Genomic DNA, 72,089 nt, shown 5'->3' on the forward strand with positions numbered 1-72,089 from the left:
GGCTTGTTCTATCTGAGATACCAATATCTATGTTAGATATCACTGTTAGTCCCCCAAAGTCCTACTGGGTTGAAGTGGGCTGAATTGGAAAGAAATATTGTAAACAGATAAGTTAGGGGGTCTATGGAGGAAGAAACCCAGGTGTGGCTTTCTTGACATAAAAGAAGCCATTTTTGGCCCAAGCTATTTTGTGATCTGTCTGGCCACAATATTGCCCTTGAACAGGTCTCAGTAATTAAGGATCTTAGGGGAAAGAAAGAATGCAGACTGTTATCAGGCAAGAGAAGTGACAATAAGAAAGATAATGTATCAGTTGTAAAGACTCCCAGTTCTGTTTCAATGGTAAAAATTAGCCTGAAGCACTCAATCCTCCTGTCAAAAGGAACCTAAGGGATGATGGTGTTGACCTTTCCTGACCTTAGGGATTTCAATCAACTAAAGCCTGGATTCTTCCTACCTCAAAGCCTCTTCATGAATATACAGGTACCCTTAGCTTAAAACGTCCCCAGTTTTGCTGTCCAGGAAGACACTGCTTTGGGAAAGATCCCTGGTGTTCTACTTACTTGCTGCAAGCAACAAATCCTTCCTTCTTCCACTCTTTGCCTTGGTTGGGTCTTTTGGCTTGACATCCACCAAGAGGCAAACCCAGTTTTGAGGCTGACTATTCATGTAGCTGAGATTTGTATAATTTAATGTGTAATCCTTTGGTTGTTAAAATCCAGGCTTTCAAGGGCTATTTATAGAGAACACAGCTCATCAGAGAGAACCTGAAAAGACACTGCAGTGTATGTTTTATATCACACGTGTGACATTTATTCTCTCTGGAGTCTGTCTTTCCATAATTGTTCTTTAGGATTTGTTGCTTGGGCGCTTATGGGAAAAATTACTCCTAATAGAAATACTATTATATTTTATTCACAGTATTCTAATGTTCAGAGGATTTGATGATAAATCTGTTCCCATTATGAGAGTAAGTTAAATGTACTCCCAGATTTAAATGAAACATGCAGAAATAATTTATAGGGAGAAAACTGCTGAATGAAGAAGAAAAATGAATGGAGTCTTGGTTTGATCTAGAGAGAGCTTTGATAAAGGACTTCATTTGGGTGGGCTGAGTTGATCCTTCCTCCTCTCAGGGTAGGGAATCCTGAGTGCACAGACTGCTCCCAGGTGAGCAGGAAAACAGAAGACTTTGGTCAGGAACTCCACGGGTGTAATTTCACTTAGAATATACTTTCCTAGGCAGCCTGTCTGCACTTACACATATGTGTCCACCCACTTCTGAACATTGGCAGTTGATTTCTTGTTTTTTATTTGTGACTCATGCTGATTTCAAGTTCTCTTTTGTGTTTGGTGTGAACTCTGCAGACATACACACACACACACACACACACACACACACACACACTGTCTGGTGTATAGGCTTTAAAAATTAGAAACTTTTAAATCATTAATTTACATTTGCTTTAAAAATTAGAAATAAAATATTCCAGTCTTGGGACATGTAGTAGGTACTGGAAAAAATGTCTGATTAATGAATGAAAGTCACTCTACCACTTGAGGCTTTTTTCAAGGTTCTAAACACACCTTCCAAGCAAGCTTTGCTGTCAGTGTTTCCCCAGGACTGCTAATTGATGGGGTGTGTAGGAAGAGTTCCTGATTCCCAAGGGCCCAGGGTAGGAGTGGAGAAAGCTGGAAAGTTTGGATCTGAAGCCATATATTTTGGCCAAATTCTCAACACTTCCACTTGTAAACTCTGTAGCCTTGGCAAGCTATTTACATTTTCTATTCCTGTTTTTGTTTCTCACCCAGGTTGCAGAATAGAAATAAATAGAACCCCCTTTTCTGTTTTGTTCTCCAGCATATGATGTCCTGCTAAAAGTTAAAGTTCCTTTCATATTCAGATCACTTTGGTTGGTGCAAGAATGCCTGGAGCCTGTAACTAGGTCTCAGCACATTTGTCATGAGTTTGGTCACAGTTAGGAGAGTATTGATCCTAGTGATGCCACGCTCATATCTCCTTCATTTACACCTGCTGGCAGCTGCTTTAGGAAGCAGAGGAGGCCACCAGACTTAGTTCAAAGTCATGGGTCTTGAAATCTTCTTTCTCCCTGGGCCATCAGGCTTCTGTCTATATACTCTCAAACTTTTTATGTCTGTCTGTCTGTCTGTCTGTTTGTATATATGTATGTATGTATTTGAGATGCCTTTTCCTTTAAAGTCCATCATTTTTCAATATGTCCCTTTTAGGAACTGCCACTAAAGGATTTGAATGGAAAGCATCACACACACAGTAGATACAAGTTGATCCAAAACTTTTCATTCACCAATTAAATTTATTCAGTTAACCTACTTAACAGAATGTCACTTCAGTGATGATGTTTGGAATAAGATTCCTTCTCCCAGGGTACCAGTTTATATTTTTATATATCTGTGGACCATAATTCTCAAGTCTCCAAGTAGGAATATACATAAGAAAATGCTGACATTATAGTCAAAGTGGGGTCGGTTTTTTAATTAATTTTTTTAATTTTAATTTTTCCAGCTTTATTGAGATGTATTTTGACATATAACACTGTGTATGTTTAGGGTGTACAATGTGATGATTTGATACACATATATATTTCGAAATGATTACCATAATAAGGTTCTTTAGGTTTTTTTTTATATGAAACATTAAATGAGTTGAGAAAACAAAAACAGTCTTTTTTTTACAACAGTTCTCAAGACATAAATATTTTCTTCAAACCTGATTTTCGTCCTAACATATTTTCAACTAAAAAAAAATACACTTTTCCTAGCATCAGTGTTAATACTCAAGCATCATCACCATGGTGAAGCTCGGTCTCCTCAGACTGAAATCCATTGAACTGCTCAGCTGTTGAGAGTCAGAAACCTGCAGGTGAAGAAGATGGGACCGCAGATCCAGAGCGACCGCCCCAGAATCTGCAGGTGCATAGGTTCACTGCCTTCAGCACTGTGACCCGCACCACCTCCCTCCACCACCAGGGGCTCCGGGCCGCGCGGAGCTTGCAGCTTGGCGGGAGCAAGGGGAGGGTTGGGGTGCGGGTGTGGCTGCAGGTTGGGCGTCTGGGCTGGCAAGCTGAGATGGTTCGTGAAGCCAAGAGGAGGAAATGCTGGTGACCCCGAGAGAGGGGAAGCAGGCAGACCCCAGCTTAGAGCAGCTGCTTGGACACCTTGAGTTTTGGGGTGGGGGAGCCCAGGAGACTGAACATGGACCCCGTCGCGGGAGCCTTTCTCACGATGCTCTTTCTTTTGTCCGCCCAGCCCAGGAGTACATTAGCAGCAGGGAATACTTGTGAGTACAGCAAATCTTTTAAAACTTATACTGACAACTTACAGTTAATGTTTTTCAAAAACATTAATTGAATTTTACAAATGGAATCGCTGGCCTGTTTCTGAAAATGAGGCATTTAAAAAACATCACCAAATCCCAGCGCTTGGACAGGACGGTTTGCAGTACTTTTTTCCACCTGTGGAGTCTGTAATACACAAAGCCTGTTTAGACTTTTTTCTCTGTGAGCTGAATTTTGTCTGTGTGCTCTTGTTTTGAATATTCATTGAGAAAGCTCAACTTCTAGTAAAACCTAAAATTAGCATGAGAATGTGGAGGCAGAGAGAAACCAGAGAGAGAACAAGCTTGAGATAAGGAGAGAAGAGCATGCCAATGTGCTCATTAATTTCTTTTTCCTATAAATGCATTTTGTAGGATTTCTGTCAGAAAGGAAATGGCTGGCTGACCTGGCCAGGTCCTGCATTAGTATAGATGTTTGCAGTTGGAACTCTGCAGAATCCCATACCAGGAACTCAGGTGCTGCACGAGCTGGCAAGCTCCTCCACAGAGCTCACATGGGAAACCTGGATAGTCCCCAGAATTCCAGAAAGGATAGACCCCTCAAAAGTAGATGGCTTTTGCTTAAAAGAAAAATATAACCTGCCATTCAGGGTCATTTGCATCTGTACATGCTTGTATATTGTGATCTGTTGTGTTTCTGATTTTGTTGGTGCAGTGAAGATGTAGTAACCTCTGAGTTCTGGACTAGCAATGTGAGTCTGATCTAAAGATGCTAGCCAAACTGATTCAGCCGACCTCAAGGCATGTTAATCTGGAAATTAGAAATAGTTTTCGAAGTGTGATTCAGATTGAAATCTCCATAACAGGGCTTTTCTTTCCTTGAGGGATTTTAAGACAGTCCCCCTTGTCCTGCCTCCACAACACATCCCCCTCAAAAAATTTTAAAATATCAGGTTGTAGGGAATAAGTCAAGCTAGTATTCATTTCAAGAAAGTAGGCATGTTTAGAAAATGACCTTGCTGCTGCGTATCCAGATTTAGCTGGTGTGGGGGTGGGGAGACAACTTTGCCCTCACCAGGAATTTGCACTAAAGTGAAAAGCATTTTATACACATAAAGTCCATGTATGTGTCTGAGGCTGTGATAGTTTTGTGCTGTCATCATTTAGTATCAGCTCCTTTAATGCCACTCCTGAAAATGAGCCTCAGCCTTCTTTAAGCAAATACTACCCTGTGTTGTAGACACAATTTTAATTTAGATTTGTGCACCACTTCCATGAATTAATTAAAATGAGGCATTTACATGAAATCTGTAGGTCCTGCAGTAGAGCAATTGTCATTTTGCTAAGAAATGAAACATGACTAGTACTAAATGATTTGCTAGTATGAAAGAATCGTAGAATAATTTAACATAGTAAACTGAGGTGCAATTAAAAAGTCACTGGAAGTCATGTTTACTTAAAGGAAACATGGCTTCAAAAATCCTTCTCTTGTAAGAGAAGCAGAGCTCCATGCTGCCTTTCTTGTTTCCTTAGTTGTGATTGCAGGATATTGGCAAGATCAGTTGTTTTGATATTTATTTTCTGTTTGCATTTTATTCCCTGAACTCCACAGAGGTATCATGTTCTTCAGACTGAGCATCTTTTGTAAGAGTCACATGCTCTGAGGTGCTCCATGTCTGAATATCCAGGCAGGTGTCCCTTTCTGAACTGGATGTGTCTCTAAGCTCAGTCCCTGTGGGTCTTTGGCTGACTCTTCAAATGTCAATGCTAGTTTTCACTTTTCAGCCTCTATTTTATTTAGATGTATTTCCTACTCTTATTAAAAGTTCAGTAAATTAAAAGTACCTATGTAAATTTGCATTGCTAAGAACATTTTAGATACCATAGCTATAGAGCCCTGATCAACACAAAGATGGCTGTTATAGTTGTGCAAGTGTCAAGTATGTATTTAAATGACTTTGCAGACTTAAAGATTCATAGAAGCTACACAAACTGTGTTTGATAATTGCATGGTAATCACATTTGACAGTATCCTTTGTAGCGGTAGCATCAGTGGTGAATGAATCCCATGATAGTCCAGATTAGCTAATTTAACCAGCTGGGTTTTTCCTTAACTCTTGAGTATTTGGCAGGTGTGTGTTTGTATGTGTAGACGGACATACAAGCAAGGTATTTCCAGCATGCATTTGAAATTTGTTATTATTTAAGTCAAGGTAGAGGGTTTTGTTTAGTCCTGTCCCATCATTTGAGACATTCTAAAGAGGAGTTTGCCAGCAGGTTGGGCTGTAGGCTCCAAACAAGAAATCATGAACATCAGCATTGCTCAAGACTTGTGATGGCTAACCTTTTATTCCTAAGAAGTGTCTTAAGCACTCAAGGAATCCTTTCAGACAAGACTTTAACAAAAATGAAATTTTCTTAATCCCTGATAAGAAAATATCAAGAGCTGTATGTGAATTTTTAAAAAAAGGTAAAGATTTTTTTCTCCAAAAGGATCCAGTGACATTTTCCCTCTATTTACAGCTGGTTCTCCATAGTAAATCAGTCAGTCAGGGGGGTCAGCCTTGGTGAGGTTCTGGCATAAGATATCCTCTGACAGGAGTTGCGTGAAACATTTGAGATCTCAGAAATTCTCCATATTTTGACATGAATCTATAATGAATGGGAAATTTTAAGTCAGGAGGAGTCTGCACAGGGAGAGAGTAATTTTTCTAAATAGCCAAAACTGTGACAGAGCAGAGTTCTTGGCCTTCCCCGAGCAATAGAAATTGATTAGTGGCCAGACAAGGAATTCAGCCAAGGCTACAACAGCGGGGAGAGAGAACAAACAACAGGTTCCCTTGCTTGGTTGCTTGCTTGCTGAGGAGGGGCCAGCTTGTTCCTTATATGGCATGAGGGTAAGGGTGTGTCCAGGGGTTGGGCCTGAGGGATGGCTTAGGCATTTTACCCACCCCTCTGGTTGTGCTGTGTGCAGGGGGCATGCTCAGTACCCTGTTTTTGCTCCCCACACCCTGTTGTTGCTCCAGACTCCTCAAAAGAGGCAGTTGTGTTTTTTGGTCTCTCTGTATCTTTTGGGTTCGGGATTTGCCCCAACTGCCTGCAGTTATTTTTAGTCCCATACAGTGTCTTTTTATGTTGTTGCTCAAGGAGACGTGTGTCTGGATGCAAGCACTGCAGCACTGTAGCAAAAGGGTCCCAGGTCCCAGCCTCTCTCAACTCTATTCTATTCACCTCGAATAAAATGTCTGAAACCAAAAGCCTGCTAGTTATCTCCCTTCAACTGCTTGTAACTTTCAGTTGGTGGGGATGTTTCAGATGGTTGCCAAGACAGAACGTGGTTACATCTTCAACCAGAAGACTGAGAGGCAACTCTGTGGAGATCCTTATTTCTGGGTGTGAAACTGTCTCTAATCATAATTCCAGAGCAACAAAATTCAGCACACGAGTTGTAGATTAAAAAAAAAGAAGAAGAAAATTATCACGCAATTATTCAATTTTAGAGAAGAAAATTATGACAAGACATAACTTTGTCAGGGAGAAAGAAAAACTGTTCTCATAAACTGAAATGTGTAAGAGTTTGGGGGACTATTAAAAATATTCTTGAAAGTTCAGAATAAAACTGCCGACACTTAGGCAAATGTGGAAAATCATTGATGCACCTTCCGAATAGCAGCCTGGAAGTTCTGTATAAAATGTAACCCTGGGACAGATATGGACACACTAGCAAATGATAATGGCAGAATGAATTGGAAGACTCCCATGTGGGGGACCACCATTCATCCCTAGTGTGCTACTAACAACATCAACAGGATAAAGGAACCTCCTTGATGGCATAAGTGAGACTCCCTAATGATCATGAAGAAAAGAAACACTCAGGGATGAGAAAAAGTTGACTGGATACAGGCAATCTGGGGTGGAGTCCGAAGCCCTCTCCCAGTAGCACTGAGCTGAGACTCTGACCTGGCTGGTTGTGGCCAGTATGGTCAGACTCTGGGCTCCTCCATCTGCCCATGGATATTGGGTTTCTTCTCCCACCACACTTGTGTGTCCATCTGGCCTCCTTAGGTAGCTGTCACTGATGCTCACGTGTGAAGAGGTCTCATTCATAACACCTACTTTGTATTAGGAGAGGTACAGGGATGTATGCTGTGACCTCCTCCTTCACGGACCATCTCTAACAATCCGACAAAGATTACAGCGACGCAGTGTTGCATGTTGTATAGGCTAAAAGCAGGTCACCCATCCTGCCCATCTTCAGGAGGATGGAATTATATTATACAAGGGGATGCAAGCAGGCACAGGTTAGCAGCTTTTGACATTCTGACTCAAAATGGGGTAACAGGGTAAAATGGAAGGTAAAAAAATAGTCATTTTACGATACACATTCTGAAATCTAGCCAAGTAAATGCTGGGGTTCCTCAATTAGGTTTCAAATCCTTGAACTAACTCTCCTTGGCCCTCGGCTCCACCTCTTGATCTTGATACTCCCCCTTGAGTCATCTCTTCTTTATTGCTAAAGGTGGATCAGAAAGAAAATGCTCCTCTTGGAATTCATTCTCTTTATACCTGAGATGCAATTTCAGGTTTCAAACTGACTTTGAATTCAGGTCAGGAGACACCAAAGGGGGAAAAAAATCTAAGAACCTCACTGCTGGATTATTCTTACTTGATTCTGGTTTCTTTCTTCAATCTACCTTTTACCATTTACATTTCAGAGTCCTCAGATCGCTGTTCCCTGTATTCTGTCCAAGAATTTTATTTACATTCAATAGGATAGAGTGTGCTTTCTCCTTCTTTGCCAGAACTGGAAACTTCCAGTGTTTAAGAAATGTAAGTAAACAGAATAGATAATAAATTTACATGATACAGAAGAGCATAGAGTGAAAAATCTCCATTCTTCCACTGTCTCCCACCTAATCAGTTCCATTCCCTGCTGGCAAGCAATATTATTCACTTCTAATGTATTTATTCAAGGAAAATTTATGCATACATTCAGGGAACATACAAATACTAATATATACATGTATACTCTCCTTTTCACAAAGATAGCATACTGTGTTATACATTTTGCTTTTTTCACTTAAGAATATAGTGATCAGTCTGTCAATACATGATCATTTCCTTGATATGACTGCTTAGTATTCCATTGAGTGAAATTACCAAAATTGATTGAACTATTTACTGTCCTTGAAAAAAAGCCGCAGTGAATAATAATGTTGTCCATACATTCTTTCAAACGTGTGAGAGTTTATTTGTATTGTAGCCTAAAATCTTAGGTGAGGAACAGCTGAGTGAAAGAGTTTGTGAGTTTGTAATTATTACAGATAGCATCCATCATCTCACATAGCTAGAGAAAATGTTTTTTTTTCCATGTGATGAGAGCTCTTAATATTTACTCTCTTAACAACTTTCAAATATACCATACAGCCATGCAAACTATACCCACTATGTTCCACATTACATCTCCAGTCCACCTGTAGTTTTGGAGTATATTCTTTACTGGGTATAGAATTGAAGTTGGCAGTTATTTCATTAAGCACTTAAAAAATGTTATTCCTTTAGTGATCAAATAATAAGAGAGAAACTCCCATAATTTTTATGAAAAGTCTTATTGTTGTTCCTTTGAAAGCAAGATGTCTTTCCTTCTTTGTCATTGATTCCCAACAGTTTTAGTAAGATAAACTTAGATTTGGTTTATTCTTTATGTGTCAGGTTTAGAGCTTTCTAAATCTGTGACTTTATATTAATTTTGGAAAATTCTTCATCAGTATGTTTTCTAATACCACTTTTGTCCACTTCTCTCTCTTCATTATTCTTGCACTATGAATATTTTTTTATAAATTTTCACTGCTTTCCATGTGCAGTCTTCACACTGTCTCTATTTTTCTTCTCCCCCCTGGTAATTTTGCTATCTAAAAAAATTTTATTGACCATTTTTCCTGTTCACTAATACTCCTTTCTTTTGTGTTTAACCTACATTAAACACATCTATTGAATCTCTGTTTCAAATACATGTTTTATGTTCTAGAATTACTATTGGTTGTGGCCATGAGAATGCACCTGTCACCTCCCGATGGGGGGAACATAATTACTTGACCATCGGTCCCAGCTGCCACATTCTGAAATTCATCAGAGTTGTTTGTGCTGAGGCTATGATTCCCACAGGCTGCTCCCAGCCAGCGAGCTTAGCAGAAACACCAAGGCCAGGCTGGTCCTGAGAGATGGAGGACTCATTTGCCAGAAGAGTTTGCCTTAGGGTCTCCCTACTATCCTTGCCAAGAATCCCTTAGAACTGCACTTCAGTGCAAGGTCCTTCCACATATCTTCCTTTCTTCTGTCTTTCCTTCTCCTGGGGTCATATCTGGGTTTTCCCAGGGTCCCTCTCCATTTTCTCTCTGTTTTGGTGTGCAGCATGGGATTTGTTTTAATCAGGTATGGTAAGGCGACAGACATGGACTGATGACTGCCTTGAAGGAGGCATTTATTCCTTACAACTCCCTCAGGGAGGGAGTGTGCCATGCCTTGCAGGGCCACATGGAGAAGCACCAGTTTTAGTCAGGAGGGAGAAGGAGAAGGGAGAGCATGAGCCAGATAGTTTATTGTGGTTTCATGGGGGAGGAAAGGTAAGACAGGATGAGCATCTGAGCAGGTCTAACATTGGATAGTTTCAATGATTTTGGTGGGCTGGGCTGCAGAAGTCATCTCTAGTTGGCTGGTAGGCTGGTACCTGGCACTGAGATGATATAGGGCAGGAGGAGTACTGGCTTTGTGTGTGACAGTTAGATAAAAGAGGTGGTTGGGGGTATAGGCTCTGGATTAGTTGGTTTGCATATGAAAGGCATGCTTGCAGGCAAGTTGTTAGCTATCTCTAGGAGTTAGCCAACCCTGCAAGGGTCAGTCCCTCTCTGGGTCCATAAGGCCTCAAGGTGACAAAGAATAATAAAATGTAGAAAATAACAAATATGGTTAATACACTCTTACAAGTGTTTCTCCTAACAGTTATCTTGCACATTTAATCTTGGCTTCTGTTTTTTTGGTTGGTCCCAATAACGCAACATCTTTTTAAAATTCTGGTTTACTTTTATCTGTCTTTTATCTTTTGTATATCCTCTTGCACATGTGATGTGTACTCAGACTCCCTCTTCACTGAAGGATTTGTTGTCTCCACTGCTGGGAGAGCTGTCAGCAGACAACCTTCAGCTTTCAGTAACTCCAGGGATTGCCTCAGCTGCAGAAAGACAATTCGCCAAGGTCTTATCCCCTAGGGCAGCCCACATCCATTGACTGATAAGGAGCATAAAAGCCTGCTCAACTGTGCAAAAGATGACACAACTCTGAAAGCCCATTCTTGCTTTAGAACTCCCCATGGAGTCACTTTAGACTAAAATTGAGTCTTCATCATGACTCAGTTTCTCTCTCTTCCCAGTCCTGCCCCTATACCACTCCTTCCATGAGTATTGCTCACAAGTGCATTTCTGAATAAACTCTGACTCACCGTTGGTCTCTGGGAGATCTGAAAGATGACAAGATGTGTTATACCTGTTGGTCATCTCTATTATCTGTTTTTACTTTTGTAGTTTTGGTTACCTAATCATGTTTACTGAATTGTTAGTGCACTGCATTTTCTTTTTTTTTTTTAAGCTCTTTATTGGAATACAATTGCTTAACACTCTTATACCAGTTTTTGAGGCACACCAAAGTGAATCAGCTGTATTTGTACATATATCCCCATATCCCCTCCCTCCCACTACTGCTTCCACCCTCCCTATCCTGGCCCTCTAAGTCATCACCCATCATTGAGTTTATCTTCCTATGTTATGCAACAACTTCCCACTAGCTATCTATTTTACACTTGGTAGTGTATATATGTCAATGCTACTCTCTCACTTCAGCCCAGTTTCCCCTTGCCCACCCGACCCCACGCCCTGTCCTCAAGTCTGTTCTGTACATCTGCATCTTTATTCATGCCCTGTCACTGGGTTCATTAGTACCAGTTTTTTAGATTCCATATATGTGAGTTAGCATATGGTATTTGTTTTTCTCTTTCTGGCTTACTTCACTCTGTATGACAGTCTCTAGGTCTATCCACCTCATTACAAATAACTCAATTTCATTCCTTTTTATGGCTGAGTAATATTCCATTGTGTATATGTGCCATATCTTCTTTATCCATTTATCTGTGGATGGGCATTTAGGTTTCTTCCATGTCCTAGCTATTGTAAATAGTGCTACAATGAATAGTATGGTACACATTTCTTTTTGCATGATGGTTTTCTCTGTGTATATGCCCAGTAGTGAGATTGCTGGGTCATATGGTAGTTCAATTTTTAGTTTTTTAAGGAACATCCAAACTGTTTTCCATAGTGGCTGTACCAACTTACATTCTCACCAACAGGGCAGGAGGGTTCCCTTTTCTCCACACCCTCTCCAGCATTTACTGTTTCCAGATTTTTTGATGATGGCCATTCTTACTGGTGTGAGGTGATACCTCATTGTGGCTTTGACTTGCATTTCTCTAATGCTTAGTGATGCTGAGCATCTTTTCATGTGTTTGTTAGCCATCTGCATGTCTTCTTTGGAGAACTGTCCATTTAGGTCTTCTGCCCATTTGTGGATTGGGTTATTTGCTTTTTTGGTATTAAGCTGCATGAGCTGCTTATATATTTTGGAGATTAATCCTTTGTCTGTTGCTTCCTTTGCAAGTGTTTTCTCCTATTCAGAGGGTTGCCTGCTTGTCCTGTTTATGGTTTCTTTCACTGTGCAAAAGCTTTTAAGTTTCATTAGGTCCCATTTGCTTATTGATTTTATTTCCATTATTGTAGGAGGTGGGTCAAAAAGGATCTTGCTTTGACGGATGTCATAGAGTGTTCTGCCTATGTTTTCCTCTAGGAGTTTTCTAGTGTCTGGCCTTACATTTAGCTCTTTTATCCATTTTGAGTTTATTTTTGTATGTGGTGTTAGGGAGTGTTCTAATTTCATTCTTTTACATGTTGCTGTCCAATTTTCCCAGCACCACTTATTGAAGAGACTGTCTTTTTTCCATTGTATATTCTTGCCTGCTTTGCCAAAGATAAGGTGCCCATATGTGCGTGGGTTTACCTCTGAATTCTCTATTCTGTTCCATTGATCTACCTTTCTGTTTTTGTGCCAGTACCATACTGTCTTGATCACTGCAGCCTTGTAGTATAGTTTGAAGTCAGAAAGCCTAATTCCACCAAATCTGTCTTTCCTTCTCAAGATTGCTTTGGCTATTTGGGTTCTTTTGCGTTTCCATACAAATCGTAAGATTTCTTGTTCTAGTTCTGTGGAAAATGCTGTTGGTATTTTGACAGGGATTGCGTTGAATCTGTAAATTGCTTTGGGTAGGATAGTCATTTTCACAGTGTTGATTCTTCCAATTCAAGAACATGGTATGTGGCTCCATCTGTTGGTGTCATCTTTGGTTTCTTTCATCAGTGTCTTATAGTTTTCTGCATACAGGTCTTTTGCCTCCTTAGGCAGGTTTATTCCTAGATATTTTATTCTTTTTGTTGCAGTGGTAAATGGGAGAGTTGCCTTAATTTCCCTTTCTGCTTTTTCATTGTTAGTGTATAGGAATGCAAGAGATTTCTGTGCATTAGTTTTGTATCCTGCTACTTTACTAAATTCATCAATTAGTGTTAGCAGTTTTCTGGTAGGATCTTTAGGGTTTTCTATGTATAATATCATGTGATCTGCAAAGAGTGACAATTTTACTTCTTTTACAATTTGGATTCCTTTTATTTCATTTTCTTCTCTGGTTGCTGTGGCTAAAACTTCCAAAACTATGCTGAATAATAGTGGTGAGAGTGAGCACCCTTGTCTTGTTCCTGTTCTTAGAGGGAATGCTTTCAGTTTTTCACTATTTAGGATGATGCTGGCTGTCTGTTTCTCATATATGGCTTTAATTTCCTTCTATGCCCATTTTCTGGAGAGTTTTCATCATAAATGCATGCCAAATTTTGTCAAAAGCCTTTTCTGCATCTATTAAGATGATCATATGGACAGATGCATTGGGAATGCACGGAAGGACACAGTAATTCTCACAGAGAACCAGCTGAACACCAGCAGACGGCCTCGGACACCGGATGGGACTGCGGGGAGCCCAACATAGCCGGTAGGGAGGCATCTACGAGGGCTCAAAGAGGGTGAAGCGGCGGAGCTGTGGCAGACGGGAGGGAGTGAGAAACATTCAGAGGGTCCGCAGCGCAGCTCAGCGTTCCCGGACCAAGACATCGATCCGCGGCTGAACGGAGGGTCCAGGAGCGGGAGTGTGGGAGCAGGAGAGCTGGTTCAGTGTGGGAAACATTGTTGCCGGTAGGGTGACGGACCGAGAGGACAGGAGGGAGGAGGCCCGCGGAGAGGAGTGCCCGTTCCTGAGAGCTGCCCGGCCATGATGGCGGCTGGAGGCTGCAGGCTCACTGGCGGCTGGGAGGAGCCACGCGCATAGCCTCTCCCTCTCTTTCCGCGCCTCTGCAACAGGCAGTGGAGAGACGCCCTGCGGGCCACCTAAGGCGCTCAGGGATAACAAGTACCCTCAGGCACTCGGGTGGGGCTAGATTAAAACCCCTTGCAACGCCAGCAGCAGGGAGGCTGCCGAGAGAAAAAAAAAAAAAAAAAGAAAAGAAAAAAAACCCCAAGAGAGGCCCAACTCTAAGACTTTCTGTTTACGCCTGAGCCACCGGCGCCCTCTGCAACAGGCACCTCCAAGCCTGACTGAGACATCAGTGCGCCACTGCTCACTCCCTCCCAGGAGAAGGAGCCACTGTTGTACCCTCTCCCTCCCCACACACCGACGCTTACAGACGAACAATAAAGGAACCTCTGCTGGTCACAGAATAACGCAAAAAAACCCAAGGACAAGCAACCCCAAAAGTTTGGACAACCATGAGGAAACAAAGAAACACCATGCAGGCAAAGGAGCAAGAAAAAAACCCACAAGACCAAATAAATGAGGAGGAAATAGGAAAAATGCCTGAAAAGGAATTTAGAGTAATGATAGTAAAAATGATACAAAATCTCGATAACAAAATAGAGAAAGTACAAGAAACAGTTCATAAGAACTCAGAAAAACAAACAGCAATGGATAACAAAATAACTGAAATTAAAAATACTCTAGATGCTATAACCAGCATTTCACAGAACTAGAGCAAGAAATCTTACGATTTGTATGGAAACGCAAAAGACCCCGAATAGCCAAAGCAATCTTGAGAAGGAAAAATGGAGTTGGTGGAATCAGGCTTCCTGACTTCAAACTATACTACAAGGCCATAGTGATCAAGACAGTATGGTACTGGCACAAAAATAGAAAGGAAGATCAATGGAATAGAATAGAGAACTCAGAAGTAAGCCCAAACACATATGGGCACCTTATCTTTGACAAAGGAGGCAAGAATATACAATGGAAAAAAGACAGCCTCTTCCATAAGTGGTGCTGGGAGAACTGGGCAGCAACATGCAAAAGAATGAAATTAGAACACTTCCTAACACCATACACAAAAGTAAACTCCAAATGGATTAAAGACCTGCATGTAAGACCAGACACTATCAAACTCCTAGAGGAAAACATAGGCAGAACACTATATGACATCCATCAAAGCGCCATCCTTTTTGACCCACCTCCTAGAATCATGGAAATAAAATCAAGAATAAATGAATGGGACCTCATGAAACTTAAAAGCTTTTGCACAGCAAAAGAAACCATAAACAAGTCTAAAAGGCAACCCTCAGAGTGGGAAAAAATAATTGCCTATGAAACAACGGACAAAGGATTAATCTCCAAAATATACAAGCAGCTCATGAAGCTTAATACCAAAAGAGCAAATAACCCAATCCACAAATGGGCAGAAGACCTAAAGAGACATTTCTCCAAAGAAGACATACAGATGGCTAACAAACACATGAAAAGATGCTCCACATCACTAATCATCAGAGAAATGCAAGTCAAAGCCACAATGAGGTATCACCTCACACCAGTCAGAATGGCCATCATCACAAAGTCTGGAAACAACAAATGTTGGAGAGGGTGTGGAGAAAAAGGAACTCTCCTGCACTGTTGGTGGGACTGTAAATTGGTACAGCCACTATGGAAAACAATTTGGAGGTTCCTTAAAAAACTACAAATAGAACTACCATATGATCCAGTAATCCCACTCCTGGGCATATACCCAAAGAAAACCATAATCCCAAAAGAAACGTGTACCATAATGTTTATTGCAGCACTATTTACAATAGCCAGGACATGGAAGCATCCTAAATGCCCATCAACAAATGAATGGATACAGAAGATGTGGCATATATATACAATGGAATATTACTCAGCTATAAAAAGGGATGAGATGGAGCTATATGTAATGAGGTGGATAGAACTACAGTCTGTCATACAGAGTGAAGTAAGTCAGAAAGAGAAGGACAAATATTGTATGCTAACTCACATATACGGAATCTAAAAATGGTACTGTTGGACTCAGTGACCAGAACAAGGATGCAGATACAGAGAATGGACTGGAGAACTCGAGGTATGGGAGGGGGCGGGGGGTGAAGGGGAAACTGAGACGAAGCGAGAGAGTAACACAGACATATATATACTACCAACTGTAAAATAGTCAGTGGGAAGTTGTTGTATAACAAAGGGAGTCCAAGTCGAGGATGGAAGATGCCTTTGAGGACTGGGGCGGGGAGGGTGGGGGGGGCTTGGGGGGCGTCAAGGAAGGGAGGGAAGATGGGGATATGTGTATAAAAATGGATGATTGAACCTGGTGTACCCCCCCAAAAAAAAAAAAAAAAAAAAAGAGTGATTCAGGGGGACCACGCAGACACAGAGAAGAAGCAACATGAAGACAGAGATTTGAGAGATGCAGGCACAAACCAGGGAACACCAAGGATGGCTGGGAGGCCCCAGAAGCTCGCAGAGAGGCATGATTCTCCAATGGACTCTTCCCCCAGGGCCTTTGGAGGTGGGATGGCCCTACTGACACCTTGATTTAGGACTTCTGGCCTCCAGAACAGTGAGAGAATAAATTTCTATTGTTTTTAAAAAAAAAAAAAAAAAAAGATGATCATATGGTTTTTATCCTTCAATTTGTTGGTATGATGTATCACATTGATTAATTTTTGTACATTGAAGAATCCTTGCATCCCAGGGATAAACCCCACTTGATCATGGTGTATGATCTTTTTAATGTGCTGTTGGATTCTGTTAGCCAGTATTTTGTTGAGGAGTTTTGCATGTATATTCATCAGTGATATTGGCCTATAATGTTCTTTTTCTGTGACATCTTTGCCTGGTTTTGGTATCAGGGTGATGGCAGCCTCGAAGAATGAGTTTGGGAGTGTTCCTGCTTCTGCTGTATTTTGGAAGAATTTGAGAAGGATAGGTGTTAGCTCTTCTCTAAATGTTTGATAGAATTCTCCTGTGAAGCCATCTGGCCCTGGGCTTTTGTTTGCTGGGAGATTTTTAATCACAATCTCAATTTCAGTACTTGTGATTGGTATGTTCATATTTTCTATTTCTTCCTGATTCAGTCTTGGAAGATTGTACTTTTGTAAGAAATTATCCATTTCTTCTAGTTTATCCAATTTATTGGCATATAGTTGCTTGTAGTAGTCTCTCATGATATTTTGTATTTCCGCAATGTCCATTGTTACTTCTCCTTTTTCATTTTTAATTCTGTTGATTTGTGTCTTCTTCCTTTTTTTCCTGTTGAGTCTGGCTAATGGTTTATTAATTTGGTTTATCTTCTCAAAGAACCAGCTTTTAGTTTTATTGATCTTTGCTATTGTTTCCTTTATTTCTTTTTGTTTATCTCTGATCTGATCTTTATGATTTCTTTCCTTCTGCTCACTTTGGGGTTTCTTTGTTCTTTCTCTAATTGTTTTAGGAGTAAGATTAGGTTGTTTATTCGATATTTTTCTTGTTTCTTAAGGTAGGACTGTATTGCAATAAACTTCCCTCTTGGAACTGCTTTTACTGCATCCCACAGGTTTTGGGTTGTTGTGTTTTCATTGTCATTTGTTTCTAGGTATTTTTTGATTTCCTCTTTGATTTCTTTAGTGATTTCTTGGTTGTTTAATAGTGTATTGTTTAGCCTCCATATGGTTGTATTTTTTACAGTTTTTCTCAGATATTGATATCTAGTCTCATGGCATTATGGTCAGGGAAGATGCTTGATACAGTTTCAGTTTTCTTGGATTTACCAAGGCTTAATTTGTGACCCAAGATGTGATCTATCCTGGAGAATGTTCTTTGTGCACTTGAGAAGAAAGTGTATTCTGTAGTTTTTGGATGGAATGTCCTATAAATATCAATTAAGTCGAGATGGTCTAATGTGTCATTTAAAGCTGTGTTTCCTTATTTATTTTCTGTTTGGATGAGCTGTCCATTGATGTAAGTGAGGTGTTAAGGTCTCCTACTGTTACTGTGTTCCTGTCGATTTCCCCTTTTATGGCTGTTAACATTTGCCTTATGTATTGAGGTGCTCCTATGTTGGGTGCATAGATATTTACCATTGTGATATGTTCTTCTTGGATGGAGCCCTTGATCATTATGTAGTGTCCTTCCTTGTCTCTTGTGATAGTCTTTATTTTAAAGTCTAATTTGTCTGATATGAGTATTGCTACTCCAGCTTTCTTTTGACTTCCATTTGCATGGAGTATCTTTTTCCATCCTCTTACTCTCAGCCTGTATGTGTCCCCAGGTCTGAAGCAGGTTTCTTGTATACAGCATATATAAGGGTCTTGTTTTTGTATCTATTCATCCAGTCTGTGTCTTTTGGTTGGGGCATTTAATCCATTTACATTGAAGATGATTATTGATGTGTATGTTCCTATTACCATTTTCTTAATTGTTTTGGGTTTGTTTTTGTAGTCTTTTCCTTCTCTTGTGTTTCCGGCTTAGAAAAGTTCCTTTAGCAATTGTTGTAAGACTGGTTTGGTGTTGCTGAATTCTCTTAACTTTTGCTTGGTTGTAAATCTTTTGATTTCTCCATCAAATCTGAATGAGATTGTTGATGGGTAGAGTATTCTTGGCTGTAGGTTTTTCTCTTTCAGGACTTTCCGTATATCCTGCCACTCCATTCTGGCCTGCAGAGTTTCTGCAGAAAGATCAGCTGTTATCCTTATGGGTTTTCCCTTATATGTTATTTGTTGCTTTTCTCTTGCTCCTTTTAATATTTTTTCCTTGTGTTTAATTTTCGTTATTTTGATTAATATGTGCCTCAGTGTATTTCTCCTTGGGTTTATTCTGTATGGGACTCTCTGAGCTTCTTGGACTTGATTAATTATTTCCTTTCCCATGTTGGGGAAGTTTTCCACTATAATCTCTTCAAATATTTTCTCAGACCATTTCCTTTTTTCTACTTCTTTTGGGATGCCTGTGATTCAAATGTTGGTGGGCTTAATGTTGTCACCAATGTCTCTGAGGCTGTATTCCATCCTTTTATTCTTTTTTCTTTTTCCTGCTCTGTGGCATTTATTTCCACCATTCTATCTTGCAGCTCACTTACTCGTTCTTCTGCCTCAGTTATTCTGCTGTTTATACCATTTAGAGTATTTTTAATTTCAGTTATTGTGTTGTTCATGACTGTTTTTTTGCTGTTTAGTTCTTCTAGGTCCTTATTAAATGTTTCTTGTATTTTCCCACTTTTGTTTTTGAGGTTTTGGATCCTCTTTACTGTCTTTAAATTTTTTTCCAAGCAATTTTCCTGTTTCCTCTTCACTTATTTGGTCTTGTGGGTTTTTATCTTGCTCCTTTGCCTGCAAGGTGTTTCTTTGTTTACTCATGTTGTCTAATTTATAGGATTTGCTGTCTCCTTTCCCTATGCTGCCTGGTAGTAATTTCTCTTGTTGCTGCTCTCTGCCCCCTGTTTTGGGGTTGGTTCAGTGTCTTGAGTAGGCTTGCTGGTGGGAGGGTCTGGTGCCTGCTTTCTGGTGTATGGAACTGAGTCTTTTCTCTCTGAAGAGCAGGGCTGTGTCAGGTGGTGTGTTTTAGGGTATCTGTGAGCTTAATATGGCTTTAGGTAGTCTGTGTGCTGATGGGTGGGTTTGTGTTCCTGTCTTGTTTGTAGTTTGGTGTGAGGTATCCAGCACTGGCAGTTGCAGACAGTCGGGTAGAGCTGGAACTTAGACTCTGATAGAGGGCTCCATGAGAATTCTCTGCAGTTAATCTTCCCTGTGGCTGAGGACTCTCTAGTGGTGTAGCATCCTGGATTCGGTGCTCCCTCTGCAGAGTCTCCAACTTGACTTCTGGTCACGTAATCCAGACTTCAGAGGTTCCTGGTGGAAGATTTCTGGTTGGCATAGTGACACCTGAAGGGTTTACTGATTCTCAGATAACTTCATCTCCTAGGCCTTCAGAGGGATGTGGCCTTTTCTTCTTTCCTTCTTCTCTACTACTCAAGAGTTGGCTCCCAAGGACAATAGGATAGTCACCACTCCCCAAACATAGTCTCAAGTGTGTTGTCCCGGCAGCGGCCCACTCCACTTCCTTGCCCAGTGCCGGTGTGACTCCCCTGTTTGATTTTTAGTGCTGAACTTTATGGATCTGGGTAGCCAGAGCAGGGATCCAAAACACAGTCTTGGCTAATCAGAAGTGATGTAAGGAAGCAAAAACAGGAGAATCCTCTCCAGCCCTGGCAGTGAGAATGTTTCTGGAGGCAGTGGTGGGGTCACCAGGAAGAGATCCACACTGATACAGAGAATAACCTGCTTTCTTTCTTTTTTCTGTATCACAGTCCATTAGTCTATGCCCCCTGCTGTGCTTCCTTAACAGGAACTAAGGCAGTCACCACATAAGCAAAACTGCTGCATTTTCATTAAATAGCAGAAAAAAATTATTATTAATAAATTTATTTATTTATTTATTGGCTGTGTTGGGTCTTCATTGCTGCGTATGGGCTTTCTCTGGTTATGGCAAGTTGGGGCTACCTTTCATTGCCCTGCAAGGGCTCCTCATTGATGTGGCTTCTCTTGTTGTGGAACATAGGCTCTCGGTGCATGGGCTTCAGTAGTTGTGGCACATGGGCTCAATAGTTGTGGCTCACAGGCTCTAGAGCATAGGCTCAGTAGTTGTGGCACACAGGCTTAGTTGCTCTGTGGCATGTGGTATCTTCCTGGATGCAGGGATCAAACCCATGTCCCCAGCATTGGCAGGCAGATTCCCAACCACTGTACCACCTAGGAAGTCCCCAATAGCAGAAAATTGATAAGCAATTATAGAGGCTCAGGATGAAGCTGTTTTTCCTTAGGTAGGATTTTCTGCTGGTAGGCAGACAGAGAGAGGGTAGTTCACTTGAATCCAGTTTAGATGGTATTTCAGACATTGTTAAAGCTGGTCATTTTCTAGTTCTGACTCCCATTGTGAAGACTTTCTGAAGTCCCAAATGAAAGCCTAGAATGTTGACCAAGACTTCTGCTCTTTGATAGGCTCTAAACTCCAACTTCTATTTCTCCAGCCCTCTTAGGCAGATGAAAATCTGCTTTCATTTTATAATCTCTTAAGACTGCTTTTTGCTTGTCTTCTCATGTGCATACACCCAGCCTAGGAATTATCAAGTGCCCTATGCAGAAGGAAGTTGAATGCAGAATGTCAAGTCCTCTTTGGTTCTTTTTCATCTCAATTTTTGGCTGTCATCTTCTGAAGCCCAATGAGATTGCTGTAAGCTCTGGGCTGCTACTTTTTGTTCTGTCTCTGTGCCCAGCATGTCAAACTACCAAATGCTCTGAAGGAAAGAATTGTGGTGAATATAAGGCCCACTGTAAGTATTTCCCTTTACTCTCCTGTCTTGGTGGGCTTTTTTGTCCTCCAATAGCTTCAACGACCTAGATTTTGATTTTATGTTATTTTCGTCTTATTGTATAATCATTCTGGGTAAACTTAGCTGAGAGCTAAAGTCTTATCATTTTTCTTTTTTGTGTAAGATGGGAAGAAATTTGAGCTTGTTGGAAGAAGTTAGAGGAGTTTGTGTAGGATTTCTACACAGTTCCTCTTATCCATGTGTTAGTGAACACAGTATTCTGGAAAGAATCATTCTTAAAATTTTTTCAGTAGTGGTGTCTGTGTAATGCCTCATTAATAAGCAAAACTTCACATGGAGGCACACAATTATTTATCTTCCTTGAATTAACTGATTTTCTTGAACAATTTGGTGTGTATAGAACTTTTTCCAGTTACACTTTTTAGACCAACTGGTCCTAATTTACTCTTGTCTTGGAAACCATAATCTGCAGTGTCCCTGAGCCGACCCACACTGAATGTTCCCATTGATAACATTCATCATTCAGCAAGCCTTGATACAGGTGTTCTGTCACATTACCTTCCAAGTCTCCTCTTAGCACATTTGAGAAAGTCCACTAAAACTCTATGAGTATATCAGTCTTGCTCTCAAAGATTACATTATAAGGAAGATTTATTATATAGAATACTACCTATTAATTTAATATACCTAAAAGCATTGAATGAACTGATTTAATTCACATTTAAATGAGAATTTCCACATGGTCTAGCGTTGAGATTAAGGGACTAGAGTGTGGCCTTGGAGCCTTGCCTTCCCTTTACTGACTGCCTGCCTCTTTGTGCATCATTGCTTATGAGCCCAACCAAATGAGGGCTCTGCACTAGCAAAGTCTCCAAGAAAGCAGGTGTTCATCTCTATGTTTTACAGACTAAGAGTTGTTATTATATAGCTGTATTTATTCCAACATTAAGTAAATGTGAATGACCTTTCTGACTTTAGGAGTAGAGATTTTGAACACAGAGCCTTGAAGACTCAAGGAATTGCTCAGAGATACAGCAGCCCCTCTGCTTAGCATGCTTCGCAGCTGTCTCTCAGGTGAACAGGTGTGGCAAGAGACTGTAGCTCCTGATTCTATGAGGTTTGTCCAGCATGTTGCTCGGCTCCTACTCCATTCCCTAAGAGAGGCTTCTGTGATAGTGCCAGGCTCAGGAATCAGATTTAAATTGTCTATTTTGTGTTTCATTTTATTATTTTTACAAAGCTTAAATACATGTGATATATATATATATATATGTCTGTGCCTCTGTGTCTGTGAGTGTAAGTGTGTGCACGTGTGGTATGTGTACAGGCATGTGTGTGAAGAGTGTATGCATTTGTGTGGTATGTGGATGTGTATGCTTATATATGTATATGTGTGTGCGTGTATCTGTATATGTGTGTGCGTGTATCTGTACGTTCACCTAGCTCTTTCTGCTAGAAGCATTGATAAGCTAGTAGCAATGAACACATATAGCCTATTGTTTCCTAATACCACTCCCCGTAAAAAGAAACAGGGATCCTTGGAAAATTCTTGATTCCATATCTAGGACAGTGAAAGAACAAGATGACCTTGGTACATCTTAGGCCAGAAAACAATTAAATCCTCAAATAATATTGGAGCTTGTGAAAAGGACTTAGGAGTCCACTTGAAGTGTTTCCCTCTGGCCAATAGAAGATAATTCTCCAGGAGAGATGAATATTTTTGTCCCCTCCTAAGTTCACATGTTGAAGCCCTAACCTCCCATGTGATAATGTGATGGGATTTGGAGGTGGGGCCTTTGGGAGGTGTCTAGGTTTGATGTAGTCCTGAGAGTGAGGCACTAGTAAGTAGAGACACCTGAACCCCACCCCCACCTCTCTCTCCAAGTGCACATGGAGAAGAGGCCATATGAGCACACAGGGTGGTGGCGCCACCTACAAGCCAAGAGAAGAAGCCTCAGGGTGACACCTACATTTATGATGCTTTGTTCTTGGACTTGTAGCCTCCAGAACTGTGAGAAATACATTTCTGTTGTCTAAGCCACCCAGTTTGTGGTATTTTGTTATCGTACCCTGAGCTGACTAATACAGGAGACAATTGAGCATCAAAATAAATGATGAATAAGATGACATAGGAGCCCATGAGTATATACTGATATGAATAAATTAATGAATACATAATAAATGAGAGAAAAGGAAAAGTTGTTTCTTACAGTGTATGCCAGTTAACAAATGTAGAAGGAGTGATGGTGCTGGGGCCCTGTCTTCAGAGCATATTAATAACATTCAGGCAGGAATGATCAGTGGATGAAAGTTTGATGAGGAACAGGATAACTGCTTAGTTTTGAAATATTTTCCTACAAAACAGCTCATTAGTTAGAAATGGAGAAAAAAAAATTTGCAGTGAAGAAACAATCTGGTTAACCAAACAATGTGAAAATCTCTAACAATAGGACAAACAGACATCAAATGTCCCTGGGCGCATGGTGTTGAGTATGTGCCATCCTACAGGGCACATGTGCCATCCTGCAGGGTACAATAGGACAGAAGGTCAGGCTTATAGATTTCCTCCCCAAGCTGCTCACATGGATCTAATCATGTGGAAACCAAATTGAAAATAATTGGTCTGTATTCTTCAAAGTCTCCAGGTCATAAAAGGCAAAGACAGACTGAGAAACATCTCTATATTAAAGATATGTCACCTAAATGCAACAAGCAGTCCTGGATTCGATCCTCAACCTAGAGAGAAATAATTACAAAGGACACCATTAGGACAGTTTACAAAATTTCAATATAGGCTATGTTTTAGTTAATGGTATTTTGTCGATGTTGAATTTCCAGGTTTTTAATTCTGTACTGTGGTTATGTAAGAAGTGTTTAAAGGGTAATAAAGCCTTGTGTCTGCTTTCAAATGATTTAGGGAAAAAAAATGACGAGAATGAATGAGAGATAAAGTAAATGGGGCAAAATATTTAAAATGGTAAATCTGATAAAGAATTTACAGGAGCTCTTTGTCTATTCTTATGATTTTCTACAAGTTTGAAATTTTATCAAAATTAACAGTCACCAAAAGAAAATATCTCAACAAAACAAAATAGAATAAAAAAATTATAAAACAATGTATAACAATTCCTGTTTTTCATATATATATATGTATATATTTATATGTATATATTTGTATATATTCCACGTATATGTATGTATACGAAAGTTCAAAGTTGAAAGGCTGTGTTGAATGATCCAGTGTCACAGTGTCATCACCTGAATGCCCTCCTGGATTACTCCCACCCTGTGATCCAGGGAAGGATTTCTTCCTTTCCCACAGGCTGGGCCATTACACATGTAAGTCCATCAAACCTGCACAGTGAGTGTTCACATTTAACTGCCGCTGAAGCCGGAGCATCCTTGGAATCCTGGGGCAGGACCCTTCTAGCCCCAGGGAGCAGCAGTTGGCCTCATACCAGCAGCTCCTTTGGACAGTTGGAGAACTTGGAGCTAGACTTTCAGGACTACCTGTTCCACCAAGATCTCCAGGAGGAGAAACCCTGGGACTGTTTGCATCATTATGAGCAAAGACAGAACTCCCTTATGCTGTAGGGTGAACAATTATAAGCCCCTACCAAACACTAAGGGAGGTACGTAAGGCCCACGTCTACAGTTCTTCTCCTTTTAATTTACCAGTAATAACTCAATTACACTTAAAATGTATATATATCCTAAATAGTGTTTATACTTAGAGCTGGGTTTCAGGGCTTCTGCTTTCAAAATAATATTTTTTTAGCTAAATTTCTGTTTTCTTATGAATTATAATAGGAAATGGTGCTTTGAAATACAGTTAGCATTACGTTTAAATATATCATGAAATTAATGAATTAGGAAATTAACTATGTTTATCACTCAAACATTCTTCAGCTCCCTTTCCTGATTTATCAAGTCTAAGGTTTTGACTCCAACTTAAAATTATGACACTTTCTATAAGCTAACTTTTTTTGGTGTATATTAAACAATAACAAAAAAAAGTTGTATGTGCACAATGTGGACATACACACATATACAAACAAAATTTGAATATAGGCTATGTTTTAGTTAATAGTATGTTGATGTTGAATTTCCAGGTTTTTATTTTTGTACTGTGGTTATGTAAGAAGTATTCTTATTTTTAAATATTTGAGGGGGTAATAAAGCCTAGTGTCTGCAATTTATTTTCAAATGATTCAGAAAATAAAATATGGAGAGAGAGAGAGTTAGAGACAAAGTAAATGGAGCAAAATGTTTATATATATATATATATATAGCTACATATCTATCTTCTGATATTTGTATACACACTCACCATTTTTTTTAATGTATATATTTCGGATGCTTCTAACTACTCTGCCAGTTAAATATGTATTAATACTCTATTTTGTGTCTTGATTTAGAGATGTTTTTAACGTTTTAGGCTCACATCAGTTCTAGGATCTAGAACCAAATTGGTTCCCAGGACTATGTGACCCAATGCCTGCACTAGTTTCACTGTTATGTTTCTTCCCTGCATGTATTTTGGTTTGCATTTGTCTTGCCTAAACTCTTCTAATTGTGTTTTGTTCATAGGCAGATATTTCCTTTTAATTTCCCTGAGAATTTGTTCAAACATTGAGCCCAGTTTGCTTCTTAGATTATTAACATGCAGGAAAGCCCACACTAGAAAATATGTTTTCTCCTAAAAGCCCTTCATATCATGGATCACATGTAAGTATATGTGAGACACAGCTTTGTTTCAACAATTTCCACTATAATCTCACTTAATACAAAAACCTCATAATTGAGCCTAACAACGTTTCTGGTGATCAGATTCAAAGAAATGTTATTTTAAGTACATTTAGTTCAGAATCTGTAATATTACCTCTTAAGGTAAGGACACAAGATACTCTAAGTTTTCATTAACAATAAAAATATTCAGAATTGTATAGGTTGTTTGTATAAGGCATATCTTTTCTAAGGTGCTCAAGGCATTTGCTTATTCACTGGTAGGTGTTGATTTTGATCCAGCAAAGTCATTATTCTATGAGCACTGCTGCTTCATGAAGACTGAATGGCCAGTGGAGACACTAAGAGTAGGCTCTCGTATTCTCCCTGCTTTTGGCCAAGAACTCTGATAGTTCCACTCCAGTCCTAACGCTGGTGTCTTCTGGAATTTCAGACATGGATGACTATCTGTTGACAGTGTTTTAGACTTAATCACGAGTTACTATTACGGTTGTCGCCACTCTTCTTGCAGCCTATGTTTCCCTCTCTCTTGAAAGATGCCTAGGGTCTTCAGCCACTCAGAGATTTGCCCTTGGAAGAGGAATGCCCTCTTGGTGAAGTCCATCAAGATGTTGCCGACAAGTTCACCCAGGTACATATCGCTGATCACCTTCTCATACCTTTGCTTCCCAGCGTGTAGAGTATACTCATCCACCAGTGTGTCATAGATTGTTCTGATATCATCCAGACTCCTGCTGTCCCCAAAGGCGCCCCACTCCATGTTGATACACATTCACTCCTCATTTTCTTGTAGTGTCTTGACGTTTGTCATTTCTTCCATGTAGCAGGCATTGCTGCCAGTCCCTACAATGAGTCCAGCCTCACAGGTGGGCTCCTCATAAGCACAGGTCATCATGGTGCCCACCATGTCATTAACCACAGCCACCACGTCCAGGTCAAATTTTTCTCTCCCTTTTACTGCGTCCCTCAGTAGTTTACTACGTCCTGTCCCACACAGTCGGTTGCCTTAAAACTTTTTGTCCAGATGATCAAGTTTCCCACATCGAAGCTACTCTGCTTGTAGGGAAACAAAAAAGTGAAGCCCAGAGGCATTTTGGGGCCTCTCATGCCCATGTAGTCCAGGAAGTCAGAGATGTAGGAAACGATGTGGTCAAATAGCTCTTCCCCAGTGCCCTGCATGATTTCAGTGAGAAAGGCAAAGATCTTGTTGTGCATTTCCACCGTTCTCTATTTCTCACTATGAATTTTCACCAGCAGGATGTGGAAATTCATTCCTCCAAGATCCCGGGCCAAGAAGTCACCATGCTCGATCCCATCAGGAGTGCTCTGGAGGAAGGAGGGGAGCACCTTGACGACGGCTTGGTCGTGCATCTGCTTGCCCAGCCCCAGTTCCATCTTGGCCCTCATCCTCCTTTTCACCTCCAGCAGCATATCCTTGGTGAGAGGGAAGTGGGCCAGGGTCTCCTGTATCTGCCAGTGCTGCTCAGCCAAGTGGTAGGCCACTGCAGTCACCATGGCATCCCCCTTGCTGCTGCCACTCTCCAAGGAGAGCAGATACACATCACAGTCAGGCACCAAGCACCTCACAGTCTTGTGGAAACATCGGGAATACAGCGGGCACCCTGTAAAGAGATCCATCCACACTAACCATGGTCTGCAGCCTGGCTATGGCTCTTGTTATCTTGAAGGAAATTCAAGATGGCGCCCAGTGTTGCTGACACCAGGTTGGCAGAGCTAATTGACATTTAGAATTAGTTTTGTCACCTGCTGTACATACCCTGTAAAATCTATCCCCCAACCTTGAGTATGGGGAGGATCATTGAAGATAATAGAATATCATTCTCATGATTAGGTTAGTGATCAGTTGACTGTGAGTTAATGAAAAGGGAGACGGTCCTAGGTGGACCAGACATAATCACGTGAACTCTTTACAGGAAGGTTGAGTATCAGAGAGATGCTGTTCTGTTGACCTTGAAGACTCAGCCCCTGTGAGTTTTATAGCTGCAAGGAAATGACTTCTGCTAACAGCCATGTGAGCTGAAAAAAGGCTCTCAAGCCTCATATGGGACACCAGCCTTTTTGAGAGCTTGATTTCAGCCTTGTGAGACGCTGAGCAGAGTACCCAGCCATAGCAAGCCCAGACTCCTGACATGCACAGATGTCACATCATGAATGGGTATTGTTTCAAAGTGCCAAGTCTGTGGTAAATTGTTACTCAGCAATAGAAAACTAATGCCAATAGTAAAGCTAAAGAAATCCCAGTGTCCTGGGGGCAGTTGGAAGGTAGTGCAAAGATGTGAAAAATGCAGGGCTAGCTGTCTTTTTCAAACTTCCTTTAATCCCCTGTTTGCCCTGTGCAGGAGCACATACATGTTGGAGAATGCAGCACTTTGTTGAAGCTTAATCAAATGGTGACTCTAACTGTAGCTCCTATTCCATATCTGGTATCTTTACTGGAGAAAAATTTTAAGAAGCTCTTGTACCTGGTTCATAGTTACCAATCTTATAAATGCTTTTCTTCATTTATACCAATTTGTAAGTTCTGTTTTGTGCACAAAATGGTGACCTCTTCATGGCTGCTTTTCGGCTGATGAAGATTGTAAAATAATAGTGATTTTCAGACATGTATCTATTTCAGAGATGTTAAAATGTAAAAACAAATGTGCACCTTAGACTTTGTAAAATACGGTCAATGATAAACTTGAAACTAATTTCAGGTAAGAGATAATAAAATGTGGTCTGAGAGAGAGGTCCTTGTGGGATGATTTGAGAGGTCTGTAGGTGAGATTTCTCAGTGTGGGTCTGTGGAAGGTCCCTGTGTGGGTCAGTGGGGGTCCCTGGGTGGGACTCTTAGTGGGGGCCCTCCACTGCTGGCCTCACTGCACCTCATGGCAGGAGAAGGCAAAGGGACTTGCCCCTTCCTGTTCCTTGCTGTTCTGTCAGTGTCCCTTCTGTGTCACATCTGCTGACAGGTGCCTTGGGGGTCCAGCTCCCCCCACCCCAGCACTCACCTCTCGGTGCCCCTGAGAGGACCCGGCAGCAGCCAGGCTCAAGGTCCCTGCTCTGTGCCACCCTCTCCTGAGCTCTGGGGGGCGCTCTGTGCCCTGGGTCCCCACCCCTCCCAGGGGCCCTGGCTGAGCCCCCACTGCTGTGCCCACCCTGCAGAATGGGGCCCAGAGGAAGGACCTGGCTCCAGGGAGAAACTGCGGCACAAGCAGGCCTGTGTCCACTGCCCACCCACCCCCATGTTCGGTCCCACGTGTTGGGGTCCTAACAGGCATGGGGGCAGGGCCATTCCTGCTGTCACCTGGACCAGGGCCCTCCTGGAGTAGGACTCTCCACCTCCGGAGTAACTGTGACACAGAGCCGCAAATTACTCTAGACAATTGCTCCTGTCTCCCCACTTTCCCTGTGGACAGGTCCAGGGAGGAATGCTGACAGCACCCTCTATCCCCACAGGTCACCTCCTGCCCACTGGGTGACACATCTGGTCTGCTTGTCTCTTCCCCCTCCAGTCTCTGGGTGAGCAAGGCTAAAAGCAAATGAGACTTGCTCCAACCCCAGCACAGTCCCTGGGCCTGTTAAGTCCCACCTGTCCCCTGGGAGCCTCCTTGGGCCACACAGATAGGTAAAGGTCACAGACCATGAGTCTGTCCCCAGCTCCCAGTTCTGTGACAGCTGATGAAGCACACTTTGGAAAAGTGACCCTTCCCTGCTTGGAGGCTTCACTGCCTCTGGGAGCCTGGCCCTCTGTGGAGGAGCTCCAGGGGGCCTCCCTCTGTCGGGGTTCCAGAAACTGGAATATTGGGGAGACTCTGGGGTGGGGCCACCATGAGCCACCGAGCCCCTAACTTCTTTCCTCTGGGCCTGTAGACAGTGGTGGGACAACAGGGGCTCCTTGGTGACTGCATTGTTTATGGGCACCTCTGCCACTTGCCTCCTTCCCTGCATCCCACCCTAGGGACACAGCATCCCACCCTCAGACAGTGAGGTGACTGCACCCTCAGGGAGGAGGTGGACCCTGTGAGCAGGGCTGTACTTTCCTCCGGGGCAGGTGTGGACCCCCCTCTGCAGCTTCCACACTCCCCACCGCACACCCTCAGAGCTTGGAGGGCTTGGTCCTCATCCTCGGCACTGCTCCAGAGGGAGAGAAAGGCAGAGAGAGGGTGACGCTCCCAGCCCATCTAAGTCCCAGCTCCATGGGGAGAGAAGGGGCTTCTAGGGCAGGCGTCACCTCTCCCCACCAAGACATGGGGGAACGGTTTCTCCCACCTCTGGACTCGGGGCCAGCACTGCCCCCAAACTCGCTTCCTTTTTCTGACATGTGAACTTGTCTTTAACACTTTCTGGAGCCTGAGGGGAATTTCAACCTCCGCAAACCCTTGCCCAACAACCACACAAGTTCAAGGTAGAGAGAGAGCAGGAGAGGACTGAGCCAGATCCTGAGAAGCAGGAGGTCTTTAGGTTTAGTTCACCTTGACAGGTCCTGAATGCTGTTGCTTGTTTCTGTAGTGCTGGTATTATGGAACCTTAGGATGCAGTGAGGAAATTGGGGTGAGGGTGAGTATTCCATGCTGGGGTCAGCCTCCCTCCATGGCCCTGTCCCATCTGGAAGCCAAAGCGGACCCCTGGGAAGAGGGGACCCTGATCCCTTCCCTTCCCCCCAGCAGGGCACAGACAGAGGCCACCACCTCTCATGAGGAAAAATGTTTATTTCAGGAAACAATAAAGATTGTGGTAGGAAGAAGCCATGAGCACACAGAGCACGTACTAACTCGAGAGAAAAAAGGTTTTTTCCTGCACACTATGCATTTTTCCTTGGAGAAGCGGTTTCCTACCAGGAAAGCTGTGACCAGCATGTTCTGATTGAGCAGAAGAGGTGTATTTCTGAAGGAGACAGTGCCTTGGACAGTGAAGCGGATGGCCTGGGACACTCGTCACTCTTGCTGCATGCTGGCAGGCTCTCCCTGGGGGGGGGCCTGGCTCCCTGGGTGGGCAGGCCCACTTGCTGCCCCAGGGACTGGTCCACCCACTCCTTTTAGGACAGCTGTGGCCCATGGGGGTAGCGTGGTGATCGTGGGCTGTATCTCTCATCACTCTCCTTCGCTCTTGGTAGGAGAGAAACCTATGGTAGCAGTAATGGGGAACTAACGGGGCCTGGAGTTCCCCTTTGCACCAATTTAACTCCAAGGCATGAGGTCCACGGGGAAGCTCCATCTTCTCCACTAGGATCTGTCCAACAGCTGTCATGAGAGCCTGAGCCTCCACAGCCCCGCTGTCCTTAAACAACCTGCTTTTGACTGGCCCCTGGCTCTGGGCGGTGGCTGTTGCAGGCTTGCCTTTCTGCAGGGGCTCTTCTGGTGCTTTGCCTTTATTGGGGAAAATCCACTGCAGAAGGTGCTTAATCCTTTTTCTGAAGTGGCTTTCTGAAGGAAGCTGCCCCTTCTTTGGGATTAACTGGTGGGACATACTTCTTAGGGACTCTGCTGATTCCTTTTTCTGGCCAGGGTGGCTCATCCCGCATGCCTGGTAGGTCCACAGTTCTGCCAACCCTCTTTTACACTGTCCTAGTTTGGGCCTCCTCTTATTCTCTCTCCCGTCCATGAGGACAAACTTCTTGCTCTGGCTCTTGTATTGGGGCTGCTGTCTCAGGGCCTCCCGCTCTCTCTGGCTGCTCCCTCTACTAGACGGAAGATCAGAGAATATCTGGGAAATGGACGTGTCTCCACTGGACAAGGTCGGGGAACAGGACCAAGATTCCTGAGAAGCCAAGATGTCTGCGGCAACGAACATATCTGAGTGACTGTCTTTGAGAAGCGTGTGAGTGGCACAGTCTTGAAGGAGCACACCAGGTTCACAGTCTTGAAGGAGCACACTGGTGGCCCGGCTTTGAGCCTGTTTCTGCTGGTTTCTGAACACTTGGAACTCAAGCTCAGGAAACTGTGCATCAAAGAGTAGATCTTCTGTATTTGTGTCAACAGGATTTATATTTGACAAGGGGCTTTTATTGGACCTTGGAGATGGTGATCTCCTCAAATCCATATTAATGATTTGGGATTTGATCAGTGCACTAGATTCAAAAGTGTCTTTTGAAGGAGGGTCCCCCTCCATGGCCTCTTGGGCCCTGGAAAATTGAGGCCATGCGTCAAGGTCCACTACTGTCACGCTAGAGCAGGAGTCTGGGGAGGCCCGTTCCCCAGCCTCCTCCTGTGGCTCATTGCTGGCCATTGCTGGACGTGGACTGGGCTCCAGACTGCCTTTGTCAGCCCCCACGACAGACTCATTGTGCCAGATTCTGCCCACAAAATTGTATGTGGGGGTCTGAGAAGGTGGCTTGTCCTCCTGTGCAGTCAGAGGGGCCTCTGAGGGTTTACGGATGTCGCCAAGTGGAGACCGTCCCAGGGTCCCCTGGGTTTCCTCACTCATCCATGAGGGGGCTGGGAGGGGAGTCTCCAGGGGGGGAACTGCCTCTGCTGTTGTCACTTTCTCTCCTGGATGGGGCTGAGGAGGTTTTCCCAAGACCTCGGTTAACTGGGCTTTTGAGTGGTCCCCAGATTCGCAGGTGACTCTCAAGGTGGGCCCTGGAAGGCGTATGGGGTGAGCCTTCTTTAACTTCCAGCCGAGTAGAAACTTGAGGACCTTGAGGGGAAGGCCCCACCTGTGCCTCACCCGAAACCGTGTAATATGTGCTTCCAGCTCCTGTTGAATATGAGGGCCGGGGACAAGAGCCTCCTGGGAGGTGTCCACGGAGGCTTCCCCAGCCTGAGACGATTCTGGATTTTCTGTTTCCTTATGAGCTTGTGACTCTTCAGGAAGGTCTAAGACATGGGTGGCAGCAAGCCTTGAGCAATGGACATCCACAGGGATCCGACTCTCACGGATCTGCTCTGCCTTCCTGCCCCTAAGGACTCCTGAGACTTCTTCTGGTTGCTTCCTGCCTGGGCCCAACTCTCTTTCTGACTCAGGCTTCAGTTTTGGAACCTTTGCTGGGGGCCTGGCTGAGGTCATATGCAGATCTTTTAGGATCCTCCCCACACTCTGCCCTATATCCTGGCTCAGGTCCTTCCCTGGTGGGATCCTTGCTGGGCACCTGGACCTCATCTTCTGTGTGTCCTGGCTGCTTTGGCCTATAACTGCAGAGGGCCTTGAGGACCCCTTCTTGCCCTGTGCCTGACAAGGTCTTGGGAATTCACCCTCAGGCTGCATCAGATTCTGAGATGCTTGGATTCTGCAGGGCAGGCCGCTCTGTTGCTGCATGAACCTTTTCAAAAGGTGGTGCTCCAATTTCTCCCGAACCTCAAGGCTGATCAAATCCCCAGGAAGGACAGAGACAGAGCTCTGGGCCTGGAAAGATCTGCTTTCCTGGGAAAAGTTGGGAGTGACTTGGCTAAAGACTTGGTGAGATTTTTTAACCAAAGAAGGGAAAGTTCTCCCGCTTTCTAGTTTCTTTTTCAAAAAGTTACATTCCAGGTTTTGAATTGCCTTTGGGATGAAAGATTCTGCCTTATTTTGCATTGTTGTGGAATATAATTCACAATGCAAGTTTGGGTCCCTAATCTGGGGTTGGGAGGAAGATGATGGAATTGGGAGAGACAGTGTGAGATGGGGAGTGGTCTCTAGCTGGGCCCAAGGTGGTGGCTGACATTGGGATATGGTTAGAGTCAACGGTTTGGATCGGGCCTGGGTCTCCATGTGGGCTCGAGGTGGTGGTTGATATTGGAGTTTTGTTGGAGTCAACAATTGGTGTCGGGCCTGGGTCTCCATGTGGGCCTGAGGTGGTGGTTGACATTGGGGCCTGGTTTGAGTCAAGAGTTGAGTTTGAGCCTGGTCAACAGGGTGGGTCAAGGACTGGGCCAGTGATAGCTGTGAAGGTACTTGAGCTTGAATTTGGAATGGTTTGGCATTAGAGCATGCATTGAATAAGACAGAGTTTAACTCTAGAGGGGAATGAGCTACTGTGACAGTAGCCACCAGAGACTCACTGTGCAGAAAGGGGAGGCCCCAGAAGAGCTGGCTGCATGTCTTCTGTAGATGGTCCCCCAAAGTGTCAGGATCTGGGGGCTTCTCAGGACCAAGCTGCTGTTCTGGTTTGCCATTTATGCTCCAGAAGTGTTGGTGACCCAAGGTGGCCTGGTTGTCACCCACTGACTTGATCTCCTTCCCCAAAGAATTCCAGTGGTAGCCTGACTCCTCCCCCTTTTCTTTCTCCTTCCAAATCTTCTGTTCTACTCTTTTGGTGATCAATATCTCCAGCAGCTTCCGGATATCCGGGTTGACAAAAGATAAGTGACCAGCCTCTACCTGCATGTTTGTGGGGTCTCTCAAAAATGACGTCTCTGGTGGGTGGCGGGGACGTTGCTCTTGCTGAGACTCAAGGTGCATCAAGGTGGAGGGGCTCCAGGCTTTGGCAGCCACCTGCCCCCAGGACAGGGCTGAAATGGGACAGCTTGAACGGACAAGGCCTGAGATGGCTGGTCTCCAAGGGGAGCCTGGAGACGAGGTGGGTGGGATGGCGCCCAGTGGGAGTGCCAGGGAGTCACACTGAGTGAGGCTCAGCATGGAGCCTGGTGGAGGTGGGGCAGAGGAGGCTGTGGGAGGTGGAGGGCAGGCCCCTGCCTCAGGGGCGCATGGCGGGGAAGGGGAAGGAGCCAGTGGCAGGGGTGAAAGGCCGTCCAGGGGAAGGACGGGCTCTGGGGACTGAGAGGCACTCAGGGATGGACGTGAATGAATGGAAACTGAGGAGGTCACTGAGCCTGGGGAAAGGCTGGAGGCCCGAGGGAGAGGCCGCTTGGTCACAAGAGTTGGAGACGTGGCGGGAGCAGCCTCTTGCCTGCACGGCTGGTGGGCTCCAGCAGGTGCTGCTTTGCACATCTCGCCACTGGGATCTTGACCAGAGAGCTGATGAAAGCCGCCCTTGTCCGGGAGCCTCCCCCGGTGGCTGCAGGAGACAGGAGGCACAAGCTGCAGCCAGGAGCTGCCGGGGCCAGGAGGGCTGGGCAGGCCGGGCATGAGTGGGCACCTGCAGCCCGCGGCCCCACGCGGCCCCCATGCTGACATCACAGGGCTCCTGTGGTCCCTCAGCCCAGGGCTTTAGCCCCACCCACCCCCAGGGCTCCCCCTCCCAGCTCAGCCCCAGGCTGCCTGCAGCCCTGGGTCACACCATAGGCTCTGGAAGGAAGAAGAACCCAGGAGAGGAGGGGAAGATTCTTTACCTTTGCAGGAGTGACATCAGGTCCCAAACCTCTTCCAGCTCCTCCAGGCACTCTCTGCAAGCTGGAAATCAGCAGACGGGGTCATGGTGGTGAAGGCAGGGGCCTGGGGTCTTACAGGAGGCTGAGTGCAGTGTCCCTTTAAGGGAACACCTGTGGGAGACTGGAGCCCAAGCCCCAGCATCCAAGGCCACATGACCCCTGCCAGTGATCATGAAGCTCATGAAAGGGTTTATCACTTACAAAGTGCTTCCATGTCCATTACCTCCTCCCTGTGGGGGAGAATGGACAGGGGTCACCTCACAGAGGAAACTCAGCAAAGGTAAACGAATTGTCCACCGTTGGACCTGGAGGTCCCACCTCCCAATGCAGGTGCTATTGGTCCAATGCAGCCCACACTTGCCTGATGCGCCCCACCCTTTTCCAGGCCCCTCACGGCTTCATTCTGTGCACAGAATCTGAGAACTCTCTATTCTTCTCTCCTTCCCAGGTGTCTCCCTGGGGGTTCTGTTTCCTTAGGGACAGGTCCTGCCACTGGCATCCTCGGAGTCCGTGGAGCTGGGCCCTCAGGGCTGGGAGAGGTGGGGGCTCGTGCGTCGGGCACACAGGGCTGAAGGGCAGAACTTACCTTTCAAAGCTCCATCCTCCTTCCTACTCCTGCTTCTCCTCCTTGCCTCCATTTGATTCTGAGAGACACAAAAAAACCAGGAACTGGAACCCAATTCTCACTCTCCCCTCTCTAGACAAGCATCAGACACTTAGCATCCATACAGAATATGACTTTTAGTTTTTTTTAACGCTCTTTATTGGAATATAATTGCTTTACACAGTTGTGCCCGTTTTTGCTGTACACCAAAGTGAATCAGCTGTATTTATACATAAATCCCCATATCCCCTCCCACCCACGACTCTTTCCCACCCTTCCTATCCCAGCCCTCTGTAACTTTCTACTTTTAACTAACGGAGCTCTGTGGTTTTTGTTTCATTTTGAAAGCATATAAAAATATTTTCTGTTTTACTTCTTTGAAGAACGTAAAGGAGGATTTTCAATGTGAGATTCACCCACGATTTCTTTCGTCACTGTTTCTCTGCTCAGGGAACACACACATTCTCAGACCTGAGCTCCATCAGGTAGGTCTCTGCTTCCCGAGGCTAGGGCCCCACTCCAGCCCCTGCTATCAGGGCCTCAGCACTGCCAGCACATCAGTCCTCATCCATGACACCTGTTCATGCCATGGCTGGTGAACCGGTGCTCAGGGACCTGTCCTCTGGCTGAGATGACCTCAGTATCCAGTCCTTGGCCTCTGGTCCCTGTGTTTGGGACTTGCCCTGGAGCCCTCTGCCACACCAGGACAACTGGTCTGAGATCCTTGGATAGAAATCACAGTGTTCACTCTGTCCTCTCCCCAGCCTGGTTTGAGTCTAGAGGGATAATTTCCTATTCTGTCTTGAATTCTCTATTCTTTCCTGTCTCAGGCTTCTCTCTAGTTGATTCAGAAAATGGAGATAATAATAGAAGAGAAAATCCTCATTCTGCATCAAGGGTTCCTTACCTTCTTGATGTTTCCATGTTTCCTAGGAGGTGGTAAAGATGGATTATTCTGGAGATAAGGAAATAATAGGAGAAAGAACCCCAGTGTACACAGAAAGGCAAGTATAGTATCAATCGCCCAGGAAGTGGAACTGGAGTCCAGCCAAATAGCAAAAATGCTTTTCAGAGAAAAGAGAGGATTCTCCATCATCTGAATCACAACTGCTGCCCTCAGGCAACTGAGCACAGGGTGTGTACTTGGGGACTAAAGTCCTAGGCCCACATCATAGAGCTGTGGTCTGGTCACAAAGGGCTCCTGAGGGTGGGGAGGGAGTGATAGAGGAGGCTGGACCACAGCCCCTTCCCAACCATGCAGTCCCACAGCCTCATTCATCTACCTTCTCTGAGCCTTCCCAAACTACCTCCTCATCCTGGTAGACACAGACATTGGTCAGAGTTTGATTTATTTCACCTGGAACTCAGATAATACTTGGTTCCTTTGAGATCTCTACTTGAGCCCAATCAATAGCTTTTACAAATTTAGAGTTGTCCCTCTAATTTTGGTGAATCCCAGTAATTTTTACTTTCAGGATGGCCTTGTGTGTATCTCCAAATTTTCCGCATAGTATGTTTATGCCTTGCATCAACCCAGACATAGACCTTAAACTTCTTTAATACTTCTTTAGAAGTGAATTTTGAAAAAAAATTAAAAAATTAAATTTCAAAGTTCACTGTATTCAGCAATGGGAACTTAAAAATTAAAGCAATAATTCTTCAAAATTACAAAGCTATGAAGTAGAAAACAAATCGAAATAAACCTTCAAGTAAATTTTTCATAAGTTTCCAGCATCCTTGTTTCTGAAATCAATAAACTCCACAAAAACTTTTGGAACATTCTGTACAGATACACACACATTCTTTAACAAATCAGTCCAGCACTTTCAAATCTAGGAATCAAGCTTTTTTTTTTTCAGTTCAAAAGTCTTCCTTCTGTAATTGTTATAAGTTGGACTGTTAGCAGTCAATTCTCCTGGTCTTTGTTTATCTGGGAATATTTTTATTTTGCTTCTTTTTTGAAGGATAGATTTTCTAGACATAGAATCCTTGGTTGACAATTCTTTTCTTTCGGTTCTTTGAACATGTCATCCCACAGCCTTCCCTCTACTGTTTCTGATTGGAAGTCAGTGATTAATCTTACTGTGTTTCACTCGTATATGAAGAACAGTTTTTCCCTTACTACTTGCAAGATTCTTCCTTGGTTTTTCCACACTTTGATTTGTCTTAGAGTGGATCTGTTTGCTTTCATTTTACTAGAGGTAAAGTTTGTAGATTAATGTTTTCCATCAAATTTGGTAAGTTTTCAGCCGTTATGTCTACAAATATTTTTTCTTTTTTCCCTTTCTCTCCCTGATTTCTGAGACTCTCTTTGCAGATTTGATGGTGTACTTAATGGATCCCATGTTTCATTTTTTCTCAAAATCTTTTCTCTTTTTTACATTGATTTCTATGAATCCATCTTCAAGTTTATGGATTCTTTTTTCTACCATCTCAAATGTGCTGTTGAACCCCTGTAATCAATTTTTCATTTCAATTATTATAGTTTTCAGTTCCAGAATTTATATTTGCTTCCTATTTATATAATTTTTTAGCTCTTTATTGAGTTTCTCTATGTGTTGACTTATTATGATATTTTCATGTAATTCTTTAAACATGGTTCCCTTTAGTTCTTTTGGTAGTTATAGTTATTTATTTATTTACTTATTTTTCTGGTTCAAAGGATACCATCAAAGTTTTTATTTTTTTTTAATTTTTAAAAAAAGTTTTTTTTGAGGTACAGCAAAGTCAACCAGCTGTATTTATGCACATATCCCCATATCCCCTCTCTCCTGCAACTCCCCCCCACCGTCCCCTTCCCGGCCTTCTAAGGCATCACCCATCATTGAGTTGATCTCCCTTTGTTATACAGCAACTTCCCACTGGCTATCTATTTTACAGTTGGTAGTGTATGTATGTCTACGCTACTCTCTCACTTCGTCCCAGCTTCCCCTTCCCCCACTGCCCCCCCCAATCCTGTGTCCTCCAGACCATTCTCTGTATCTGCATCCTTATTCTTGTCTTGTCACTGGGTTCATCAGTGCCGTTTTTTGTTTGTTTGTTTTAGATTCCGTATATATGAGTTAGCATACAATACTTGTTTTTCTCTTTCTCACTTACTTCACTCTGTATGACAGACTCAAGGTCTATCCACCTCATTACATATAACTCCATTTCATTCCTTTTTATAGCTGAGTAATATTCCATTGTATATATATGCCACATCATCTTAATCCATTCATCTGTTGATGGGCATTTAGGTTGCTTCCATGTCCTGGCTATTGTAAATAGTGCTGCAATGAACATTACGGTACATGTTTCTTTTTGGATTATGGTTTTCTCTGGGTATATGCCCAGTAGTGGGATTGCTGGATCATATAGTAGTTCTATTTTAGTTTTTTAAGGAACCTCCAAACTGTTTTCCATAGTGGCTGTACCAACTTACATTCCCATTAACAGTGCAGGAGAGTTCCCTTTTCTCCACACCCTTTCCAACATTTGTTGTTTCTAGATTTTTTGATGATGGCCATTCTGACCAGTGTGAGGTGATACCTCACTGTGGCTTTGACTTGCATTTCTCTAATGATTAGTGATGTTGAGCATTGTTTCATGTGTTTGTTGGTCATCTGTATATCTTCTTCGGAGAAATGTCTATTTAGGTTTTCCACCCATTTGTGGATTGGGTTATTTGCTTTTTTGGTATTAAGCTGCATGAACTGCTTGTATATTTTGGAGGTTAATCCTTTGTCTGTTGCTTCATTGGCAAGTATTTTCTCCCATTCTGAGGGTTGCCTTTTTGTCTTGTTTATGGTTTGTTTCACTGTGCAAAAGATTTTAAGTTTCATTAGATCCCATTTGTTTATTCTTGATTTTATTTCCATGATTCTAGGAGGTGGGTCAAAAAGGATCTTGCTTTGATGCATGTCATAGAGTGTTCTGCCCATGTTTTCCTCTAGGAGTTTTATAGTGTCTGGCCTTGCATTTAGGTCTTTAATCCATTTGGAGTTTATTTTTGTGTATGGTGTTAGGAAGTGTTCTAATTTCATTCTTTTACATGTTGCCGTCTATAGTTATTTTTAATACTTTTATCTTTTGACCTTCATGCTGAAATTATAAGTGATATATTTATATGAGTTATAAGTGATATGTTATATAAGTGTTTTACTCACCACTATTACAACTTTAGAGTATTCTGAATTTAACTGTATACTTACCTGTCCCAGGGAGTTTTACAATTTGATATATTTTCTTTTTACTAATTAGCATCTTTTCATTTCAGCCTGTGGAACTCCCTTTAACATTTCTTGTAAGACTGATCTCATGGTGATGAACTCCTGCAGCTTTTACTTGTCTGGAAAATTCTCCCTCTCCTTCAATTCTGAATGACAACCTTACTGGATATTATTTCTTTGAATAAACTTTCTATCCCTTTCTCTGCCTCTCCTCTTTCTTGGACCCCTGTAATGTGTATCATTTGTCCACTTGATGGTGTTCCTTAAAGTAAGGTCCTTAACTAACCACTATTTTTCATTCTTTTCTCTTTTTGCTTTTTCTCTGATTAGGTGAATTCTACTTTTTTGTTGTCAAGTTTGCTGATACTTTCTTCTGCTATGTTGCTGTTGAAACCCACTGTTGAATTTTTCAGCTCAATATTTTTATTCTTCAGATCTCTGATTTCTGTTTGGTGGTTTTTAAAAATTATTTTCTATCTATTTTCTTCATTGAAATTCCTTCTTTATTCATGCATTGTTCTCCTGACCTTGGTGAACATTTTTATAAGCATTATTTTAAACTCTGTATCAGGTACAAGGGTGAGTCAAGAATCATCTGGTTGTTTCAGAACTTCTGTTGGCTGTACTGTCTTATCAGTGCTTTCCGTTCAAGGCTACTGTCTCCCCAGTCACGGCTGTGCACGTGTGAACATGTTACATCTGCTCATTTGTAACTGCAGTGCGAGCAAAAATGTATGCCCCCACTTGTGATTTACATGAAAGAAGAGCAGTGTGCAGTGATTCGTTTTTTGTGATCTGAGGGTGTACCTGGTGCTACTATTTATTGAAGACTTTGTGCACAGTGTGGAGAAAGTGTTTTGTAGCAAAGAAGTGTGTATGAATGGATAGAGAATTTCAAGGAATGTTGCACAAGTGTTAGCCATCAAGAAGGAGCTGGATTCACTTCTGATGAAGAAGTGAAGGCAGCAGTGCATTCTTGGCTTGCAGCTCAGCCTAAAACATTTTTTGATGAGGTAATATGAAAGCATGTTGACAGATGGATAAAGTGTATGAAAAGCAAGGAGATTATGTTGAAAAATGATGTATTTGTCTTTTCTAAAAGTTAATTAAAATAAATTCTACAGCCAGAGTGCAGATAATTTCTGACTCACCCTCATAAATCACCTCTCTCCATAACAATAAATCTGATCTGAAGATTTATCTTACTCTTTTGTTTGGAACATTGTCCTCTGTTTCTTCAATTTCCTTCATTCTCTATGTTGGTTTTGCACATTAGAGAGGACAGCCACATCTCCCAGTCTTGACAGGGTGGTTTCACATAGAAGATAAAAATCATCAATCAGCTCATCCTGGTTCTTGATTGTCTCTCAAATCCTGTGATTATTATATTACATTCTTTGTTCTTGGTACCTCTCAGTAGTTGAGGATGTTCAAGGGGAGGATCAGTGTCCCAAAAGGGAGGATCACAGTCAGCACCTGTTTGTAATGAGAACTCTTAAGATTTACTCTTGTAATAACTTTCATATACAATAGGAAGCAGTGTTAATTATATTTATCATATTGTACATTACATCCATGGTACTTACTTAACTGGAAGTTTGTACATTTTGACTGCCTTCATCTAATTCCCTTCCACCCCTGGTAACTGCAAATCTGATCTCTTTTTCTATGAGATTTTATGTTTGTGTGTGAAGTATAATTGACCTGAACACTATGTTAGTTCCTGTTACACAAAACAGGATTCGCTACAACAAAAGTGATTCGCTACATCTATACATTTCAAAATGATCACCATGATAAGTCTACTTACAATCTGTCACCATACAGAGATGTTGCCTGATTATTGACCATGTTCTCCACACTGTACATTTCATACCTATGACTCATTTATTTTTCAACCAGAAGTTTGTACTCTCACCTAGTTCTCTTCCCCAACCCTCTTCCCCTCTGGCAACCACCTTTTTGTTCTCTGTATCTAGACCTGTGTTTGTTGGTTTTTTATGTTTGGTTACTTTGCTTTGTTTGTTTTTTAGATTCCACATATAAATGAAATCATATTTATCTTTCTCTGTCTGATTTTTTTCACTTGGCATAATACCCTCTAGGTTCATCAGTGTTGTCACAAATGGCAAGATTTCATTCTTTTGTTATGGCTAATATATATATATATATATATATATATATATATATATATATATATATAATATACAGTTACACATGCCACATCTATTTATCCATTCATCTATTGGTGGGCACTTAGGTTGCTTCCATATCTCAGCTATTGTAAATAATGCTGCAGTGAACATAGGGGTGCACATAGCTTTTCAAATTTGTGGGGTTTTGTTTGTTTCTTTCTTTGTTTTCTTCAGATAAATGCCCAGGAGTAAAATTGCTGGATCATATGGTAGTTCTATTTTAAATTTATTGAGGAACCTCCATACATTTTTCATAGTGGCTGAACCAATTTACATTACAATTTACATTGTTTGGTACAATTTACTTGTTTGGTAGAATTCCACTATGAAGTCATCTAGTCCTGGGCGTTTGTTTGCATGGAGTGTTTTCATTACTATTTCAATTACACTACTAGTGATCAGTCTGTTCAGAATGTCCATTTCTTCCTGATTCAGTCTTGGAAGAGCATATGTTTCTAGAAATTCACCCATTTCTTTTCACTGTCCAATTTTTTGGCACATAACTGTTTGTAGTATTCTCTATGATTTTTTAAGTTCTGTGATATCAGTTATAATTTCTCCTCTTTCATTTCTTATTTTGCTCATTGTGTCCTTTCTCTTTTTCTTCTTGATGAGACTGGCTTATGAAATATGTTTATCTTTTCAAAAGCCTAGCTCTTGGTTTCATTGATCTTTTCTGTCAAGTTTTTGGTTTCTCTGTTATTTATTTCCTCTCTGATCTTTATTATTTTCTTGGTTTGTTCTTTTTTAACTAATACCTATAGATGGTAGGTTAGGTTGTTTATTTGAGATTTTTCCTTTTTTTTTTTTTTTTGAGATAGGCCTGTATTGCTATAATCTTCCCTCTAAAAATTGCTCTTGCTGCATCCCATAGATTGTGGGAAGTAATGTCTTTATTTACATTTATCTCCAATTATTTTCTGATTTCCTCTTTGATTTCTTCATTGATGCATTGGTTTCTTAGTAGCATGTTGTTTAGTCTCCATGCATTTGGTTTTTTCCAATTTTTCTTGTAACTAATTTCTAGTTTCATACTGTTGTGTAAAAAAAAAAAAGAGCTTGACATAATTTCTATGCTCTTAAATTTGTTGACACTTGTTTTGTGGCTTAGCATGTGATCAGTCCTGGAAAATGTTCCATGTGCACTTGAAAAGAATGTGTATTCTGCTATTTTGGGATGGAACGTCCTATAGCTATCTATTAAGTCCAACTAGTATATGTGGTTTAAGACAACAACTTCCCTACTGATTTTCTATCTGGATGATCTGTCCATTGATGTCAGTGGGGTGTTAAAGTCCTCTGCTGTTATTCCATTATTGTCAATTTCTCTTTTTATGTTTATTAATATTTGCTTTATATATTTAGGTCCTCATATTAGGGTGCATGTGCATTAAATAAATTTTGTATCCTCTTTTTGTATTGACCCTTTTATCATTATATACTGTGATTCTTTGTCTTTTGTTTCTTACTTTATTTTAAAGTATGTTTTGTTTTTTCTGTTTGAGATGATTGCTACCCCAGCTTCCTTGCTGTTTTCAATTGCATGAATTTTTTTTTTCCCTCTCTTCAATTTCAGTCTGTGTATGTCCTTAGCTCTGGGGTGAGTAGATTGTAAGCAACATATAGATAGGTTCTTTTTTTTTAATCCAATCAGCCACTCTATATCTTTTGATTGGAGCATTAATTCTATTTCCATTAAAAATGGTTATTAACAGCATTACTGCCTCTTAGCTGCCAAACGTTCTCATGAAACGTTTGGCAGCTATGAAAACACACCTAACTTACATTGAAGACTGACTTATTAAAGGTGTTGCAAGATGAAAAAAAAAAGGTTATTAATAGGTATGTATTTATTGCCATTTTATTACTTGTTTTCTGCTTGTTCTGTAGTTTTCCTCTGTTCTTTCCTTTTTCTTTTAGCTTTTTCCCTGTGATTTGACCATTGTCTTTAATGAGATACTTTTATTCCTTCTTCTCCAGTTTTTCTGTTCCATTGTTTTCTCCAGTGTATCTGTTGTCAGTTTTTGATTTGTGATTACCATGGAATTGCCTGCTGATGTATAGTTATATATTCTTGTTTTAATCTGGTAGTCATTTAAGGTCAAATACATTCTAAAAGATCTACATTATTTGCCCTCCCTCCCCTGGTCTGATTTTTTCCTTCACTATACAGTTTATATAAAGAAAAGTGTTAATCCATGTTAATATTTGTGAAAATTATTGCATGCAGCAGTACTTTCTCTAGTATCTCTTTTTCTTATGTGAATTGTCCCTCTTTTCTTTTCTTATTTCTAAATATGTACTTTTGAAAAAGACAAACCAACATGTCATAGACCTATACATAATCAATTCCTTAGTTTCATATTATAGATATGTTATAAGAATGGATATGTCACATGGCTTTAGAATGTTTTATAAGAAAAATGATTAAATGATCAAGACCTAGTTACTAACATGCTTAGGTTTTTTGTGAAGACATTGGTTGGTTCTAAATTAACAATCATTTTCATCAAAGAAAATTTGAGTGATTATATATTAGTCTTGGAAACTAATAATAGCATTATAAATTTGGGCAATTAAAAATACCAAATAAATAATAAAATATAGAATAATTATTTTAATCCTATTACTGACAGTAGGATGAGAAAGGGGAACTCCTGTTGTGGTGAACAACTTATAGCATGTTAGAGTTTCTTTTTGATCATTTTTTCTGTCTCTGAGTTAAAAGAAATTATTAATTAAAATCTGTAAACTCACATATTATTTTTTTTCAAGGTAAATTGTGCTCAGAGACTGAGATGGTCTTGCCATTATTTTATTCAACACAGGTTCACTGTGGCAATTAAAATCATTTAACAAAGCTAATAGCATTCAGGATAATGTCTCTTAATAAGCCAATAAAGAAGTAGCATATTACAAACCAATGAAGTATTAATTATAATATTTTTCCAGGCAAGTGTAGGGGAAAGAAATAAAGTCCAAATTTAGCCAAAGTGTATCTTTCTACTAGTTGCTTTTCAGGAGAGACAGCTTAAGCCAACCAAAAGTTGACATCCAGCTGTCAGTGCAAAGGTAAACTTTTTTGTTGGTAGAGCACTGTATCTGGGGAATGAAGATGCTGGTGTTGACAGGCAAGATAAGATTTGCAGTGCTGCTTATGGCTTTCACGACTGCCAAGTGGAGACAGGCCTTGTCCAGACAGGAGCTAATGGTCCAAGGTCTGCAGAGAGCTATTTACTTCAGCAAAGAGTTGCCTTGCTCAGAGCAAACACTCTGGAATAGTCCTCACAGACTCTTGGTAGTTATAGTCTAAATGTCCCCTTGCTTCTTCACACATTTCTTTTGATAAGCCCCCATCAGTGCCCCTGATCAACTGAGCTACTGAGTGATTCACAACTGCAGATGCAGAGAATGACATCCTGACAAAACAATTTCACTTTTTATATCAAAACAATTTATAAAAACACCTTCATTCTTATATCAAAGTTGTATCCTGCAACTTAACCAAATTTGCTTACTAGTTTTAAGAGTTTTTTAATGACATCTTTATGGTTTTCTATATATAGTATCATGTCATCTGCAAATAATGACAAATTTTACTTCTTCCTTTCCAATGTGGATTCCTTTTATGTCTTGTCCTTTCCTTTCCTTTCCTTTCCTTTTTCTTTCTTTCTTTCTTTCTTTCTTTCTTTCTTTCTTTCTTTCTTTCTTTCTTTCTTCTTTCTTTATTGGCTGTGTTGGGTCTTCATTGCTATGCACGGGCTTTCTCTGGTTGCAGTGAGCAGGTGCTACTCTTCATTGTGGTGCACAGGCTTTTCATTGCAATGGTTTCTCTTGTGGAGTATGGGCTCTAGGCGCATAGGTTTCAGTAGTTGTGGCACATGGACTCAATAGTTGTGGCTCTTGGGCTTTAGAGCACAGGCTCAGCAGTTGTGGTGCACAGGCTTAGTTGCTCTGAGGCATCTGGGATCTTCCCAGCCCAGGGCTTGAACCCACATCCCTTGCATTGGCAGGTGGACTCTTAACCACTGCACCACCAGGGAAGACCCTATATCTTTTAATTTTCTGATTTTTGTGGATAAGACTTCCAATACTATGTTAAATAGAACTGGTGAGATTGAGAATCCTTGCTTTGTTCCTGAATTTAGAGGAAATGCTTTCAGGTTTTCACCATTGAGTGTGATGTTAACTGTGTGTTTGTCATAAGTGACCTTTATTATGTTGAGATAAATTCCCTCTGTACTTGATGAGAGTTCTTATCATGAATGGATGTTGAATTTTGCCAAATGTTTTCCTGCATCGATTAAGATAATTGTGCAATTTTTATCCTTTTTTCTTTGTTAATGTGGTATATCACATTGATTGACTTGCAAATATCAAAACACCCCTGCATCTGTGTAGTAAACCCAACTTGATCATTTCATATAATATTGGATTCAGTTTACTAATATGTTGTTTAGGAGTTTTGTACCTATACTCATCAAAGACACTGGCCTATAATTTTCTCTTTTGCAGTGTCTTAGGTTTTGGTATCAGGGTAATGCTGGCCTCATAATATAAGTTTGGAAGTGATCCCTTTCTATTTTTCTTTTTTTTTGATGAGTTTAAGAATGATTGGTATTAGTTCTTTTTTTGAATATTTGATAGACTTCACCAAGTAAAGTTGCCTGATCCATAACTTTTGTCTTTTGATTCCTGATTCAATTTTGTTGCTAGATATCAGTCTGCCTAGGTTTTCTGTTTCTTTATGATTTATTATTGGTAAGATATATGTTTCTAGGAATTTATTCATTGTTTCTAGGTTGTCAAATTTGTAGGCATATAATTGTTCATATTAATCACATGAACTTTTGTATTTTTTTGGTGGCAGTTGTTATATCACTTCCCTAATTTCTTATCTTGTTTATTAGAGCCCTCTTTTTTTTAATGAGCCTAACTAAAGGTTTGTCAATTTTCTTTATCTTTTCAAAGAAGCAGCTCATGATGTCACTGATCTTTTCTATTGTTTTCTTAGTCTCTATTTTATTTATTTCTTCTCTGATCTTTCTTATTTCCCTCCTTCTAATTTGGGGTTCACTTATTATTCTTTTTTCTAGTACCTTAAGGTGTAATGTTAAGTAATTTATTCAATATCTGTCTTATTTTTAGAGGTTGGCAGTTTTTGCTAGGAACTTTCTTCTTTACATGATTTTTCTGCATCTCAATGTTTTGGTATATTGTATTTCCATTTTCATTTGTCTCAATGTATTTTTTAATTTCCTTTTAAAATTTCTTCTTTGACCTACTGGTTGTTCAGTAGCATGTTCTTTAACCTCTACATTTTTTCTGAATTTTCCAGTTTTCTTCTTGTAATTAATTTTTATTGTCATATCATTGTGGCTGAAAAAGATGCTTGATGTCATTCAGTCCCTAAATTTGTTGACTCCTTCAGTGGCCTAACATATGATATATCTTGGGAATGTTCCATGTGTCCTTGAGAAGAATGTGTATTCTGTCGCTTTTGTTTGGAATGTTCTATTCATATTTGTTCAGACCATATAATCTAACGAGTAATTTATGGCCAATGTTTGCTTATTGATTTTTTGTTTAGATGATGTATTGATGTAAGTGTGATATTAAATTCCCCCACTATTATTGTATGCTCTCTTTTTCTCCCTTTGTGTCTGCCAATATTTGATTTATATACATAGGTGCTTCTATATTGGGTGCATAAATATTTACAAATGGTATATTCCTGTGTTGGAGTGACCCTTTTATCATAATGTGATAACCTTCTTTTTCCTTTATTGCAGTCTTTGTTTTAGAGTTTATTTCTCTAATGTAATTATTACAGCTACCTTAACTTTCTTTTGATTTCCACTTGCATGATATATCTTTTTCCATTCCTTTACTTTCAGTCTGTGTGTCCTTATGTCTGAAGTGAGTCTCTTATAGGCAGTATATAGATGGGCCTTGTACTTACAACCATTTAGTCACAGTATACCTTTTGATTGGAGAACTGAATCCATTTACATTTAAAGTAATTGTTTATAAGTATGTATTTACTGCTTTTTGTTAATTTTCTTCTGGCTGTTTTATAATTGCTCTATTCTTTTCTTCTTGTCTTGATTTCTTCCTTTGTGGGTTGATGACTTTTTCAAGTGATATGCTTAGATTCCTTTCTTATCTTTTGAGGATCTTTGATAGGTTTTTGCTTTGTGGATACCATTGGGCTTGCATATATCAACATATTATAAGTCTTTTAAGTTGATAACAACCAAACTTTGAAAGCATTCTAAAGCTTTCTATTTTTATTCTCCTCACATGTGACATCTTTCTATCTTGTGTATCCCATAAATGATTTTTGTAGTTAGTTATTTTTATTATTTTTTAACTTTCATACTAGATTTATGTGATTAATTCACTGATTTACTATATATTTACTTCTAAAAGTGAGATTTATAATTTTATATATTTTCTTGTTACTTATTAACACCCTTTCTTTTCTCCTTAAAATTCTCTTAACATTTCTTATAAGGCTGGTTGGTGGTGATGAACTCCTTTAGCTTTTGCTTCTCTGGAGAAACCTGTCTCTCCTTCAATTCCTAATGATAATTTTTCTGGGTAGAGTACTCTTGGTTAGAATTTTTTTCTTTCAGCACTTGGAATATATCATGTCACTCCTTTTTGGCCTACAAGTTTTCTGCTAAAAAAATCTGATGATAGGCTTGTGGGAGTTCCCCTGTACATAACAACTTTTTTTTTCTATTGCTGCTTTTAACATGCCCTTGTCTTTAACCTTTCATATTTTAATTATAGTGTGTCTTGGTTTGAGTCCCTTTGGGTTTGTCTAATTTGGAACTCTCTGGGTTTCCTGGGTATAGATGTCTGTTCTTTCCTCTGGTTAGTGAAGTTTTCAACCATTATTTCTTCAAAGTTTTCTGCCCTTTTGTCTGTCTCCTTCTAGGACCCTTATAATAAAAATGTTATTTAGCTTGATGTTGTTCCATAAGCCACTTATCATCACTTTTTTTTCCATTCCTTTTTCTTTCTGCTGCTCTGATTGGGTGAGTACCACTGCCTTGTCTTTGCATTCACTGATTCTTTATTCTGCTTCATCTAGTCTACCTTTGATCCTTCTAGTGAATTTTTCAATTCAGTTATTGTATTCTTTAGCTTTGGGACTTCTGTTTGGAACTTTCTTATACTTCATTTCTTTGTTGAAGTTCTCATTGAGTTCACCCACTCTTCTCTTGAGTCCAGTGAGCATCTTTATTACCAACCCTTTGAACTCTTTATTACAGAAATTAGTTCTTTCATTTTTATTAGGTTTTTTCCTGAAGTTTTATCTTGTTCTTTGTTTGGAGTACATTTCTCTGTTTCTTCATTTTGCTTGGCTGTCTGTATTGGTTTCTGTGTTAGATGAATCAACCACTTTTCCAAGTCTTAAAGCAAGGGTCTTATGTAGATGAAATCTGTTGTTCAGCCCTGCCCTAGCTCTTGGTTTTCGCCCAAATCTTTGTGATTGTCCAGAAAGCCTGTTATACTTTTAATAGCTCTCGACAGTTGAGGGTGTGCCAAACCTGACAGTGTCCCAAAGGAGGGAATCTCATTTAACACCTAGATTTTGGCTGCTTAGAAGCCTGACCTTCAGGCAGTAGCATTTAAAGTATGCAAATATATACAGCCCTGTGGTACTTTTAGCATAAGCCCTGCTGGTTGCCAGTACCATTGATCTGGAGGTGTCTTCCCAGCAGCAGTCAAAAAAAAAGTTTCCAAAATAGTATAAATCTCTTTTCTAGGAGATACGTGCAAGCTGTAGTGAGGCAGAGGGAGAATGCCAACATGGTGTCCACTGACCTACGTTTCCCGAGAGCAGCTCTCTAGGCCCTTAAGTGTGTGCCAGACTTGAAGACTATCCCCCAGGCCAAAGCTCCAGAACAAGCACACAGGCCTCTTTGCTTGTCCTGCACAGAAAGTCTGGGGTGTTTTTCAGTCTGTTGTCTGTGCAGTGCCCTGGAGGTGGTAGCCTGCCATGAACTCTCTCTCCAATTGTTACAGTCCTAAGGGTCTCAGGAACACAAGCCCCCTTGGTCACCAGAGCCAGGTTGTCGTGGAGCATCCCCTGGGCAACATCCATAAAAATCTTGGCACCAGGTATAAAAACCAGGGCACCAGAGATTTAGATAAGAGCTCCCTTCTGGGAGATACTGTACTCTATACTGTAGCAGAGGGAGAGCACAGAGATAGCAGCCAGCCTCTGAGTTCTGTGGAAAGGATGACAGTCAGGCCTCAGATGTATGTTTAAGTAGAAGCTTACCTTTCAGGCTGCATCTATGATGATTAGCAAATAGGCCTCTTTCATAGAGAGACTGAGCTCCTGGGCCTGTTGCCTCTTGCTGTGCTCTGCAGTAATTATTGAAGAACACTTTTTCTGTTGGTTACTGTCCTGTGGGACCTGTGAGTATAAGCCCCTTGGCTACCAGGGGCAGGACATGTATAGGCATCCCTTGGTGGCAGTTGCAAAAATTGGGGTGCTGGTCAAGGGCATAAGCTACTTTCTGGGAGATACTGATGAGGTGGTGTAAGGCCAAGGGAGAATGCAAAGATTGCATCCACTGGCCTCTATTCCTGGAAAGCTCTTCCTTAGGTCCCTGGGTGTGTATCAGACCACAAGTCTTCTCAGGCCAAAGCTCTTGGACCAGCAAACAGGCCTCTTCCATAGAAAGACAGGGACATCTTTCAATCTGTTATTTGTGTAGTGCTCTGGTGTTGGTAGCCTGCTGAAAAGTGTCTCTCTGATTGAGATCAAGGAACACAAGCCCCATTTGTCTCCAGAGCCAGGTGACCAAGGGGATTTCCTGGGCAATAGCTGCAGAAATCATGGCTCCAGAACCCTGTAAAAGTTTCCTTCTGGTAGATGCTAGTGCTCTGGAGTTTGGTAGAGGTAGCACACAAATATGCTCTCTGCTGACTGTAGCTAGGCAGCAAGAGTGGAGTGTAAAGATGGTACCCACCATGAAAGAAAGAAAGAAACAAAAAAAGAAAGAGAAGAAAGAAAGAAAGAAAGAAAGAAAGAAAGAAAGAAAGAAAGAAAGAAAGAAAGAAAGATGGTGCCTGTTGTCCAGAGCAAGGCAGAGGGAGAGCATAAAGATGGCATGCCTGCCAATCTCTGTCCCCCAGGTGCTCTAGCAGGCTCTTAGATGTGTGTATTAAATTAGATGTCTGCCCCGCAGGCCAATGCTTTAATACATGCAGATGAGTCTCTCTCCCTTAAATTCTGAGCACAATGGGCTGGGCCCTTGGGTGGGTGAGTGCGACGCATGAGCTCCTTTAAGAGCTGTTTCTTATGGGGTCTTGTAGATGCAATCCCCATGGTTTTCAAAGCTAGATATTTTGGGTGTTCACTACTTAGATGCAGGTAATTAAAATTTGGGTTACCTGTGTGGGGTCCAAGCCCTTTGCTACTCAGTGAGAACCTCCTAGTTTTGAGTTCCCTTCAATTGTTTGTTGCAGTGCTGGGGGTGGGGTTTATAGAGGGATGTGTCCCCTTTTCTCATATCTGTTTCTTGTTTGCCTAATGTGTAATTGCTGCTCAGCCAGTCTTTAGCACTTTTCTGAGAGGAAATTGTTCCACATGTATTTGTAGACTTGTTTTGTCCATGGAAGGAGGTGAGTAAAACATGTTCCTACATCGCCATCTTGAACCAGAAACTTGACAGTGTTCTTTCTGTAACGTTTCTATTTCAATTTTCTATATTTAAGACTTGAAATTAGGAAAACCAATAAATCTACATGTGGAAATAAATAAAAACCAACCAAATGGAAATAAGCCAAGGTTGTTTGTACAGTGCTTGCTTTAACAAAGGAGTCAGCCACTATTACTTGCATTGGGCAGAGATCCAAAGCCTGCCAGGGTTAGGGAAAGCTTCATAGGGGAGATAAGGGAAAGTTTCAGTTATGCCCTGAGTAGCGGCTGTTGTCACTGGGAAGCTGGTGGCAGCTAACTAGCAGTAGAGCATCCTATGTGATTGGTTAGGTGTACATACTTGCATTTCTGTGCTTTGTCCTAAGTTGGAAGCAGTGAGAAAAATTAGACAAGTTGTTATTTATTAATCAAGACCTGGTCATTTTGGGCTGTTACAGGGGTTATTGTTCGGCATCCTTCTTTGTTGCTGGAGATAGCAGTCTAATTTCCTACAAGTATGACTGACAGCAGGCTGGCTTTCTGGGCTGACTACTGTAGATAAGGGGGTGGTTTTGTGGGCTGGTTCTTCAGGTTGTGGGTCAGATTTCTACTCTTATACATGGTCAAGCCATTGTCCATTTGTATATTCAGTCTCTCACACACTTATTTTCTTCACAGAAGCATATGATAACCAAGGATCTTTGCCTGTGGTATCATCTATCCCTGCCTTTCATTCACATGAAACATACTTTAGTGCAGATAATTTAGTCTCTCCACTGTCCCATTAGGGATAAGTGATTCACGGATGCCCTATCTTCTTTAAAGATGCAACCAGAAAAATTCTGAGGGAAGGCTGTCCCTGACAAGAATGACCTTCTTTTTCTTTTGTTCAAAGCCTGTGCATTTACTGATGAAAAGAAGTCTTTGTGTACTCTAGCTGTAGCTACTTCAAGATTCTCTTCTGGTATTTCTTAGACCTTGTCTTAACTCTGTCAACAGATGTGGCTCATGAGACCACGATGGGCCTTTCCTCTTTGACACTGTTTAACTTATATTTCACTTTTAATTGTACCCTCAACACAAAGAACACATCATCATCAGTGGGTAAGGAAAGGAAAGTTCGCCCCATCATTGGTCTTTATTAGAGACACATCTATTATGAAGAACTAATGTTCTAGTGAAAGCTAAGCTCTTCCTCTTCTGTTCCTTTTCTGCAGCCTCCTTTCTAATTTCACAGACATTTGGCCCAGATGAAACATGAGAATCTTCTAGTGTGTAATTATAAGAGCTAATGACTGGCATCAGAGTCACTGTTCCCTGGCAGTGTTCTATTCACAACATCTCCAATAAAGAAAGAGGCCCAACCTAGCCTGCTGAGACCTGTCTTACACCCTAATTCCTACTCACAATAGGATCTTTCCCAAGCAAATGCTTCTCCAGGCACTTCAATTTTCTTTTTCAATCCAGTTTTTCCCATGAGGTTTCTCCTAAGACCAATATTGTACACTCAATGGCTTTGACCACCTCAGAACTCCCAGGAGATATATGAGGCTAATTTCACATATTGACCTTCTTTTTCTTGAAAATTATCACTCACTTTTTTGTGATGTCCTTCCAACCTAATCAAAGTATGGACCAGTATCTCCAGGGCTCCCTGGGGAGAAGGGAGATAACATGCAAAGTCCCAGAGGATTTGCTAGGGGAATATCGAGAACAAGTGAAACAGACCTCGATACATTGGCTGTCACCCCCAATGAAGAAGCATGTGGGTTACTTGGGACATCTGAGTCTTTGATGTAATAATTTGTACAACCTGAAAGGAAGGAGTTATAATTATGTCAATCCAGGCTGAGAAGCTTTTTTAAAAAAAATTAAAATGTGGTGTCTAATTGCAAAACCTGAATTAAAAGAGCATCTGGATCGTTACGAAAGCCATTGAAAACTTCAAGTTTACAGTTAAGATGTACTTTATGCTACAAATGTGAATATTGTAAATCCCTTCTCCTCCTCCTCCTCCTCTTCCTCCTTTTTTTCCACCCATACTTCCCCTGAGATTTCCTTGAGCTATATTTACCCCGTGTTACTCTCAACAATTCACCCAGTTTCAATATTTTTACTTCTCCACTATAATCCTTTGGACAAGGGAAGATTTAATTTAGCTAGCTCTTTTCTGTTAATGCAAAAGCTAAGTATTCTTTATGGAGACAGACCCTCGGCCTGGGCTCTTCCCAGAACTCCTAGCATTTCTCTTCTTACCCTAGATTAGTACAAGAGGTGGCATTTCAGTTCTCTGTCTCTAAATGCTGCTGGTCCCTCTCCACAAGCATGAAGACCTTGGCCCAATGGGGCCTGTGGTCAGGACTCATCAGATTCACATGCAGGGGACCACAGCCCTCCCTGTCCTCTGATCTGTCTGAGGTCTTGGAGCCTAAATCCTAACTCATCTGAAATAGCTGAATGTGTGGTCATTTTGTTGGTTTCTTTCTTTCCTCTGATATGACTGATTAGAGTCCAGATACCTGGCTGTTCCTGTCAAGTGTTTTCCAGTTGGCCGGATCCATAACTGCGGCCTCTCCCTGTGTGACAATGGTGGTGGTGGGGGGGGGGGGGGGGGAGGGGGCGGGGCTTAGTGTGCTCATCCCCCTCCTACCTGAGGCCTGGGGGAGCCACACCTCACCTGACACCGGGCACCTGCCTGCCCAGGTGGAAGTTTCACTCAGGCCTGGATCTTGGGGCAGAAAGTCTTGGGTCTCCCATCCCTTTGCCTGTGAAGTTCAAGGCGATAAGCAGCAGAAAAGGACAACACTCGCCTAGGGGTTTTGCATGTTTTACTGAAATAACTGCATTTTTAACCTCTAAATACTCAGAAGCAAGCTGGCATAAACACATTTGTTCTCGTAATGGTGACTTATTTGTGGCCACTACTGGCTCTGGGTGTTGTTTGCACCTGATGGACAGATGATGGGCATCAATCAGAAGGATCAGCCTTTCTTCCAAGGCTCTTCAAAAAAACATTTTAATTTTTTTTCCATCTAAGTAGATGTACCTAATAATATTTCCTGAACTCTATAATGATTGTTATATCATTATGCATTTAAGTACCAGTGTTTTAATTGTTGAAATACTATATTTGCCAATGCAGTCAGAAGTGTGTTTTAATTGTTTCATAATTGTTGACATATCATAGTTGCCCACTATTTTTTGGTAATGCCCACAGGAGAAAAAAACCTGTCATCTTTTCGAAATACTGTAGTTCTCAGAGTATTTTATTTATTTTTGATGGTAAGTACAATGATGAAGATACTTACGTGCATTCAGTTTCAATACATTTATTTATTCCTCGTTTAGTAGTTGAGCTATACTAAGTGCCTTAGCAGGCATTTAGGCCTCTTCCAGTACAGAATGTGTTTTAAATAATAAACAGAGAATGTTTTTGTTAAATAAGATGATTTTCCATTTGTGGCAGATTGCAACTCATTCCAGAATGTCACTCGGTAAATTGAGATAAGTGTTGATATTTAAGTACATGGTGTTTACTGTTAGGAAAGCTAAACATCAACAATGTGCAAACAAAATCTAGATTCCTCTCCACATGTCTTACTTCTAATTTCCGGAGCTGCCTGTTCAGGTGTTCAGCCTTCCCCTGTCCCTGGCCTCTCAGGTGCCAGAATGGAAACACTGCCCTGGGGAGGAGCCACTCATGGTGTCCTCAGGAGCCCACTTACAAGACACGTGTGGTTCTTCTCTTTTGAATCTTAAACTGCTCCTGTCGTCACTACAATCATTGTGCTCCCTTCTGTGATTTGATTGTGGCTCATGTTAGGTGCCTCTCCAACCCCCATGTCCTGATGGAGGGCACCACCTTCGTCCACATGAGCCTGGTAGACAAGCCTCCAGGACCCAAGCTTCTGCCCACATGGAGTGTCAACCTGCAGTGCTGGATGCCCTGCTTACCTCCCAACAGGCCACTGCTCTGATAGGTTGCTAATTTTCACCCCTCCCCTGTTAGACCAACTCAACATTTGAAAATCCAGGAGGGACAGTCTTACCGTGTCTTCTGGGTAACCTTCAGCTGGACTCAATTGCTGTGTATTTTTCTACTTTGTTGGGGCATCACGGGAACTGGCAGCAGCACCAAACTCAATGAGACAAATCTGAAAGTGCTGCAGGAAGAATGGAGCGCAAGATGGTGGTTACGGGCCATGTTCCCGGTGAGTCCCTGGAACGGGCTGCCAACTGAGCGTCCGTGGCTAACAGTTGGGAGGAATATTCTAACTATCCTGGGGAAGGGGAAGGAATTTCCAGGAATTTGGTCACCACCCAGTTTTGGCCTTGTATGGTCGGCCTCGGAACGGTCATGGTGCCTGTTGGCTGTGCCCCTTAGCATATGCTAATATATTACGATGAGTGTATGAGGCTCATGGTCTCCTGCAAGTTTTCGGTGTACAGGCCTTTCACCTCCTCGGTTAATGAAAGTGTTGGTTATCCTTGTCCTGTTCCTGATCTTAAAGGAAAATCTTTCAGCTTTCCACCATTGTGTATCATGTTAGCTCTGGACTTGTCATTTAAACATTTTTTATGTTAAGGTATGATCCCTCTATACCCATTTTGTTGAGTGCTTTTATCATAAATGAATGTTGAATTTTGTCAAGTGCTTTTTTCTGAATCTATTGAGATGGTCATATGATTTTTACCCTTCATTTTATTAATGTAGTGTATCCCAGTGATTGATTTGTGGATATTAAACTCTCCTTGCATCTCTGGAATAAATCCCCATTGCTCATGATATGTGATCCTTTTAATTATTGTTGAAAACTCTTTGCTAATGTCTTGTTGAGGATTTTTGCATCTATAGTTATTGTTCATTAGGGATTAAATCTTTGGGAGAGAAATGTGTGACCCCAAATGCATTAGGTGATAAAACATGTTCTTATTAAATTCTTGTATTTATTTTTATTAGTAATTATATGAGCCATTTATTGATTTTATTTTTTTGGCATTCTTGTCTGGTTTTGGTGTCAGGGTAATGCTGGCCTTACAGAATGAGTTTGAAAGTGTTCCCACTTCTATTTTTTGGAAAAGTTTGAAAAAGATTGGTATTATTTCCTCTTTGAATGTTTGGTAGAATTTATCAGTGAAATGTCTGGTTCTGGAATTGTTTGTTAAGATATTTTTGATCACTAATTCAATCTCCTCTTAGTCTGTTCAAATCATATTATTGGGTTTTAAGACTTCTTTATATGTTCTTTGTAGATACAAGTTCTTTATCAAATATGTTACTTACAAACATTTTCTCTAGACCATGGCTCTTATTTCAATTTTCTTAACTGTGAATGCTTTTTCCAAAGAGCAGATATTTTTATCATGATGAAGAACAGTTTATTGTTTTTCCTTTTATGTATTGTGATTTTGGTGTCATATTTAAGAAATATTTGTCTAACCCAAAGGCACAAAGATTTTCTCCTATGTTTTCTTCTGGAAGTTGTATTATTTTAGGTTTTACATTTAGGTCTACAATCCATTTTTGTACAAAGTATAAGATAGGAATAAAAATTTATTTTTTATTTACGTAAGAATCAAATTGCTCCAGGACTATTTTTTGAACAGACTATCTTTTCTCTACTGTGTTGCCTTTGCATCTCAGAATCAAAACTATCATGTCATGATTTTTGCCCAAACCTAGTCAGATTCCCATCTTGAAAAGTCCACCTGAAACCACTGGAGTTCAGACCCCAAATCTTGTAAATATGTTCCTACAACTCCTGCTTCTGACTACTGCGAAGATTCTGCCAAGGTAGTGTTCTTGCTTGCTGATGAAGTTTTAAAGACTTAGTGGTGCTTCATGGAAAGATAACCAACTGACAAATTTCAATCCCCCTTGATAATTTCCTAACTTAAAAATGAAATAATCATTTAAGAATACATTTAGATGGGAGATGTTATACTCAGAGTTAATTTTGTCAGGTGTGATTTCACAAGAACTTTTTCTATCATAACTTAAGATTTATTATTGTGAAAAAGATTTGACAGTAGCTTTTGAAAAGCACAATTAATCAAATTTGCACTTAAAATTATAACTATCTTATTTTTAAATTAGAACTGCTTGTGCTTTAATGTTTAATAAGGGCTGCACAGGGGGGCTTCTCACTTTTATTTTTTTATTCATACAAAAATTACTCTTGGTAAACATTAGTCTGTAACATTGCAACAAGAAACAACAGAAACTACAGGACCAAAAACACTAACATTTCTTCATAGCAACTCCTGGCAAACAGAATATACACTACAGTTTACAAACCATGGTGGTATAGATTAAATCTTTGGGATAGAAATGAGTGATCCAAAATGCATTAGGTTATAAAAAACATGTTCTTACTAGATTCTTGTATTTATTTCTGTTAGGAATTATATAAGCCATTTATTAAAGTCTCAAGATGTTTCTGGCCCTGAGCATTTTCCATGAAGTATTTTTATAAAATACTGACTTTATTCTCATGCTAAAAATGTGGAGACTGAGATTTAGTGCACTCTGGTGAGGAGCAGAGCCCCAGTGCATTGTCTCCAAGCCTGTAGGACTCTGTACCATCTCCTTCTCTAGGTCCGTGGAACCTCAAGTCTATTGAAACCGGTTCGGTCCTCTCTTCTCAATGTCAACCAACCTGTTTTCTTTACTATTTGTTCTAATACACTATCCAGGTCATGGCTTGGAGGATTTGTATGCAGGGTTATGTGCCATACATAATTAGGAAACTCCTCCACGTGTGTTCTTCAGTCTCTGACCATTGCATTGGCAGTCGTCTGAATTCACTCCTACACTGTCACTGAGCCTCTGAGTCAGAGTACTGGTGGCTGAGGCACCTGTCACATGACAGCACAGCTTTTCTCTTTCAACATTTCATAGTCTGAAAATTAAGTGCACACCTTTTACAGGTAGATTAGAAATAGAATTTTCTTCTCTAGTTTTTGTTTGCACACTAAGTTTTAAAGCTTCAAGTCACTGTTCGAACTTTATCTTATCTCTAGCAGCTGTCTGCATCAGCTGGTAGATGATGCAGTTTTGGCTGCCAGACCTGTCTCATGTCATCCACCCACCAAATGGCTTCAACCCGGGCCCCAGGAGTGTGTTGGTTTCCTGAGAATTAAAATCCTACCTTCCAATAGAAAGCTTACTTCCAGCTACTCACTGGCACATACAAACTTTGCAAACCTAGCTTTTCTTCTTACTACTTGAAGGTTAATTCTACAATCCACTCATTCTTCCAGAACCGTAGTTATATACATAAGAATTAAACAATTGCTTCTTTGAGCTCCATTGAGCCACATCTGGTAGGAAATGTACTGAAGATTGGAAGGTCTAGTTGGTGGATGGGTTTGACTTCCCTGAATCTTTTGTAATATTATCTGCCTCACTGTGCTGAGCATTGCAAGTTCGCATTAGGCTGTCTGGAGTTGTGAAACACAAATGTTGACACATGGAAAAAATTCTCAAAGCTCTTTTTATTTTTCTTGAAGTGACAATATTGCCTTATGTTTCAACCCGTTGAGTAGAATAATATTACTTATTTAATAGCCTACATATTTTCAACTTTATAATATCAGGCATGCCTATGGAAAGAAGCACTTCATCAGAGATGGGAAATAGTGAGTATTTAGGACAATTGTAATTTTAGGAGTTTACCTGGGACAAGACATTGGGTTTTCTTTTTTTGTTTGTTTGTTCGTTTGTTTGGTTTTGGTTAAAAGACCAGATCATAAATATTTTACGGTCTGTGGGCCTGCGACTACTGAACCCTGCCACTGTAGAGGGAAAGAAGCCTTGGACTGTACCTAATGAATGGGTGTGGTAGTGTTTCAATAAAACATTATTTAGACAGGAACAAAGCAGATTTGGCCCTCATGCTAGAGTTTGTTGACCCTTCCCCTAGAAACAACTCTGAATTTCACATTCTTTTTTTACATCCCCCATGACCCTCGTTTTTAAAATCAGCTTTCATCTGTATGGTGCAGTCCAATGTTGAGTTGCCAGATTTATATTTATTGATTATGTCTCCCAAACTACATATTTATATGAAATTCAAGTTTATCTGGACATGGTGTATTTTATCTGGCATCCCTATCCCAGTGATCTTTTTTCCACACATTCCACCTTAATCTGGAACTTGATGTCCTTCCCTAGATCAAAGTCTTCTTTGGAAAATGTCAGAAGTTCTTAAATAGCAGATGAGGGGGAATTTAGGGCCACACTGCCTTTCCTACAATTGCCTTTGTTGCATTTTAGGAACAACAATGAGGGAAATGGAACAAAGTTTTTGTCTTGGGGTAAATACGAGCACATCTGTACGTGTGCAAGAGAGGTTTGGTGGAATCATAATTTCATTTCCATTCCCTGAACATCTGCCCTGTTCACCTATTGTTTCTAGGTGAGGTGAATCTTGATGGAGTCTACATGGAGGACGATATTCAGAGAAGAGAGGTCATAAAGGACACCTATAGATTGTTTTAAATTTTATTGTTTGGTGGCATTATGATATAATGCAGAAGAGACCCTGCTTAGTACAGAGTAAATGCTTTAGTGTGTACATGTTCATTATTATCCTCTAGTCCCTTAACAACCCAATTATTTCAATTCATTCAGCACAAAAAATTCTGCCTGTATACTCTGTACTTGCTTAGTAAATAAGCACCATTAAAGCTAAAATTTAGAAGAATGTGGTTATACAACATAGTTTGCTGATCACACAAGCTCAAGGTATTATTTCAGTCCTTCTAAATGATGTTGGTATTTGAGTTCAAATGACATTCCAGGCTGTTTCTGAACGGGGCAGAATCATGTTCCAGAAAACGTTGGCAAAGTTCTGCTAGGCTGTGAGAAGTCGGTTCTCGTGTTCTCTGGGCTGTGAGAGAACACTATGTCTTTCCCCATAAACATGGAGGGAAGGCAAACGGGCTCTGGGGACTTCCTGACGGGGAAGATAATGAAAGGTGCCTTCATACCTGGGCTGTTCAGCACCATTAACCTTCCCTGTAATTGTAACACACGAAAGGGGGCGGTAAGTGAGAGGCGTGGCTCTGGTCTGTTTCCTGGCAGTTTCAATTACTTAAGCCACCAAATGAAGGAGGGACTTTAGGTTCCCATATCAGGGTACCCTTTTAAATCATTCTTTATAAAAAAAATCAGCTAAAGGTACTGCTTTTTATTTTTTAACTCTAATGTTATAATCATTTCTTTGTGTTGATTTGTGCCTGTGGATTAAAGCATACGGACCTCAATGAGGTGGACATTCGTTATTTAGTTAATGTAACCAATACAGTCCGCCACGTCGAAAGTGTTACAACAACAAAAAAAAGAGGTCGTAAAGATTTACCATAGGAGACCAATTTAGGACTCAAAGTGCTTTTAGACTGACAGGCAAAAATATGAGGATTTCATTTTCCACATGTGAAACCACTGTCTGGAAATAAAAAAATGGAAATGCAAGATTATAACCTAGTTCAAGCTGAGGAATAACATTATATTGTAATTACAATAAGGAAAATGAACCTAATCCTATAAATGTGTGTATGGACATGAAGGGAAACAGTTATCATCAGTTATGTCGATGACATAGCAACAGAGCAATGGAAGTGTGTGTATGCACATATGTGCGACCAAGAGGTTACTATTAACACTTCTCTATGCCAATTATACTTGCACATACAAGTATGTATTTCTGTGACAAGACAAGAACATCTAGAAAAGCTTTTTAAAAACTAGTTATCTTTGCAAAAGCTCAAAGTTCCTATAATTAAAAAACAAGTCATCCCAGCTCATGTCACATACTTGGAGTACCATCCAGTGGCATTTATATCAGAAATTGCTACTATAAGTTAGATTCTATTTGCTTTTAAATCTACTTGGATTTTGCAGATATTATCTGAAGTAAATTACAAAAATGTTAAATGTTTCTCTTATCTAAAGGAAAGGAAGCATGACGTTTCAAAGTTTCTGACACAATTTTAAGTGAAAATGGGGAGAAAGTGAAGCTGCAAAATGGGAAATATTTAATTTCTGTTCTACTTAATTTTTTTTCCATCACAAGTATCCTGTGCTAGGCAGAGACTGAGGTCTACATGGTCCTCATTCTTCACCCTAAGAATGGATTCACCTTGTTTGCCACATGGCTTTTCAGTTCCTTCTGCTGAAGAGGCAGAATTTGTTCTCCTGACCCTTGATCCCGAGTTAGGCCACTGAGATTTGCTTTAGTCAATGGAGTGCCAGCTGGTGTGAGACATGAAAACGTCCAGAACAGACGTGTATTTTTCTGCTTCTTCTCTTGCTTCTGTGCCACTGTTGTGAGAGGTGCCTGGGCTTGTTTGCCGCACGATGATACACAGTCCAGGTATCTCTGATGCGGCCATTCTCAATCAGCAGACAGCAGCCTCCCCAAGACAGGTGAGCAGGAGACCAGAACGCCTGCTGAGCTGAGTGTGGTCCTGAGACCCCAAGCTTAGTGCAGCAGTGTCTGCACTGAGGTTTGTGGTTGATTCACAGCATTATTATGGCAGCAAATAACCCACTGATATTGCTGCTTATGGTTTTTAACTCTCATTTTTCAGTTAAATTTCTATTTGGGATAGTTGTGGTAAAGTAGATGTCAATGGATTCAATGCTTTTCTAGAGTTTTTGTATTCTTTTTAAAAACAGCTTTGAGACATAATTCACCTACAGTACAACTCATCTACTTAAAGTGTCCAAGTCGATCTTTCGTTGTATATTCACAGAGTTGCTCATTCTTCTCCACAATCAATTTTAGAACATTTTCATCACTCCAAAAAAGAAATCTTTCTTCCTTTAGCTTACAAGTCTCCCATCACCCACAGTCCTAAGCAAATGTTCATCTCCTTTCTGTCTTTATAGATTTGTATTTTTGGACATTTCATACCAATGGGCTCATATGGTACATGGTCCTTTATGACTGGCTACTTTCACTCAGCATGTTTCCAAGATTCCTCCACATTGAAATACTTCAGCCTAAAAAAAACCACTGAAATTATGAAATGAACTTAATCCTTAAGGGTATACTTTTTGAATCATCCAGCACTACGACACGTTCTCAGTTTTGTTTTCAATTAAAGAAGACTTTTAATGATCATCATCACAATCTTATGGTTGAATTTAGATTCAATTCTTTGCAATAAAATCAAATTGGGTATAACACAAAAAAAGCCATATATGATAAGCCCTTAGCTGACATCATGCTCAGTGAAAGCTTTTCCTCTGAGATCTGGGACGAGAGAAGAACGCCCACTCTTGCCACTTTAATTCAACATAATATTAGAAGTCCTACTCAGAGCAGTTAGGCAAGAAAAAGGAGTCAAAGGCATCCAGTTGGAAAGGAAGAAATAAAACTGTCACTATTTGAAAATGACATGATATTATACGTAGAAAAGCCTACAGACTCCACCAAAAAAACCTGCTAGAACAAATAAAAACAACCTGAGTAAAGTTGCAGAATACAAATCAATGTACAAAAACTGGTTGCATTTCTAAACACTAATAATGAACTATTTAAAAAAGAAATTGAGAAAACAATCCCATTTACAATCATATCAAAAGAATAAAATACCTATGAATAGATTTAACTATGGAACCTCCTGTATAGCACAGGAAACTCTACTCAGTGACCCGTGGTGACCTAAATGTGAAGGAAATCTAAAAAAGAGGGGATATATGTATATGTACAACTGCTTCACTTTGCTGTACAGCAGAAACTAACACAACATTGTAAAGCAACTATATTCCAATAAAAGCTAATAAAAGAAAATAAGTTAACCATGGCGGTGTAAGACCTGTACACTGAAAACTATAGGACAATGATGAAAATAACTGAAGAACAAGTGTTAGCAATGATGTGGTGAGAATGTAAACTGGTAGAGCCACTATGGAAAATAGTATGGGCTTTCTTCAAAAAATAAAAACGGGGACTACCATATGATCCAGAAATTTCAATTCTGTGTATTTATACAAAGAAAATGAAAACACTAACTCTAAAAGATATATGTATACCCATGTTTATTGCAGCATTATTTACAATAGCCAAGACATGGGAACAACCTAAGTGTCCATTGATGAGTGAATGGATAAAAAAAAAAATGTGATACACACAATGGAATATTATTGAGCCATTAAAAAAAAAGGAAATTTTGCCATTTGTGACAACATTGATGGACTTCAAGAGCATTATGCTTCTGTGAAGCCACTATCACCCTGATATCAAAACCAGATGGGAATCCAAAAAGAAACATGTACCACAACGTTCACTGCAGCACTACTTACAATAGCCAAGACATGGAAGCAACCTAAATGCCCATCAACAGATGAATGGACAAAGAAGATGTGGCACATATATACAATGGAATATTACTCAGTCATAAAAAGGAATGAAATTGAGTTATTTGTAATGAGGTGGATAGACCTAGAGACTGTCATACAGAGCAAAGTAAGCCTGAAAGAGAAAAAGAAATACTGTATGCTAACTCATATATATAGAATCTAAAAAAATGGTACTGATGAACCCAGTGACAGGGCAAGAATAAGGATGCAGATGCAGAGAATGGACTGGAGGACATGGGTTGGGGGGGGCAAAGGGGAAGCTGGGATGAAGTAAGAAAGTAGCATTGACACATATACACTACCAAATGTAAAATAGATAGCTAGTGGGAAGTTGCTGCATAACATAGGGAGATAAACTCAATGATGAGTGATGATTTAGACAGCCAGGATAGGGAGGGTGGGAGGGAGTTGTGGGAGGGAGGGGATATGGGGATATAAGTATAAATACAGCTGATTCACTTTGGTGTACCTCAGAAACTGGCACAACAGTGTAAAGCAATTATATTCCAACAAAGAGCTTTTAAAAAAAAAAAGATTAGCCTAAAGTACTCAACCACCAAGTCAGATGGAACCTAAGGGATAATGGTGTTGACCTTTTCTGACCCTCAGAATTTCAAACAACAAAAAAGCTTGGACTCTGCTTACCTCCCAAGCCCCTTCATGAATATACACATACCCTTAGCTTAAAACTTCCCCAGTTTTGCTGTTAAGGGAGACACTGCTTTGGGAAAGATCGCTGGTATTCTACTTACTTGCTCCAAGTAATAAATCCTTCTTTCTCCCACTCTTTGCCCTGGTTGTGTCTTTTGGCTCGACAACCACCAAGAAATGAAAATAGTTTTTCAGGTAACAATATGAGGTCGACTGTCCTGAAGCTGAGATTTATGTAACTAGATGCATAATCCATTGGTTGTTAAAACTCAGGCTTCCAAGGGCTAATTATAGAAAACACAGCTGGTCAGAGAGGACCTGCAAAGATGCTGTGCAGTGTGTGTTTTATATCACACATGTGACATTTATTCTGGCTGGAGTTTGTCTCTTCATAATTGTTCTTCTGGATTTTTTCTCTGGGGCCTTATGGGAAAAATTACTCCTAATAGAAATACTATTATATTTTACTCGCAGTATTCTAACTTTCAGAGGATTTAATGACAAATCTGTTCCCATTACAAGAGTAAAGATAAATGTATTCCCATGTTTAAATAAAACATGCAGAAATAATTTATAGGGAGAAAACTGCTGAATGAAGAAGAAAAACAAATGCAGTCATGTTTTGATCTTTGCAGAGCATTGAAAAAGGAGTACATTTGGGTGGGGTGAGTTGATCCTTCCTCCTCTCAGAATAGGGAATCCTGAGCACACAGACTGCTCCCAGGTGAGCAGGAAAACAGAAGACGTTGGTCAGGAAATACTACGGGTGTAGTTTCACTTAGAATATCCTTTCCTAGGCAGTCTGACTGCACTTACACACATGAGTGTCCACACACTTCTGAACATCGGCAGTTGATTTCTTGTCTTTTATTTGTGACTCGTGCTGATTTCACGTTCTCTTTTGTGTTTGGTGCAAACTCTGCAGACACACACACTCACATACACACATGATTTGTGGGGTTTGGATCATCACTTATGGAAAGATGCAAGATTATGTCTACATATTTTCTGCATCTTTCCTTTTTTTTATTTTTTTAAATTTAATTTTATTTTATATTGGAGTATACTTGACATAATGTATTTTTTTCAGGTGTACAGCAAAGTGATTCAGTTATATATATACATATATGCATTCTTTTTCAGATTCTTTTCCCATATATATTATTACAGAATGTTGAGTAGAGTTCCCTGTGCTATACGGTAGGTAAATTTTGGTTATCTATCACCTTTCTTACATAAAAGAGCAAAGGGCTGTGGAAACAGGTCAGGGAATGTGGTGGACTGTCCCTGACCTGTGGGGATTTAGCTTGGAGACCTTGGTGGTCCTCTTCTGAGCCCACAGGTCTAATATCAGCCTACCTGATCAGTGCCCTGTGGGTGGGCATGCTGTAAAGTAATTGACATTCATTTTCTCCTGTAACCCTTAGATCAATCCTCTGCAGGTAAAACTTCTATTATGAAACAAATTGTGGGAAGACATTCTGGAACCTTTCTGAAACCTTGAAAATGTTTAAGTATGTGGGCCGAGCGATGGGATTCAGAATGTCCTGCTTGAGCAGTGGAGGAACTGAGGGTGCGGGCCGTGGAGACTAATATCACCCTGTTTGGCCCTGAAGGACGGCTGGTTAGCCAAAGATGGGTAAGATTCCTCAGAGGAGGAACAACCTAAGACAGGCACAGCCGCAGAGGGGCCAACAGGGGTGGTGCATAGAACCTTCCTTATATCACCGTGTTTGGCCCTGGAGGATGACTGGTTAGCCAGAGACGGGTAAGATTCCTCAAGGGAGGAACAACCTAAGACAGGCACAGTCGCAGAGGGGCCAACATGGGTGGGGCACAGACCCCTAATATCTGAGAGAGGTCTCCTGCCCCCAGGGCTGTTTTGCTCTCCACCCCCAGCTCAAATCCACACCTGCTCAACTCGGACCCAGGAAGTAAACAAAGATAATTGCCTCAGTCATGTGAGGCCTTTGATTGTTTATGAGTGTAACCTGAGAATGTTAGCCCACGAACTCAATAAAAGCAGCCTGGGATGAGTCAGCGGGGCTCTTGATCCGAGAGGTCTTGAGCCCCCCGGTCCCACTTTTCTCTTCAGTCTGTGTCTGTGTCTTCTTCAAGCTTGCGGCACCCGTCACTCACCTCGAGTCGCTGAGCTGGTCTCGGCAACAAATGACAAAGCTAATACTTCTATAATGAAACAGACGACAACTCACAGGTGTTGAGCAGCTGTTGGGGGTCTCACAGGTGGGTACCAACTCCCAGGGAAGCTCTGTGGCTGGTACGTGGAATGCTCAGCAGGTTCCAGCCCTTTGTGAGGGTTGCAAACCTATAATTTCATAATGGCTCTATGACTATCATCACCATTTTATAAACGAGAAAAGTGAAGCACAAAGTCAAGAAGTCTCCAACTAAAGAAGGCAGCTGGAAAGGGGTGAAACTAGGAGTTGCATTAGCTGTCTGCTAGCAAGTCCCTGCTTTGGGCCCTGCTTTGCATGACCTCTTCAACCCACCTCACGTGGGGTTGCCCTTGTCTTGAAAGGTCATGTAATAGCCCTAGTGCTGTCCAGTGGTCAATGGTGTGCACTACACAAGGACAGCTGCCTGCAAATCTCAATCCCTCGTGTGCTGTTTCATCTCTGACTTGTGAAAATCCATCCTTAATGCTTGCTCAAGTAATTTACCAACATTGTCCTTTTTGGTTTTAATTGACATCAATTATTGAGGTGCCTACTAACCCATTTTAAATGGACTTTCTGTGAACAACTGCACACAGAGTTTTCACAGGAGACAACTTTTCTGTTTCAGAGACCTGAGGACACCATGAAGGGGTTTCTGAGCTGAGTTGTGTGACTTTTGACACATGCATTAAACTCTCTGAGGTCAGTCTGTCTATCCATTAAATGGGCATAGTAACATTCACTTCAAAGGAATGCTGTGTCCGTTAATTTGGATTACACACACACACACACACACACACACACACACACACACACACACAGAATGTCTAGTATATAGGCTTTAGAAAAAGTAGACACAATGTACATCATTAATTTATATTTGCTTTAAAAATTAGAAATAAAATATTCAGGTCTTGGGACATGTAGAAGGCATTAGAAAAATGTCTGATTAATGAACGAAGGTCATGCTACCGCCTGTGGCTTTTTTCAAGGTTCTAAATGCACCCTCCCAGCAAGGTTTGCTGTTAGTGTTTCCCCAGGGTTGCTGATTGATGGGGCCGGTAGGAAGACTTCCTGATTCCCAGGGGCCCAGAGTAGGAGTGGAGAAAGCTAGATAGCTGGGATTAGAAGTCACATATTTTGGCCAGACTCTCAACACTTCCACTTGTAAACTCTGTGGCCTTGGCAAGCTATTTACATTTTCTATTCCTGTTTTTGTGTTTTACCCAGGTTGCAGACTAGAAATAATAGAAACACTTTTTCTGCTTTGTTCTCAGGCATGTGATGTCCTGCTAAAGGTTAAAGTTCCTTTCATATTCTGATCACCTTGGATGGTGCAAGAATGCCTGGAGCATTTTCCCAAGTCTCAGCACATTTGTCATGAGACTGGTCACAGTGTTAGGATAGTTTGATCCTAGTGATGCCACACTCATACCTCCTTCATTTATACCTGCTGGCAGCCTCTTTAGAAAGTAGAGGAGGCCACCAGACTTAGTTCAAAGTCATGGATCTTGAAATCCTTCTTCCTCCCTGGGCCATCAGGCTTCTAGCTGTATAGTCTGAAACTATTTACTTATTTATTTATTTATTTATCTATCTATCTATTTATCTACCTATTTATTCATTTAAGATACCTTTTATACCCCATCATTTTTCAATATGAACCTTTTGGGAATTGCTATTAAAGAATTTGAATGGAAAGCAACACACATACAGTAGATAGAAGTTGATTCAGAACTCTTCTTTCATCAATTAAATGCATTCAATTTACCTACTTAACATAAGATCACTTCGGTGATGATGTTTGGAATAAGATTCCTTCTCCTAGGGTACCAGTTTATAGTTTTATATATCTGCTGCCCATAACTCTCAAATCTCCAAGTAAGAATATATATAAGAAAATGTTGACATTATGGTAGAAGTGGGATCAGTTTTTCACTTAATTATTTTTTAATTTTTATTTTTTCCAGCTTAATTGAGATGTATTTTGACATATAACACTATGTATATGATGTATATATTTCAAAATGATTATCATAATAAGATTCTTTAGGGTTTTTTAAATATGAATCATTAAATGAGTTGAGAAAACAGTCTTTTTTTTACAACAGTTCTCAATACATGTAAATATTTTCTTCAAACCTGATTAGTTACTTGTCCTAACTTCTTTTCAACTGAAAAATAAAATACTCACATTTTTCCTAGAATCAGTGTTAATGCTCAAGCATCATCACCATGATGAAATTTGTTCTCCTTAGACCGAAGTCCACTGAACTGCTCAGCTGTTGAGAGTGGAAAACCTGCAGGTGAAGGAGCTAGGACCATGGATCCAGAGGAGCTAGGACCCCAGTATCTGCAAGAGCGCAGGTTGAGGGCCTTCATGAATCTGACTCGCACTTCCACCCGCCACAGCCAGGGGCACCCTGGCCGTGCGGAGCTCCCAGGGCGGCAGAGGCAGGTGGGTAGTTGGGATGGGGGTGTGGCTGCAGGTTGGGCCTCCAGCTCCGTGGGCTGAGACCGAGGAAGGGACCGCTGGTGACCCAGGGAGTGAAGGAGCATGTAGATCCCAGCTCAGAGCTGCTGCCTGGACACCTTGGATTTTGGGGTGGGGGAGCCCCTGCAACTGTGAACATGGACCCCGTCATGGGAGGCTTTCTCAGGATGTTTTCTTCTGTCTACGCAGCCCTAGAGTACATTACCAGCAGGGCATACTTGTGAGTACAGCTGATTTTTTAAAACTTATACTGACAACTTAGAATTCATGTTTTTAAAAAAAACATTAATTGAATTTTACAAATGGAATTGGTGGCCTGTTTCTGAAAATGAGGCATTTAAAAAACATTGCAAAGTCCCAATGCTTGGGTAGGATGGTTTACAGTGTTTTCCACTTGTCAAGTTTATAATACACAAAGCCTGGTTTAATGTTTTGTTTGTGAGCTGAATTTTGTCTGTGTGCTGTTGCTTCGAATATTCATTGAGAAAGCTCAAGTTCTAGTAAAATCTGAAATTAGCATGAGAATGTTGAGGCCTAGAGAGATCAGAGAGGGAATAGCATGAGATAAGGAGGGAAGAGCATGCTAATGTGGTCGTTTATTTCTTTTTAGTATAAATGCATTTTGTAGGATTTCGGTCAGAAAGACAATCACTGGAGGACCTGGCCGGACCGTCCGTTAGCGAAGATGTTTGCAGTTGGCGCTCTGCAGAATTGGGTACCAAGAACTCAGGCGCTGGACCGGCGGACTGGCTGCACCACATAGCTCAGATGGGAAACCTGGATAGTCCCCAGAATTCTGGGAAGGATAGACCCCCTCAAAAGTAGATGGCTTTTGCTTAAAGGACAAACATAACCTGCCGTTCAGGTTCATTTGCAAGTGTACATGCATGTATATTGCGATGTGTTGTGTTTTTGGTTTTGTTGATTCAGTGAAGATGTATTAACCTCTCAGTTCTGGTCTAGTGATGTGAATCTGATCTAAAGATGCTAGCCAAATTGATTCAGGCAACCTCAAGGCATTTTAATCTGGAAATCAGAAGGAAAAAAAAATGTTCGAAGTGCTATTCAGATTGAAATATCCATCACAGGACTTTTTTTTTCCTTGAGCGATTTTAAGAAAGGCCCCCTTGTTCTACCTCCACACCACATTCTCATCAAAAATTTTTAAAATATCAGGTTGTAGGGAGTAGGTCAAACAAGTATATATTTCAAGAAAGTGCTAGTAGTAGGCATGTTTAGAAACTGACCTTGCTGCTGGGTATGCAGCTTTAGCTGAGGTGGGGGTTGTGGTGGGGGGGGGTACATCTCTGCCTTCACTGGCAAGTCTGTGCTACAGTGAAAAGTATTTTGTACACATAAAGTTACCCTTCCAGCATCCATCCACATATGCCCTGAGACTGTGATAATTTTGTGTTGTCATGATTTAGTATTAGCTCACTTAATGCCATATTATGTGAGTCACTCCTAAAAATGAGCCTTAGTCTCCTTTAAGCAAATACTGCCTTGTGTTTCAGACACAATTTTAATTTACTTTTGTGTACACCTTCCATGAATTAATTACAATGGGGGCATTTACATGAAATCCTTAGTTTCTGCTGTAGAGCATTTGTCACTTTGCTAAGAAATGAAAAATGACTAGTACTAAATGATTTGCTAGTATAAAAGAATTATAGAGTAATTGAACATATTACACTGAGGTGCAATTAATAAGTCACTGGAGGTTCCTTTTTTTTTATTTTGGCTGCATCGGAGCTTAGTTGGGGCACTTGGAACACTCGGGATCTTTGCTGTGGCAAATGGGCTACTCTCTGGTTGTGGTATATGGGTTTTCTCTCTCCAGTTGTAGCCCACAGGCTCCAGAGGGCATGTGGTCTACAGCTGTGGCCTGAGGGCTTTGTTGCACTGTGGCATGTGGGATCTTAGTTCCCCAACCAGGGGTCAAATCCGTATCCTTGGAAGGCGGATTCTTTACCACTGGATCACCAGGGAAGTCTCCGGAGCTCACTCTTAAAGGAAATGTGGCTTCAAAAATCCTTCCAAGAGAAGCAGAGTGCTGTGCTGCTGTGATTACAGAGTATTGTGAGATCACTTGTTTTGGTATTTATTTTCTATTTTATTTCCTGAACTCTACAGAGGTATCACATTCTTCAGACTGAACATCCTTTTTAAGAATCACATGCCCTGAATATCCAGGCAGGTGTCCCTTTCTGAAGTGGATGTGTCTCTAAGCTCAGTCCGTCTGGGTCTCTGGCTCACTCTTCAAATGTCAATGCTAGTTTTCACTTTTCAGCCTCTGTTTTATTCAGATATATTTAGTACTCATTAAAAGTTCAGTAAAATTACCCATGTAAATTTGCATTGCTAAGAAATCTTAGATACTATAGTTAGAGCCCTTGATCACCACAAAGAGGGCTATTATAGTTGTCGAATTGTCAAGTATATGTTTAAATGCCTTTATAGACTTAAAGATTCAGAGAGGCTACACAAACTGTGTTTGATAATTTCTTGGTAATTTCATTTGACAGTACCCTTTGTAGCAGTAGAAGTAATGGCGACTGAATCTCATTATAGTCTAGACTAGCCAATTTGACCAATGGGTTTTTTCCTTAACTGTTGAGTATTAGGGAGGTGTT

The 72,089-nt window shown here is 41.0% G+C and overlaps 1 protein-coding gene and 1 pseudogene across 1 annotated transcript; both read right to left on the reverse strand.

Annotated features, from left to right (window-relative positions):
- Positions 1-26,317: 26,317 nt before the first annotated feature.
- Positions 26,318-27,578, reverse strand: LOC130844362 (hexokinase-1-like; annotated as a pseudogene).
- A 1,980-nt stretch (positions 27,579-29,558) lies between these two features.
- Positions 29,559-54,322, reverse strand: LOC130844363 (spermatogenesis-associated protein 31E1-like). Its single transcript, XM_057720648.1, has 6 exons — positions 54,281-54,322; positions 36,596-36,643; positions 35,671-35,728; positions 35,046-35,106; positions 30,986-34,771; positions 29,559-29,700 (listed from the first exon to the last, which is right to left on the reverse strand). Exons 1-6 carry the CDS (start codon positions 54,320-54,322, stop codon positions 29,559-29,561), a joined length of 4,137 nt encoding a protein of 1,378 aa, XP_057576631.1.
- Positions 54,323-72,089: the final 17,767 nt, after the last annotated feature.

This window comes from Hippopotamus amphibius, chromosome 2 (genome assembly GCF_030028045.1).
Source record: "Hippopotamus amphibius kiboko isolate mHipAmp2 chromosome 2, mHipAmp2.hap2, whole genome shotgun sequence".
Classification (NCBI taxonomy): Eukaryota; Metazoa; Chordata; class Mammalia; order Artiodactyla; family Hippopotamidae; genus Hippopotamus; species Hippopotamus amphibius.

What these genes read in the sequence shown, in the direction of transcription:
- LOC130844363 (XM_057720648.1), bottom strand. Translation starts at nt 54,322, where the DNA reads ATGGATCCGGCCAACTGGAAAACACTTGACAGGAACAGCCAG. An exon ending in CACTTGACAGGAACAGCCAG is followed by an intron (nt 36,644 to 54,280) that starts GTATCTGGACTC and finishes CCTTATCTCCAG; the next exon opens with AATAATCCATCTTTACCACC. An exon ending in GGAGGATGGAGCTTTGAAAG is followed by an intron (nt 35,107 to 35,670) that starts GTAAGTTCTGCC and finishes GCTGATTTCCAG; the next exon opens with CTTGCAGAGAGTGCCTGGAG.